The 72,089-nt window shown below is 32.8% G+C and overlaps 4 protein-coding genes across 4 annotated transcripts; 2 read left to right on the top strand and 2 right to left on the bottom strand.

Moving 5' to 3' along the window:
• The first annotated feature begins 9,321 nt into the window (after window positions 1-9,321).
• Window positions 9,322-14,474, top strand: LOC134256082 (G-protein coupled receptor dmsr-1-like). Its single transcript, XM_062738683.1, has 2 exons — window positions 9,322-9,414; window positions 13,368-14,474. The coding sequence occupies exon 2, from the start codon at window positions 13,369-13,371 to the stop codon at window positions 14,323-14,325; it is 957 nt and encodes a 318-aa protein (XP_062594667.1). The 5' UTR covers window positions 9,322-9,414; window position 13,368; the 3' UTR covers window positions 14,326-14,474.
• Window positions 14,475-22,694: 8,220 nt separating this feature from the next.
• LOC134256105 (exocyst complex component 1-like) lies at window positions 22,695-40,578 on the bottom strand. The gene is made up of 23 exons (XM_062738708.1): window positions 40,488-40,578; window positions 39,092-39,296; window positions 38,789-38,919; window positions 38,223-38,318; window positions 38,001-38,064; window positions 37,607-37,803; window positions 36,989-37,114; window positions 36,561-36,659; window positions 35,917-36,049; window positions 35,709-35,818; window positions 35,329-35,478; window positions 35,023-35,125; window positions 31,858-32,009; window positions 31,612-31,725; window positions 31,184-31,239; window positions 30,893-30,958; window positions 28,593-28,697; window positions 27,630-27,756; window positions 26,668-26,752; window positions 26,348-26,483; window positions 24,586-24,736; window positions 24,307-24,429; window positions 22,695-24,024 (listed from the first exon to the last, which is right to left on the bottom strand). The coding sequence occupies exons 2-23, from the start codon at window positions 39,213-39,215 to the stop codon at window positions 23,800-23,802; spliced, it is 2,673 nt and encodes an 890-aa protein (XP_062594692.1). The 5' UTR covers window positions 39,216-39,296; window positions 40,488-40,578; the 3' UTR covers window positions 22,695-23,799.
• A 4-nt stretch (window positions 40,579-40,582) lies between these two features.
• On the top strand, window positions 40,583-46,305 carry LOC134256104 (uncharacterized). Its single transcript, XM_062738707.1, has 7 exons — window positions 40,583-41,015; window positions 41,468-41,547; window positions 41,856-41,962; window positions 42,239-42,311; window positions 42,412-42,479; window positions 44,870-44,954; window positions 45,242-46,305. Exons 1-7 carry the CDS (start codon window positions 40,723-40,725, stop codon window positions 45,460-45,462), a joined length of 927 nt encoding a protein of 308 aa, XP_062594691.1. The 5' UTR covers window positions 40,583-40,722; the 3' UTR covers window positions 45,463-46,305.
• A 9,994-nt stretch (window positions 46,306-56,299) lies between these two features.
• On the bottom strand, window positions 56,300-63,922 carry LOC134256120 (LON peptidase N-terminal domain and RING finger protein 1-like). The gene is made up of 11 exons (XM_062738728.1): window positions 63,238-63,922; window positions 60,952-61,070; window positions 60,676-60,798; window positions 60,237-60,476; window positions 59,807-59,879; window positions 59,524-59,697; window positions 59,107-59,300; window positions 58,896-59,017; window positions 58,533-58,703; window positions 58,229-58,419; window positions 56,300-58,052 (listed from the first exon to the last, which is right to left on the bottom strand). The coding sequence occupies exons 1-11, from the start codon at window positions 63,821-63,823 to the stop codon at window positions 57,766-57,768; spliced, it is 2,280 nt and encodes a 759-aa protein (XP_062594712.1). The 5' UTR covers window positions 63,824-63,922; the 3' UTR covers window positions 56,300-57,765.
• Between the last annotated feature and the right edge of the window lie 8,167 nt (window positions 63,923-72,089).

The following is a 72,089-nucleotide window of genomic DNA, read 5'->3' as shown; positions in this document are numbered from 1 at the left end:
TCTCCATCACACAATCTTAATTTGCATAAATGTCTAAGCTATTTGATGAAATGTATAGAAACTATTAAAAGCAAATAAGGTTTTCATTCTTATAAAATTGTTATAAAAAAGAACAAACAGAAGTACGAAAACCGGATAGGCTCATTTTTGCCCAGATAAATTCTTTTATAACTCGTTTTTGACTTGATAATTAATCTTTAAACATATAAAGGTCAAAATATACGTTAACAATCATTAACATTCTTGGAAACGCACGTATACAGGTGGAATAATGTATCAAATCAAAATTCGTTTTATGTTGCATTTTTCTTAGAACTAAGGATGATCAAGATGGGGGGGGGGGTATCTCTTTGAATTTTGGGTGTAATAATCTATTTAAAAGTGTGAATATATATTTTTCCAATTATTTCATAAACGGGCAGCACCTGATTACCAAATTCACATGTACAGTTTTCTTACGAGAAATTTAAGTTGAAACTTCTATATCTAAGACCATGATGTATAATAATAATTTAATTGTGTTTACTTACATGTTATCAAACACCTCTGTATATCCAGAAATTATCTGAATGTCTTCTATATCAGATCATTAAGTTGTAATAGAAATAAAGATAGTCTTGCATCATCCAAATACACATTCAACTTTGAAGCATTTTGTAATTGAAACCTTTGATTATCTGAAAATTTTCAGAAATATGCATGCTCAGTGTTTGTCCCAGTGTTTATAACAGAGTTATTAAAAATTGTGAAGAATACATTGCAATTATCATCAATGAAAAGATGCTTTGTAAGATAAACCCTTATCGTGACATTAAATCTCATTCGTCTGTCCGTATGTCTGTCCGTCCGTCACAAAAACTTTAACCTGGCCCATAACTTTTGATATACTAGTAGTGGAGCTATGACTTTCAACACTGTACAAAGACCTTTTATTGGATACCAACAACTTTGACCTTATGACATTGATCTTGGAGATTTCCGTACTTATGAAAAAAAAACTTTAACCTCGACCATTACTTTTAAAGGGGGCATCAGTGTTTCACAAACACATCTTGTTCCTTATAACTTTTGATTGAGAAGAGCTAGAGTTTAGAGCCACAGTCCTTTAAATTTTGCTTGTTTCTTCACTTTTTGCAATGAATATGCGTGTTAACGTTGTAAAAATATACTTCGATTTGTTTCACACATCCAAACATAAGTCATAAGCCATGATATTATTAGACAACACATATGATATAGGAAAGGAGGGCTAAGTTTAACCTATGTATTCAGATATATATTACATATATATCAGTCTTAACGATGCGATGTCGTAATGAAGGCCATCATTACATCATAATTTATTATAATTAGTGTCATCGTTACATCATACCTGTTGATACAACCAAATGACGCCAAACATAAATAATAGCTAGCAATAATTAACACATTATTACCCTGAATAAATTTGTTTTAGAAGTGTTGATTAGACAAATTATACGCAGATAATGAGGAAATCCTTATATAATGAGGAAGTAACAGCAAACTACAGTACACCACGCTTATAGCGAATATTCTTAAAATGAATCGACGCTCACAGCGAAGTGATTTATTTTCCCTGTGAGTTCAAAATATGTTGTAAACTTAACGGATATAATGAATTACGCTTACGATAAAGCGGTGTCGTCGTACCTGGCGCTTCGTTATGAGTGTGTGTTCTTGTACATGTATTACTATGCCAAAGTGGCATCATGTAAAATTTTACAGAAAGAAATAGCAGCGTACAAAGACAACGGATTAAGTGATACATGGGTATCAACATGTAATGGCAAAGTTTCACCACACAACGAAGAATCAGCGTATCAGCATATAATGAAATATCAACTTACAATAAAGTGTAATATCATTAATGTTATCCACATAAGGCAGATAGAGCGAAAGAACTGTTCTTCTAAAATTTTATCTGTACTGTTTACCACATTCATTTTATGTGCTTTAACATCATGGTAAAATCTCTAGAAAACTGAATTATCCCTCGTTATCATCTTCGCCAGACAAGGGTTTTTGATACGCTATTCTTCTCATAAACCCTTGGCATACGGTGTTTAAAAAAGTTGAGATTTTTTTTCTCAAGTTGTGATTGGAGTTGGAGTGAATCGACATCGATCGATCAATCAATCAGCCATTGTTTTTTTTATTTTTTGTAAGTGACGATATCTGCGTTCGAAACATATGTTGAGTTTTTTACTCTCGGGAATAAAAAACGCAAGTAAAGAACAATCACATGGTATTCTATGAGGAGATATAGTGTCGACTTATGCAATATATTAAGATATGTGCAAAATATAATTAAGAACCTACATTGAAGATGTAGATTTGCAATTTAAATAACAAATGAAAAAGCAATACCTTCTCTTTAATCATTCTTTAAAAAGTTTTATGATTTAAATACGTTTTTTATTTCAGTTGATGACACAATATGTGCGTACCTGTTTAAGTTCAAGATCACATGACGAAAACAATCTCTTCTTTTCACAGCACTGTATGACAAGGGTTTCTGAGGAGAGTCGCGTATCAGAAAACCTTGGCTAGCGAAGATGCACGTTATTAAAAACTTACGTATTTCTTTATTCATATAAAGCAGAACTTCTACATGAAAAGCAAATGCATCTTGCTTTGGCATTCAATTCGACGTCTTATCTATAACAATATTCATTCAATCCTATGTTGATTCGATATCTCTCTGAACTCGAGATAAAAGATATCACATAGTCTGACACTTCTTTTTCATATGTTAAAAACCTATTCATCGCCATCTTTCCTCATTTATGTAGCAATATACCATTATCACCTGCATATGTAGTTTATTTCTACCACTGTATTCGGTAGGCAAGAACAAGCTCTACATTCTAACAACGTTTTAATCGAAACAAGTTACTAACAACAACGTTGATGACACAAGAATCTCATTTTAAGACAACAGTTCGCAAATTTTATTGTCGATATAATGGGTTTTTAAACAAATACAATCTATCATTTAGTCAAATATTGCCTGACGTTTAACATAGAAATTGTTAAGTCATTATTTCCACACTGAATATACGGATTTTTCACGTTTATCCAATCATAACAAAGGGCAAGTAGGCACTGGTCGACAGGGGATGCTTACTCCTCTATGGCACCAGATCCCACATACTATATTTTAGAGGTTCAGTGTATGCTCTACTCCTGAGTTGTATTGTTTCGACAGGCTTACATTTCGTGATCTTCATATTTTAATTCTATATAATCTTATTGATATTATCCTATAAACAAGCGCCCCGCAAAGCAAGCATGTCGATCGCAGCTGTTGCAGAAAAAATACATAACCCGCGGGTTATGTAATTTTTTTCTGCGATAGCTGCGACGTTAATTTCCGTACTAACAACCAAAGAAAGACATTTCATTGTTTATATTTACATCTGTTTAAAAAAAAAATCAAAGTTAAATTAGATTTTGTTAAATATTGTAATATTGATTAAAATGTAATTGCAAGCTTAACTGATGGAACAGCCATTATTCAAGAAATCTAAGCAAGTGGCTTGCTTATTGTCGTTTATGCACTGATTAATGGCAATGGTCTTCATAAGAAATAAAGGAAAAATATTCAGTTAATATAAATATATCGAAATCAATGTAAATGATTACTTCCTTTACTCAGGAATTCGTTCACCAACACACTCACAAGCGTTTTATTATCTCCTCTCCAATTTCGTTCTGTGGGTATAACAAATATGATAAAGTAAGATATTCTGAGGACAAAAAAATATTGAGAATGGATTTTTTAGTCATCTCAATGAAAACATATATTGACACTGAGTATATATGTGTCCTTAGTAAGATACATGGAGATAACAAACAGTATTCAAGATCAAAAATCCATAAAACAATAAAAAAAATATGAGCAGAGCAAACACGGACCTCCAAAACATCAGAGGTCGGATCAGGTGCCACGGAGGCCATAAAACTTTGATGAGCTCACTTTTTATCTGAGTCTCATTTTCCCACTATATTTTCCTTTGGTAAAAGTGAGATCAAAAGTGAGCTCGTCTAAGTTTTATGGCCCCCAGGCCAGGTGCAATCTTCATCATATGAAGACTTCATATCATCCCCCTGTTTTTTAATCTAAGTCTAGTATCTATTTTTAGTTGGAATAATTATTATCTAGATAAGTAGTGAAAAAAATTCTAAAAAGTAAAATAATAAAAATTCCCAAAGCTTAAAAGATGAATCAATTTGATTTTTCAAGAGAAATCTGTTCGGCTTCTATTCTTGCACTCATTCATAATAACGATTCTGTTATGCAAGAATCTCAGTATAGTAAATATCACCTTAATTGTTTTACTAATTTTTTGAAAGGTAAGATGATCACAAATTTACAACACTAGATATAAGCACCTCATATTTACGTAAAGTATTATACAAACTATTGATTTATTTTCGCAAAAAAGAAAAATGAAGCTTTTGCTATAAAGCATAGTGCTGTACCCATTTTTACTTAATACTTACTTAGTGGCTTAGCAGGAAGTCAGATGTGAAGAAATTCCGTGGCTATCTGCGTCAGACAATGTAAGTTCCTTATATTATTAAAACTATAATATCTTATTGTAAAAAAAATCTTATCAGTTTATATTGGTTCCGGAAGGGAGTAAGAATCATTGAATTTATTTAAAAAGAAATTAGATACTAAGTACCTACGCTGAATGCATTATTATGAACTTAAATGAAAGTAGTTTCTATTGGATCCTGAAATTATAGTATAAAGCTTAAGGTAGGATCCTCCTCTGGTTTCTGACTAGATGGAATATTCAAAATACATTTGTTGATATGTCTTATATATTTAGATGTAAGAGATTTAAAAAACCATATTTTTCTTTCCTCGTCACAATTATACAACTTTAAATAGAAATGGTAAACTGCGTTTGAAAACTAGCAGGGACTATATTTTTGGCGGAATGGTGGCGTATGAAAATATCTTCTTTTCTGCCTCTCAAAATTATTACAGAACATTGAATTTAGTTATAAGTTCTACGCAATCAAAGACTAGACGAAATTTTCAAATGTAAGTTAAATTAATAATAAGGGACTAAAGTTTCAAATTATATCATATAAATAAGATTTTTCACACATACTAGAACTATTTTGGTTTTTAAATGCTTTAAATCTGAGTACAGTTTGAGCCAAAAATCCATAAAAAGTATTATTCCTCTCTTAGTAAACGATCAAAACTTTTAGTTTTTGTATCATTTTGTACCTTTATGTAACAACTTTACTGTATGCGAAAATTGGAAAAAGTTATATATAGGAAACATATAAAGATAACTAATAAATCCTTAAAAATTAAGAAAAGTAGAGGAAATTCGGATTAGCACATATCCATTTTATTTAGATTTTCTATGTCAATTTGGCAATATCATCTTATAGGCCTTATATGGTAGTATCTTTTATGCAAAAAGAAAAACATTCAATCTTTTGAATTACAAGTAGGGATCGCATGATTGGAAACATTATTTTTGTATTCTTAATGTCCAGGAAAAAGGTAATGACCTTGACCTGACCTTGTCTCTAATATTAGACGGTCAAATTTAATCTCACTGATATCATCATTTAGTGATATTGTCCTCTTGATTCTGTGAAAATTTCATTAATTTTTAAATACAAGAAATGTGAGAAGAATCCTACCTTAAAGTAAAGTTTACTTAGAATTGTAACTCTACATTTAATCTTATTCCATTCAGAACAATAAAAGACGACCTTTTATATATATATCCTTATTAATTGTTAAGTTTTTTAAGAGAGAAGAAAGAGTACTATTTTTTCGATAATTAGCTGTCCACAAATTTTTAAAAGGTTTCTACAAAAAAAATTGTTCAATGTAAAGACTGGATACTGTTGCCATGGAACTTAAAAGCTGGAATTTTATTTAAAGTGGATTTTTCTGCAATTTGTATATCTAATTACGAATACATGATATTGATGTGTAAATTTCCAAGTTTCTGGGTTTAAATATCCAAGATAGTTGATACTTCCATGTAACTAAAAATAGGCCAAATTCTAGAAATTCGAAAACGAAAATTTCAGAGAGTATAAATTTGCTTTCTGCTTTCAATTTTTAAAGCAATATATGAGCTGCAAATTTGACATGGAAAAATTTTGTTGCAAATTTGTAGTCAACTATTTCAATGACAGAAAAATAGTACATTTAAACTTCTGTTGTTCATATTTGCGAAAGAAGAACTTTGTATAAGCATTAATAGAAGCAAAATTACATTACTGTCGTCCTGCACGATATTGATTTCTTATATAATGATATATATTCGATTGTACGGAAATATTTCTCCTGAAACAATGAAAAATTTCATTTTGGTTTTATTAATCATAAAGGGTTTTAATAAAATACAAATTAATTATAATAACACATTTTAACAGCAAAATTAATTTTTCAAACATGCAGCTTATATTGCTTTAAAACAAATGTGACGTCGCTGGTGTCAAGGAGACAAACCAATGCTTCGGTTTCCATGAGTAATGTTCCTTCGTGTTTTTTTTCTTCTTCCCATTTGAAGAAATACTTGATTCAATTACACGAAAAATGGTCTCTAGATGCTATCAATTATAAATTTGACATTTTCTTGAAATTTTTTGTAATAAGCAAAAAACTAAAGATCAAATCTGGATGGAGGGCAAACAAAGTATTGAATCTTTAAAGGTGTTTTGTTGAACGCTTTTTTAAAAAATCTTTACTACAAGGTACCGCAAGAATAAAAGAGGTTTTGAGAAGTCAAATCATGTTTCTGTACAAATTTTACCATTTCTTTAATGTTCAACATTGACTGACAAACAATATATGGAGATAGTGAAAAGTATTCAAGTTCAAAGGTCTCGTCCAACTAAACAATTCAGGAGCAGGGCAAACTGTCTCTCTAAAACCTAAAACATCAAAGTTGGGATCAGGTGTTATGGAGGAGTGAACGCCTTCTAAACGATCAAACCGACGCATGCTCCTTGTCGTACCGGTAATTGGGAATAGCGAGAAAATCCGTCGACAATTCAGTGTGTAAATTTTGGCCTAACAATACTTGTAAAACTTGACATAATCATTTTTGGGGTTTTGAACAATTCTTTCAAAATATTTTAAATATGACTTTAGCATTAATAGAGAAGGAGAAAAGGGGGGAGATATTTGAATATATTGTGAGAATTTCCGGGGGGATTTATATTGGAGTATCGATTTGGGGACGACAACTGGTATTGAGGAAAACCCTACCCTTTAAGATCGATCTTGTTATTTGCAGGAGCATATACATATACATACAGACCCTGTATAAAACTTATTGGCTTATTAAAAAATTGGCCTACTCGCTAAAAAGCGTGTAAATCTAACGAAATCATGATATCTGGCAAAAAGGAATGGTTATGATGAAAGTCCCGTTGATCTAACCAATATACATACAGCTCATGGCGGGTGTGACCAAACAACAGGGGATGCTTACTCCTCCTAGGCACCTAAGAACCAATTCCTTGATATGATTTGCACACTGTTTTTGCCAGAAACAGAAAAAGTTTCTCGGTTAAAAATCAAATGAAATACAAATATTTTACAATTGCTTAGCAGACACTCAATGCGTCTGTGTCCTTGCCCAGTTCACGAGGCAAGTTATTGACAATCAAGTTGATGAAACAAAAGAATCAAGAGAGCCCCTTTAAAATCTTCTCTTCGCAAGTTCTAAGGTCGATACAATGACCTTGACAACAAATTTAATCTAGCATTAAGTCAAATAGCCGACATTTTCATACTTATTATTAAGCCATTACTCCAGTATTTACACAGTCTACGGATTTTTTTTTATGTCAATAAGTAATTTTGTACATTTTACTTTTACTTTGATGTTTCAGCATCTGTATTGTATTTAACAATTTTGACATCTCTCCCCCTGCCGCCCCACAGTATCAGTGACAGTATTTTGAGTTTCATTTTTAGTGTATAAAAGCCTGAGCATTTCCTCTACCGAGAATTCTGTTGAAATTCATGTTTTATATTTTGATGTTGCATTTGAGTTCTGTATTAAGTCTTTCATCGGCTATCTTTATAATTGTGAGAGGAGTTTAGGGAAAAGAGATGAGATGTGATGTGTGTTTGAGAATTGAGTCTTGGTTTAAGTATTTTCATGAATAAATATTGAAAAGAAACAGTAGTGACGAGTGCTTTTTTCAAAGTATAATTTACAACGTCACAATTGCTGGAGAATCTTGGTAATAGCAGAATTCATGAAATACGATCGAGAAAATGACTTTTATAAAAAATGTTTGTTGCTAGACAGCAGGCACTAGAATCCGAGCCTGATGAAGAGACAATAGAAAGAGATACCAACAGATACGTACAGAAAGATGATTATTAGATCTGAAATGGCAAGTGAACTGAATGCGACCATACAAGAACACATTACAGTAATCAAGGAAGAATCGAACGGGAAAACAACGACACAAAGAAAAGTAGTGTATTTAAACCCGAGAAATTGTCCGGACAAGAAAATGATATTAACCTTTGGATCTCTCTATTTAAAAGCTGGGCCAAAATTTCCGGAATTCATACAGATGCGGAAGCAATTTTTGATGCACTGAAGTTGTTAGTGCCAGATTCCGATGTCAAATGCCTGGAGAAGAGTTTGCATCTGCAAACGATTTATACGAACAATTAGCATCTAGCACTTTAACAGTAAAACTCCAATATGGCTTCTGGAGCAAGACCATGTCAAAACCATAAACCCTGGAAGACTACATTAAAGACATTGAGAAGGTTTGTACCAGACTTCAAAAGTCAGAAAGGGAGAAAATGACGGTTTTTGTTAGAGGTCTGCCACTAAACTTCAGGATCTATGTTGTGCAGAATAACACAGAGACTTGGGAGGAGACGATGAAGAGAGCCCGTCTGGCGCAAGAAGCAAGCTCCTTGGAAACGGTTAAGCATTCTCCCAAGGATTTTGAATCTATCGTCACTGAACAAACCAAGTACAATTAAGAATTAACCAAGGCTGTGGGTGTGCTTCAGTCCCAGTCCACCGTGTGTCCGATAGGAGAGCCAGCGACAAGAGAGGCACAAGTCCGGTGTCAGTTATGCTTTATGAAGGGCCATTCAGCACGTGAATGCCGCAAAAATAACCGAAAATTCCGTGAGGATACGACCACAGGGGCATCTTATCCACTGTGTTCTCTACTTCACATATAAAAATACACGTGTATTTTTATATGTGAAGTAGAGAACACAGTAGATAAGATGCCCCTGTGATACGACCATAACGAGTGAGACCCAGTAAGACCGGGGAGTTACTGGGTCATGTGAAATTTCCGAATCCCCTATGAAGTCAACAAAATTTGAGGGAACTATTTCTCACACCGGTAAGACACCAGTATCTAAAATTAACAATAGTGTTTTAGTAACACCAGTAGGTCTTTTGAGAAATTTTGTACCTATGCGAATTCAAGAACATCATCTTTTTGCTATGGTTTATACGGTTGCAGACATGTTGTAAATGAAAACATTCTTTGTAAATATGATTTTATCAAAACATTTTGCAATATTACAAAGTGCGAGAAGCAATTTATTGTAACAACAAATAGTGAGAAATTTCTATCGATAAAATGTAATTTGTTGATTTTTAATGACTGATTTAGTTTAGGTTTAAATTTTTTGCATGCAAACAACGTCACCATTCAATTTGGTAGCTGAAGTGAAATGTTTCCACCTAAAGATACATGTACGAGCATTTCCTGTCCTGAGAATTATGTTGAAATTAATGTCAACCATTCTTTTTTTAATGTTACATTTGAGCTCTGTATATTTTCATTGGTTATCTGTATAATTGTGGGAGGGGTTTAGGGGAAAGAGATGAAATATGATGTGTGTTTGAGCATTGACTTTTTGTTTTAGAATGTTAGCTAGTGATTGTAACTTTTTGGATTAGACTGAAACGAAACATGTAGTGCCGAGTGCTATTTTGAAAGTATAATTCACCCCCTCACAATTATGACAAGGGGCACACGACATGTGTAACGTGTAGGTAGGGGATGCACATTCCTTTAGAGCACCTAATATACCCCCTTCTTGGTTTTGGAGGTCTGTGTTCTTGATAAATACACGTTCGATCGTAATATGCACATTGCCATTGCAATCTTCATAACAAAGCTTATCAGCAGCCCATAGAGACAAAAAATGAAAATCATTTTTTGCTACCATTTATTCTAATTGCATACATGCATTGATTTTACCTACAATACTCTAAATCAAAGGACTGCAGATGCTTCAAGAATATCATATAATTAGATATTCTATATCTTTAATATATTGCAAAGATTAAAAAATGTAATGCCTAATTATTTAGTGGATAACAAAACTCTCATTACTGTATTCATTGGAAATATGCATGGATATTGACATCGTTCACCTTGAGGATTCGAAAGTTCCACGTGAGCGTTAAAGACTCCACAGACACACTGCCACATCTGTTTTATAATTAATGAAAAGGATAAACAAAACGATCAGTAATGGATCTCAAAAAGTCTTAAAACAATACAAGTATGTGAAGACGGAATAAAACACGGACCTTGGAAATTCCAGAGGCGGGTCTTGTTGATTAATCACACCTAATGATAGGTTATATTTTGGGGAAAAAAGTCATATAACAACCATATTTATTAAATGCTGACTATAAACGAACCTGTTAAAATCCCTGTAACATCAACTTTTCAGTGAGTAGCCTACCTGTCTCGCTTTAAACATTGATGAGACTATTATAAGAGGAAATTCCTAGTAGTGAATAAGTTGGGAGACATAAAAAAAAAGTTAAGCAGGTGAATATGATTGGAATATTACTAAATAAATAAGACAAATTACAAAAAGCAGCGACTTTACAGTTGACTGTTTACTTTGACATCATTCAGCAAACCTAGTCTGATCCATTCGCCTTCGAGGTAATTAATAGTTAATTAATTAACATTAATAGTTATGGTATTTTGGACACTATATATAACATTATATTTCATCGCAAGCGATGACTGGAGGTAGAATAAAATTACTTAAAATACCTTATTCATGATATATTGATTGAATGTATGTTTTTTACGTCCCATTCGAGAATTATACACTCATGAATTTGTTAGCATTTGTACGCTGATTTTACATGTACAATGTACACATTCTAGCTTTTCTATATGTGAATTGAAGAGATGTTTTATCCTACTCCGACTAAAAGAGTTATTTTCTAACCATTTCAAATATTCATGCTATATGCTAACTTATTCATTCGATGAAGACTATAATCTTGTAACTCTAATCAGAAAATGTCTTCATAGTTTCTGCTTAGTAGTACTCTCGATACCAATCTTGCAGAGGTTAAAAAAAATCAAAGTTCACCTGAGGTTTTAGTCTGAGGTAAAGTTCTTTCTTCAGCTACCTGAAATAAATCACGCATTAATTTGGATATATCAACTCATCCCTAGAGTTTTTTAAGGTGACAAATTAAACTAAGTAAACGAGCGAAATAAACACGTTGTTCAGATATTAACGAATCTGAATAATCTTTTTTGTTTGTAATAAGAGTAGTAAGTTATGCCTACTTACCTAACATCCTACATTGACACGCAGTATACATGTAAATAGTTATAAAATGACTACAATCGATCAGCTAATTCTGATATTAGCAATAAAGAGACCTTAACGAAGCACCATCTTCTATGAAATCATATCACACTATCTTCTTCCTCGGTCTCCTCTTACATTTTGAGAAGTAGCAAATTCATATTTTGGCATATGATATTATCACTGGGCAATAAGATTTTCAAAATCATTTTTAGCCGGGCTTATTGCTCAAAGAGCAATTGCCGGCACCGACACCGGCTTATGTGATCCTGTTCAAGGCAGGATGTTGACCCCATAGTCGCCATTTTAAAGTTACGTACAAAAATATAGTTCTTACTCTCAACCGCTTTTGAGATAATACAAACGCTAAATAAAGCAATACAAAAATAAAACGAAGTTTTATCTATATAAAATAAACATTAGTAGTAATGACTTTGAAAACTTCATAAGTCAAAGAACATAGTTGATTAGCGTAAGGATTTTTGATAATCAGTGTTACCGTAGTTCTCTACACATACGAGGTAAAGCAGGAGAGGGAACCAGACTGGCCTGTTTGTTTACATTCAGCTGCGGTACCAGATTAATTCTGATTCTGACAAAATCGGACCGTGGTATTTGGATTGAAAAACTCACTGTCAGTGTCTTATCATTTATATTGATAGTTTTAAAATAATTTTTTCATCAGAATATAAACGTGATTCATGTAAGAAATCCATTCTACTCTGGAAATGAGCCCGGCTCTTTGTACTTCTGAGTACTTTGATTCATACTATGCAGGTGTCAATGGGGGGTCGATCTAGATAACGTCCTTCTACACTTACTTTTCCTCGGAATTCAGCGACATTTTTACCAATAGTCAGTTTAACTTTTGGAATATGATAGGTGTTGTTCTGATGATATGCAATAAGGTTTGAAAATAATTTTTCTTCCTTATTTTTTTAAATAACTGTTAAGGACAACGTAGTTTGAACTTTTCCCATGGAGTTGAAGAGTTCCAATTTTTGAAAGAACTGTGTTCTATTTTAATGTCAAAGTCTATATATGGTGTTGTACACTCCTTCAAAACAATTTTAAATAAAAGAAACATCTAGAATATAAGTTTAGTATTTTTTATATATTTTTCTTTGAATCATCCAAGAATTTTCATCAACTGATATCTTTCAAAGAACCCTGGTAATACATGCTGATTTTTTGTCTGTGAATATCTAATGACACTATAATCTTAATTTAGAAATATTTTGAAAATCTATTAGTAGGTAAGGTATATTGCGTATGTTCTTAAGCAGTTGCCAACTCATTTTAAGAAAACATGATCGGTACACTAGTACTCTTTTCGTTTTCGATGTGCAATAAGGTTTGAAAATATTCATGTTCTCTCTGGCGACGAATTTGTGGTCGAAAAGTTAAGTTTTACGATGAGAACTTGATTCCCAGAATCCCTCTTTTTATTTATATGCAGTAGCAAATCCATAATTTGGATTTGCTGTAAATCTTTCTTTTTTTTTTTTTTTTTTGGTTTTTAATCAGGGCATATGTTTAGGAGATTTGGTTTGTTTACCTAATGTTGCATACTTTTGAACTTACACCTTATAGATTAAAAAGTTTTTTCTGTTGTGCAAATATAGTGCGTGTTGGATAAGCAACGTAATTTAATGCAATATTTTAGGCGATTTTCTCTTTGTTGTTAACCATTTATTTCAATTTAATTTTCTAGAATGGTAGATCCAACACTTGTGTACAGACGTTACCATGGGTACGTCAGCAGTCTGATTTGCTTGACAGGTATTGTAGGAAACATTGTAAGCTGCATTGTATGGAATCGAAAAAAGTCCCAAAAGCCTACCTTCTTCATATTATCCTTTTTAGCTGTTGCAGACACACTTTGTCTCCTGATGTTTCAAATTTATGTCGTCTGCTTCTTCATGATGATGTCGCCTAATGACGAAGAAACCTATACCGAGGCGGGAATGTATATTGTGATGATAAGTTTCCATTTGTTCATTGCTTTTCATATGCTCTCCACTTGGTTCACGATTACGATGATGATTTTCCGGTACATCAAAATTGTGAAACCTACACTAGCGTCGAAAGTCTGCACCATCAAACGCGCGAAAATCTCCATCGCAGTCGTAACTGTCACGGTCCTTCTGGCCTCAGCAGCAAACTATCCTTTCTACGGAGTTCAAAAAATCAATCAAGGAAACTCAACAAATGCTACCATTTATTTTCTTATGCCAACGGCATTCACAAAATCCCATCCCGAATATCCCACTCTTTTGCTGTGGATTTATGGAGTGGTGGTAAAAATAATCCCCATCATGACCATCGTGATTCTGTGTAGCTTAATCATTTGTCATGTTCAAAACGCCAAGAGACGGGTCCAAGACATCACTCAGAATCTCTCGTCGGCCGAAGCCTACAATCAAACAAGCCTAATGTTGACCGTCATTGCATTCATTTATGTCCTTACTGAACTTCCGATTGGTATCATGTCGTTTATTTCTGGTTTCCATGGAGACGACGGGCATCTATTTTACTTTTTGCTATTTTCGGGAGTTGGAGACTTGCTTGATTTATGTACCTTGGTCAACAGTACCGTAAACTTCTTTGTATATATCTCTATGAGTGGTGAATTCAGAAGAATTTTTTGTAAGATGATAAAATGTAGCTAAATCAACAAGTAAATATAGTATCAAGAAAAAAAAAAAGAGACATGCCTTGGAATAGTTACGGTTTCTTTTTCTTTTAGGTTTTTGCACATGTATTGCAAAAATGAAAGATTAGTTTGTTTTGCGGACAATTTTGATCTTTTTTGAGGAAGTTTCCAATATTTGTTTTATGAGTCACACCAAATTCTCCAAAAAAAGTTTTGCAAAAATGATATGGTGACCAAAAAGAAAAAAATTTGTGACGATTCAAACTATTTTTTGATTATGGGTCACCCAAATCAAAAATACATTTTTACTCTGGGAATATAATTTACTTCCAAATTGTACATTTGGAGTTTGAAGTGTAATTTAATTTAAAGCAATATTAGCTGGAACTTTGATGTAGGATTTTTTGTTAAAAATTGTAAATAACTGTTTCAATGATAGAAAAAATAACGTTAATAAACTTCTGTTGTTCATATTTGCGATAGAAGAACTATTTATAAGCTTCGATCGAATCAAAATTACATTACTGTCGTCCTGTACAATAATGATTTCATATATAAAACTGTATATTGGATTGTGCATAGAAGTCTTTCTTCGCAAAATAAAATTTTCAAGAATGCAGCTCATATTACTTTCATCATACTTTCTTGTATACCGAGAAAGAAAAGACTCATTTAACAAGAATAACTGAGTACATTGAAGAATTTTCACACGGAACCTATCGGGAATTCTCACCTGAAACATAGTCTTCTTATTAAGGGTTTTCTTGGATTACACGAATTGGAAACACACCCGTCAGATCAATTTTTTAAGATACGCGAAAGCATATTACTTTTGCTGCACACCCATGTGATTATAAGTATCATGAAAAAGCCAGACGCAATATGACCAAAGGCTTATAAAGTCTGTGTTGTTTTTGTATTGTAATTTATAAGTGATGTTTTTATTCATAGTACACATGTACTAAGTCTTGATTCCACATAAGGATAGAAAACAGGGGTTGTTTTTGATTTTTTACAGATATACAGCGATCTGTTAAATGTTTCTTACAGCACAATGATCTATGGAATAATACAAGGTAACTGCTTTGATATCCTAATTTTGAGATAACTTTGTAATTTAAATCAATTTTTTTAATATCTAATGTACGTTTTCTATGGGTGCTCATATGGTATAGATTGTTGTTTGTTTTTTTTTCAGATTTCTGTATATGTTTATAAAATATGCTTTATTTTCCAATAAAAGCTATCAAATTCAACATGGTGTTTGATGTATGGGTGAAAGTAGCAGATTTTTCTTTTTATTCATGGTCAAAAGCATTAACATACCCAGTATAATTCTTGTTATAACTTTTCCAATGACTACTCATTCAACGACGCACAACATCACAACATATACACTGTTATAAACTGGGTTTATTATAAAGATTAAAAATTAAATCTAGTAATCCCATCAAAACATAACATTTAAAAAAAACATCTTCCACACAATTTGACCAGATTTTGGAAAAAGGTGTTAACGGCAATCTTAACAACCAAGCTTTATGATAAACATGATGACTTAAACTTTCCAATCAAGAATTTCAGCAGTCTCGTTTAAAGTCATCATTTCTTACGTTCTATGGTCGAAACAATGACCTTGTCAGCAAATACTATACAATTATGGACTCTTTTGGTGTTGAATATGATTTGTTATTCACCAGAAAAATATTAATATTGACCGAGGCGCGCCCTGTCCCTCTGATGAATACTGCCTCAAATCCGGTGAATATGTCTTGTTATGAACTGTTTGCACTGGCATAGATTATATAGGGACTATAAATAGACTATATAATAAAATTTATTATTATGTCAAATGCTGACTGGCGTTTTTTCATACTTATTGTTAATCCATTATTTACACACTGAAAACTTGACAACGTATTTTTCTATTATTTCCCGATCATAACAATGAGCACACGGCGAGTTTGACCGGTCGACAGGGGATGCTCACTCCTCCATGGCACCTGGCCTGGGGGGCCATAAAACTTAGACAAGCTCACTTTTGATCTCAGTCTCATTTTTCCACTATATATTCCTTTGGAAAAAGAGAGACTGAGATCAAAAGTGAGCTCATCTAAGTTTTATGGCCCCCAGGCCTGATCCCACCTCCGATGTTTTAAAGGTCCGTGTTTGCTCTGCTCCTATTTTGCATTGTTTTATGGACTTTTGAATATTGTTCTGCTCGTTCTCTCCACATGTTTTATTTCCCTTACTTATGCTGCAATATACCCTTTCCATCTGCATATGGGGTTTATATATCTCGATTTATTCAATGCACAAAAGCATGCCCTTCGTATGAACAATTTCTAAAACGAGTTAAGTTATTGACAAACAAGTTTGATTGATTGTAGGCTGTTTACGTCCCATTCGAGGATATTTCACTCGTATAGAGACGTCAAAGAAGTTTGATGAAACAGGAATATCAACGGTATGATTGGTAGGTCTTTACAGATTGCATTATCGACGAATTTTTCCATGTGCAATCAGCACACGGCAGTATTAGGCAGGGGGTCTTCACTCAACTAAGGGACCTGATCCCACCTCTGATGTTTTCGAGTTCCGCGTTTGCTCTGCTCCTGATTTCTATGTTTAAATGAATTTTTGAGCTTAAATTTTTTTCGTTTACCGTTTACTCCATGTATTTCATTCCAAAACTCTCCTGTCGATTAAATTGACTTAAAAACAATGAAGGTGATCATAAAAGGCCGTGTATGCTTTCTTATAAATACTTGACTGTGCATCTGACAACTGTGATTTCAATAACAGTAATTTTTGTAAGTGAGTGCTATTATGGCTTATATATAATTACCCCTCCCTTTGAAAACTACATGATTTTGTATAAGAAACACAATTAAAGGCTTTTCCACCTGTAAGTGGTAGTTATATTACGACAATATCCTCTAGAGAAAATATACCAATTAAATGCAAATTAAATACAACAAAATATACCTTACAGTTAAGTACAAAAACCAGTGTTAATTCTTTATATATTAGGTTTACATCGAGGTCATCTAAATGTTCATCTCCAGAGCATGATTTGACAAAATGAAAAAAAAGCTGACAAACTATCTTAAATACTTTACTCTTACTTTTAAATGCACAATGTGAAATATAAAAATCATACACTGAGTATAATAGCTCTGCTGCATGTATATTAAATAGCAGTGCTAGTCGTGAGAGGATCTAAATATTTGATTTTTATAAAATTGATTTTTTTTTTCTCATGGAGGATAACTTCAGTGTATATTATGAAACGTTTACGTTGATATTTGAATACATATGACTTTCTCCTAACATTTATATTGTCGAAGGAACCATGCATTAAACTGGCTGAAATTAAGTGAGCTATTGTAGCGGACAGTATATAAGGAACTTATACTGCCTCGCTCGTGAGCTGCTTTTCTAGTGATGCGGTAGAGTCTCCCTTTATTTCAGACAAGTTAAGCAACGGCGAGCCTGTTTGACCCTTGAATGGGTGACCGCTTCACGTTACACTATTTCAGTCGTGTGATATTGTACCCGTCAACCCGGCACTATAAATAAATAAAGCATTAAAATTTTGTTATACTTTAAAATTGTTTTCTTAAATTCATGGCGCAGTGGTTAGAGCGTCTGCTCTTGAGTTGCGAAGTAATTAGGAGTCAAGCATTACGTCGCAGGTTCGAATCCCACTGTGGGACGTGGAGACCGGTCCATCGGATGAGATCGTTTAATCAGAGGCCCCGTGTCGCAGAAGGTGCTGGCAAGAAAAAGACCCATCACAGCTCAATGGTTCCGAGTGCCGAGTATTGGAAAAATTTGTAGAGTCCACCGGCGAGTGGTGGCGTCTCCATAATATGATTGAAAAATCCTAGAGAGGGACGTAAAACGACAATCAACCAATCATGAATTCATTTGATACCGGTAATACTATATTTGATCTCTATTTAATTGTCTGATGTGCCATATTGAATTGAATTGATCTCTATTTAATGTCTTGAACTGGTTTATGTAGAAAAAAAATAGATTGGTGGGGTTCCTATATTAATCATTATCATACGATATGTCTTTTAGAGGTAAAGGATCACGACCGACTTAGTCCTTACCCTCGGTGCTTTGTTCCTTGTTCAAAGGGGCGTCAACTTTATTTTGTAATTGGCCAAGTTTTCCTTTGACAACAAGATGTGTTAGCACTCCGCGATGGTAACACAGTTCTGGTTTTTGACACCCCATATAAGAAAAAAACACACAACATCAGGAGTCCTGAAATTGATTAATTAAGTCGAAAATTTTGAATTTTGTAAATTTCTCCAAATAATTCTGTACAGTAAGTTATAATATATTGGGTGTATTTTAAGCATTTAATCCCTTGTTTTTGCTTAAGAATAGATATTTCTTCTATTTAAGCAGTTAAGTTAGATCAAATCATTTGAAGGGCGTCATTTTTATGACTTTTAAGCCTGTGTTTTATGTTTTGGCTTGTGTGTTTTTCGTATAGGTAGGTAGGTTTTTGAAAGATGGGTGGACGCTAAACAGACAAAAAACTTGGAATGGCCTTATTTTGTAGAGGGTAGCTGGCACTAGCCCCTCAATTTCCTTTGACAACAAGATGTGTTTTTGAAACACTATGCCCCCGATGATAACACAGTTCTGGAGTGGGATGAAGACTGAAGTGGTACACGCTTACCCTTGACAGAGCAATAGTTATGTGCCAGGGTAATTAAAGTTGACAACAGAGAGACAGACAAACAGACAGACCGTCAAAAACAATACACCTCCGTTTTTTTAATTTTCCAGGGGCAAAAACTGTAGCAAATCATGTGTTAACAAGAGGCCCACAACAAAATATTCGCTCATAATGAGTTACTTTGGACCTGCTATTCTTCACCACAATCCTCCTCTCTTGTAAATAGTAGACACCTATTTACTGGCTATGAGGACAATAGCAAGTTTATCGTCCCCCCAAGACAGCAACTATTTCCCGAGGCGCAACAGCAGAAATAATTGCTGTTGATTCATATTATTTATTGGGCTTACACTTTAACGAAACTTCATATTTGTAAAATTTGAAATTCTGGGATTTTTTTTTTGCTGATGGAAAAGCCCGAGAATAGTCATTGTTCTAAATACAGGGTTTTTTTTACATTATTACAACCAAAGCGACTTTTCTTGTGTAACGTCACAATCTGGTTAAAACCAGAAGAGTTTACAATAAATACAACGAATAAATCCACTATTTGTGTTAAAAAAAAATTCTGATGTGTATGGCTTTTACCTAACACATTTCTTGACAAAGATGATCCACATAAATATTTCACATGCGTTGGGTTTTACAAAAAATTTTGAGCAGGTTATATTCCTCAACTATTTTAGCTAAATTGAAAAATTTTCTTCTTTAGATCAGTATAATAATTATGTTTATGCTTTTGACATGTTAGTTTAACACACCCCTTCCAGTAAAGGTCATATATGTTTGATTTAGCATACCCAATAGGTCACACCCCATTGTTCCTTTACATATGTTTAAAAATATATACGCTTTATAAAACAATCAATAACTGTATCAGTACATCCATGCCTCGACAAATCAAAGAATTTTTCAAAATAAAACACTTGATCACGGTTATATTGCAAAACAAAAAATAACTTTTACAGAAAAACAGAAATGTTTAAATTTTCTTGTCAGTGCAAATGTCAGTGATTGCAATTAGTGCTTGTATACTCGAACACGGCTGGGATGTACGGAGATCGTTAAGAGCATGGTTTGACAAATCCTAGAAAGCAGTTCACAATGAGGGTTTTAATTTTAAATTTAAAAAAAAAAATCACTGTTATTGTGCATGCTATATATGAAATATAGTATTGTTTTCTGTGAAGTTATCTACGTAAGTGAATCAAATTAATTTATTTTAATAATAAATATACTTTTCTAATTACTATAATCTTTGAAAATTCTTGCAAAAAAAAAATAGCACAGAAGCAAGAAAAAGGGATATGGAGATACCGAACAGTATTCAATATCAAAGTCCATAAAACAATACAAAATAGGAGCTGAGCAAACACGGACCTCCGAACATCGATAGCAACATTGTTTAACTATATAAATTCAATTCCATTGGCTCTTACCTTTAAACTTACATATACATCTGTATGCATTTATTCTGCTTTAAAATACATACTTTTAGACTACCTTATATATTACTATACTTTTTACTTTATATACAGGAAATGCAATACACATCAAGAAGTTCTTATGATGATATTACAAATTTCTCCAAAACTGTGTTAACACCTGAGTGAAAAATAGTTCAACTTTCAGAGATATTTATAAATTAAAATAATAACTTAAAAATCTCTTTCAACACTTCTAGCCCACAGATACGTGACCAATGGTTGCTGTTACATCCACTTTCTTCTGGGATTTTAAGCATGGTAACCTTTGCAAATAAATGAACTCTTAGTTGTCATGCCTTTATATCATAATAAATTTCTAGCACATACCGTAAAAGTTAATGTTAAAGTAAAAGTGTGGAATTGTTGATTTTTTCCACAATGGATTAAATGTATCAGATCCATGTTAACGCCGCGTATTCAAAGATTGAGGGGCAAAATGAAAACCATCTTCTAAAATGAATTGTTTTGGCATGAAAAATGACAGCGGGTCATTATTTACGGGTCAATTTTCTACAATGCACACGAAAAATATGACCCCAAGGCCATGATTTCTAATAAAAAGGGGTCATTTTTCTACGGTTAATCAAATTTCTACCAAAGTACGGCAGTATTAATATTAGGGGGTCACTTTTCGTCGTTACACCGGCGAATTGTTTGATGATTATTTCACCATGGGCAGATAGCACAAAAATATCCCATTGTTGCGGACTGTTTAGAAAAAACAGAAGGTTAATTCGTCATATTTTAGATAGAAAAAAATTCACAGAGGTATAATAATACCTATTGTGGCCCCACTCTACACCCGGGCGGACGGACGAGGAAAAACTGGTGATCAAAAATGCTCCCTTGAATGCGTCAGAAATTTCTTCTGAGTTCTTGGATTTACTTTATTAAAAAAAAACTAGTATAGCAAACTATAATTATATCAAAAACAATGAACTATTATGATCAAGAAGTGATTTTTTTAATGATTATGAAGCTATCCTTCTTCATTATAGAATATTTAAATCTTAGGTTCGACCTCCATTGTATTTTGGCGATTAAACGGAGGAGTATTTTACGTCATCAGATCTGAAATACGGCTAGGCGTGTTAAACTGAGATGTGATGCAATCTGAACGCGCAAATGTGACTCTCTTCTCACATTTAGGCTGTCAAAGAGGGAATTCAAAGCATGCGCAACAAACGGGCAATACTAGTAGTCAGTATATCCTTCAACCAGGACACTAATGAGTAAAGTGTAATTACTTTGTAAAGATTCCATATACGCAATTGTTTTTATAATACCAACTATTACAATTTTAAATGCGTATTAGGGAACTATAGGGGTACACCTGGGGCTAAGATTTCATTTGGTAGAGGTTGCTATGCTCTACATAAACATGGCAGCTTGATTTTTATCAAAATTGGTAATTATTGGTTTAGTAGTTTATGAGAAGAAGCTGAATTTTTATGCCCCCAGATCAAAAGATCCCCGGGTATATTGTTTTTGTCCTGTCTGTCTGTTTGTTTCTCTGTCTGTTGTGAACTTTGACCTAGTCCATAACTTTTGAGTGGGTGGGGCTATAGCTTTCATATTTCACAGATGTATTACTTGTGTCAAGATTGTGCCATGGGTACCACCAAATTTGACCTTTTGACCTTGGAGTTTGACCTACTTACTTTAACCTTGACCATAACTTTTGAAAAGTTAGAGCTAGGGCTTTCATCCTTTTCATGTGCATTCGTTGTGATAAGACCTTTCAGTATATATATTTTTGATCTTGACTTACAAGAGCTTGACCAACTTTTCAAAAACTTGAACCTTGGTCATAACTTTTGAGTGGTTAGAAATAGGGCTTTCATATTTCACAGGTGTATTTCTTGTCACAAGAACTTCCATTGGGTACCAATACTTTTGACCTTTGGAGTTTGACATGCATTTGAGAGAATTCAACCCTTGCTATAAGCTGCCATACAGAGGCATCAGTGTTTCACAAATGCATCTTGTTTGAAATGTTATCTATGGGTGAACATTTCTGTTACCTTATTCAAAGGTGAAATATGAAAGTCCTGGCTAGCACAATGGCCATGGATGATGCTTTTGTGGACAAACTTTCAGACAGACCAAAAACTTCCTGAATCTCTGCTTACAAGGGCATTAGCACAAGTGAAAACAACGAGTGATTAACATTTAATCAATCAAGCATATCATTTACCAATAAACTTCAGTATAAACTAAATATTGCACTTACAAGAGTAAATGTACATGCACAAGTTTACATAATAAAATGTAAAATGCTTATTATATTAACTTTAGCATGATTAAATCAAGGCTTTATTAACTTTAAAAAACTAGAACTGTTCATGAAACAGACTTAAGGGGTAACTAAAGAAAGAGTATATACTTTAAAATAACTTAAAATAGAACATTTCTGAGGCCTTCAAAATTTGACTTTTTTGAATCCTCTGACCTTAACCTTGTGTTTTTAAAAACCTTGTTTGGGGTCATGATTTATTCTATTAGCTTAATCACCCCTCAAACATTTTTGATCTTATGTTACTCCATTGAATAATCATGACATTTGCACTTCAAATCCTGAGACCTTTTGATCTTATGACCATAAAACTGGGTTCCTGGCCATGAACTTTTGACCTCAAAATTAATAGATGTAACCTTTGATCAAATACAAACTCTGTGCCCAGTTCAACACAATAATATTAAAATACCAGGTGCATGTGTCAAATGGCATGTTCTATTTTTACAAAGTCTGGAAAAACATCATAACTTCAAACATATCCAGAAAAAAAATTATGTCCACTCACAGACAGAATCACCCCCCCCTCTCTTTCAAACTCCATTCATAAAGGGAATGAAATTCTTTCTGACAGAGTTTCAAGGGTTTTACCCAAGCTAAGGCAACAAACTCAAAAGTCAACTATGAAATATTTTATAACATTACTCTGTAAGGAGATTATCAGTACATGTATATCCCAATATCTAGAGCTGATTTGTGAGGTAACATGACTGCACAGTTACGTGTATTCACAAAGGTAGCATTTCACAGATGACTAAGCAAGTTTAACATTTAAAATATTTTCAGAAAGAAATTCAACACTTTTACATTTTAAAAAACTTCAAACATGAATACAGTCAAGGAAATTATTTTTAGAACATCTTGAATTTTGGAGAATAAAAATTGCACAATTAAATTTTAATAAGCATTTCTTACTCATAAAACACATACAAACAGAGCACTTTTTATAATGACTATGCGGTCACATTTGTTGATCATGCTTGAGAATCCACTACTAACCAATCAACGACTCTGGGCAATCTCTGAGAAGAAAGACAGCACGTCATCCACCTTGAATTCCAGAGTGATTCCAGAGTCTGGGTAACACTGATTAATCAGATCTTCATAATGTTTGATTTGTTTGATGAATTCATCTTGCATGGAGAACCACACCACCTGTAGCAAGTTTTCTTCTTCACACAGGTCCTTGTGCGTTTTCTTATAGATTCCATCCAAACCTTTCTTCACCTGAAGAAAAATTTCAACAGTAAGGTTTCCATATATTTCAGCCATCAAACTGTTGTTCTCTTTAGTAAAAGGTGTTTAACATTCATTATCCCCCTGCTCACAAATATGAAATTTTGCCTTGGTGATAATATTTTTAATAGGAATAGATATGAATCCAAATCAGAGTTATCTCTCTTATCACAATGTTTGCTCAAGGAGCTATGACGAGTCAAATGAGAAACTTGCATTAATTTTTGTCACATAAGTTAGCCCCTATATTGTCAATACAGGGCGTTCACTGACCTCTTTGACTGGGTACTCCTTGATCACCTTTCTGAGTTCCTGTTTACTGAAGGCCAACTGAAATCCCACCTCCTCAGGCTTTACACCTGTAGCCACTCGGTTCTGTACGCCCTCAAAAAACACCTGTAAACAGGTACACGCAGGTATTTCTCAATTTAATCACAGACCAAACAAATACCGTTACATGTACATGCCATAAATAAAACATGCTGCATGATGCATGATTAAGAAATCATCATGTGTTTGAAAGAAGAATTCTGTTTGTGGATTATAGCTTACATGTAGTTTTTCTAGAGGTCTACCCAGCAGATTTAAGGTGTAACTGTTTAGGTTGTCTTGATAGATCTGTTTAGCTTCTTTTCTATCCGACTCCAGGCAAGGGATTTTAAGACTGGACAGAGTAGCTACAAATAAGTAAGGAAGTAAATGACTACATGTACCATAGTCTATATATTTATTAACTGAGTTTGAGGATATAACCAGAAGTCTCTGTTGAGACTGAAGCTCTACTGGTTTGAACTTATAGCAAAGGAAAAGAAAAGTACTTAAGCAACTGGGATTTGAAATTTTACAACAGCAATAAATAGAATAATGATCGTTGATATAGTCTCTTTATGTATTTAAAAATAATTCTTCTTGTGTGCCAAGTTATATTGAAATCAGACCAAAACTGTAGGAGGAGTAGCATTTTGAAACAATTTTACAGTCATTTCTATTTTTAGTAACCATAGCAACACCGTTCATCAAAATTAAAATTAAAATTCGATACATAGAATTATGTATCTTAGTGTATTCTACTTGTGTGCCAAGTTATACTGAAATCAGACCAAAACTGTAGGAGGAGTAGCATTTTGAAACAATTTTACAGACACAATATTTCTATTTTTAGTAACCACGGCAACACCTTTCATCGAAATCAAAAACCAATACACAGAATTATGTATCTTATATATAAGCGTATTTTACTTGTGTGCCAAGTTATACTGAAATCAGACCAAAACTGTAGGAGGAGTAGCATTTTGAAAGAATTTCACAGAAATTTCTATTTTTAGTAACCATGGCAACACCGTTCATCGAAATCAAAAACCGATACACAGATTTATGTATCTTAGTGTTTTCTACTTGTGTGCCAAGTTATACTGAAATCAGACCAAAACTGTAGGAGAAGTAGCATTTTGAAAGAATTTCACAGAAATTTCTATTTTTAGTAACCACGGCAACAACGTTCATCAAAATCAAAAACCAATACACAGAATTATGTATCTTAGTGTAGTCTACTTGTGTGCCAAGTTATACTGAAATTAGACCAAAACTGTAGGAGGAGTAGCATTTTGAAAAATTGTTTACAGATCATCCATGTAAGTTTGGTTAACATAGGGCTTATAGTTCCTTGGAAATGACAGCAACACCAAAAACTGCACCAAAAATGTTAACCTGCTCGCATAAGCTCCTTTGCTGGTCTCTGACCAATGAAACACACTAGAAGCATATTCCATGCATGTCTAATCAATTGGACACAGAGACTTTACATTATTTAACTGGAGCCATTACAATGAAGGCAACACATTAAGTTGAGGTGAGTTCACATTAGAAATGCTTATTTTCTTTGTTTATTTATTGAATATATTTTGGATAAGTATTATAGGTGACCAGCCCAAAGTACAGTCATATTTTACAACATTAAATTTACAACAATTTGCTACAATTTTAATTGTTTATATTAATCACATACATTTAAAAATAATTCTTCTCTGAATTTAACTGTTTAAAATAATTATCATTGAACAAAAAGAAATAAATATTGTTACCTTTTTGCACAATACATATGATGGCAAATTCTTCTTATATCAAAACTTAAAGAGAAAATGAACAAAAAGAAGTAAAAGTTTACACTATGTTACAATAATATTTCAACATATATTTTCACAAAAAATGGTGTAAATTTTGCTTCAAATATATCATGATTTTTTGGCAAAATTTTATAAGAAAAACTTCCTTCCTAAAAATATAAATGACCATATTAAACTTCCAATATTATTACGGAGTTTTCTGGCTCTCATTGGCCACTCTGGCTATTTGTTCATAGATGACAGCTAATTCTAATGTTTTATAAGACTTAAATATTGCTTCTAGATTTTGGGTATTTCTGAATGTTAAAACATTTACATTTTTGAAATATTTTATTAAAATTGATTTTAAAATTTTTGTCAACAGAAAAAAAATTATAGCAGACATAACTTAAGTGAAATGAATTTTTGACACAATTTTTTTCCTTATCATTACTTTTCATTTTAATATGCCCTCTGCCATTCAAAAGAAGCAAAACAACATAAGAATTTAATTTCTAAAGCACTGACTCTACCTCAAAGTTATGGACAAATGCAATAATTCCACACCGGCTCTTTTTGGAAACTTTAAAGTCTTGGATAGTCTTTATCTGGTTTGACTGAAATTACAATTTAACTGCATTAATTCTCAACAACACCCCATCACCATCATCGTCTCAAGCCACGGTCCGGAGTCCGCATATATAGCTCTCTCCTACCCGTGGCTGCTTGATCACAAAAAGTGTCGTAATCTTGAATATTTACGCCTCTCTATTGTGACGTCACATTCAGTCAGTGGCAAGTTTTGTTTCCATCGCAATCGAAATCAACAACTGACGTCAACAGTATACAAGAAATATTTCCTATACTGCGATTGCATATTGAAAGGTCGCGATAAAGTTCATCATCCGACTATGCTTTACTCGCATTGGTCAATATTTTAAAAGCTACGAAGAATTCTCTTCTCGTTCAACCACGGCCAGATGGGAGAGGAGCGTACATTTTGGCCATGGTTTGCAACGATGCATCACCATAGAAATTTTTTTTTTAAAAATGTGCATTTGAAAGTTCGTTCACTTATCATTATAAAGTTTTTAACTCATTATCTAGGTTATCTAAATTTAATTCACTGGTTCTCAGGCCAATTTTTATTTTTCATTTTATTGGCAATAAAGTAGATGAGGGAGGTATTTTTTTTAATTTTAAATTCCGAATTTTCTTTAACATAAAGATAATTTTTTTAATCACCGATATACTTTCCATTTCTGGTCAAAATTTCTGCTTTATCCATTGCTTAACAGCGTGTAAACATCGTAGGTAATGTCCTCGAATGTATTTTCAAACGAAGTAGCCAAAATCTCTGAATACTAAACTACGAAACAAATGAGGTCGAAATTTTTTTTCCCAGATTGGTCTCCGCAATACCACTTTTTATCAAAAATTAAAATAAAGTTTTTAACTCATTATCTAGGTATATTTTATTTATTGGGTACTTACAATGAACTTGTCAAAGTTCCTTTTGATCTTGACAAGGCAGCTGGCGTACATTACACTGAGGAAGGAGCCAGCATCCTGGGCATTATTGACGTGTTGACTCATCCTCACCAACATATACATAGAGTTACTGGATTTAGAAATAAAATAAGTGACTTTACAGTACTGTAATACATGCAATTATTGCTGTGTTTTGAGGTCAATACAATTAGCCATCTAATACAAATTCACCGAGCCCGGAGGGCGAGGTAATATTTACTTCGAAGATGGCTAAATCATTGTATTGACCGAAAAAACAGCAATAATTGTTTTACTCCAAATACAATTAAGAGAGAAGCAGAATTAAAATGTTTATAAATCTACAGGTCGTATTTAATTAAAAAAAATTATCAATTTTTATCAAAAAAATTATGTCAGTCTTTTTTCTATAGATTTTTAAAGGAAGGAGCATCATCATGACTGCCATAAAGTAAAAATTGTTGTTCAGTGAAAGTAGGAGTGTCCCTGTATCCCCTCTTACCACCCTCCTCCGAAAATATACCGGTATATTCGCTTATGTTTTCATCAAATGAAAAAAAAAAATTATACTTGTTTAAATGGCTTTCCAAATCAATTTTTATCAATTTGGAATATCTCGATCTATTTTTAGATCAACGTAAAGGAAATAAATCCTTGTATTGCCTGGAACGTCACGTGCAGGTCAATACAACGTAGTATTTTTCTAACATAGTTGTGCCAATCAGAGAGATGGAAATTATTCAATATATAATACATGTATATACATCCCTTAAAAAATGTGATAATATTTAAGGGGCCTGGTTAACATTGTGACAAAATGTCATATATTGTGGCTTTAAATGCATTGAAGTAATCAGGCACATGCTCACATTGCACATCATATTATATGTGAAAATATTCACATTTAGCATTTTCTCCCCAAAAATATTATAGATTTTCTGTACTTACAACCCATCCAATCTATCAGCATAAGATACAAATGCTTCTAGCTCTGACTCCAGATTTGGAAACAATTCTCCCATCATCCTCCTGACTTCCTCATTCATGTGTCTCCTGTCAATCAGGTACATATTACAAACAATTAGTTCCATAAGTATTATTTATATACATACGCCATCTAGAATTCTGATTTTACACACTTAAATATATTTGCATTTTTAAGGTTTTTATGCTTAAAACTAATTTTAATCACAAAGAAAGCAAATAATTAATTGTGTTGTCTTAGTGCAATCGGCTTTCATGCAATGTTCACAAACAATATCACATGCTATTACATTTGTATTTTTTTCTGTACGGTAGTAATACATGTATTTGAATGACCCAAATGCATTTGTTTCTGCATTCATTTCTTGTTTTAATACCAATAATCTATTAATGATTTATTGTTGACAATCACTCCATTCAAGGTCATATCCAATAAGGAATTGTTTCTGTATTTTCCTACATTATTTTTTTACTGTGTAATTCAATAAAACTGATTTGTTGTACTATAAACAATTGTTAATGTATTATCTTACAATTACAAGTAGTGTAATTTTTTAGATAAAGAAGAATTTTTCATACTTATGTGCAAAATTCTACCTGATTCTGAAAGTTAGACAGTATGATCATGGTAATTTCAAACAGAATGAACATTTAACTATATAAAAAAATCTTTGTTTTTAGGTGTGGGGAAAATTCATGGCAGGTTTATAGATTTTATTAAGTGTAAAATCTTTGGTGTACAACATGCAATCCTGTTTGTTTTGTACCTAGCTAGCACTACTTTTGCCTGATTTAGGGTTGGGGGGATATTTTGGATGCCCGAGAGTGACTTAACTGTGGGAAAGTGGAGGGGGAGGATTGTGGATCTATAAATAGAAATGTGTCCATATATATCTTTAAAAAGAGAGTGTGAACAATGATGCCTTCATATGGCAGATTCTGACCAGGGTGAAAGATTTTAAAAAGTAGTTCAAACTATAAGATTAAGTTCAAAAGGTCAAAGGAATCTAAAGAACAATCTTGTTATATAGAATAAACTACTGAAATATGAGAGTTCTAGCATCAACTGTTTAAAAATGATGGCCAAGATAATTTTTTTTCCAAAGAAAGTCAATGGTCTTATTACAAGGAATACAGATGTGAAATGTGAGTATTAATTTAGAAATTATAGTCAAAGGTCAATGTAGTTTTTTAAAATGATGTTAAACTCAAAGGGTTAATGTCATAATGTCAATAAGAAAAGGTTTAGTCTCAAAAAATACACTTGTTAAAAAGTAGTTTAACAAGAATCATTTAGAATTTATGGCCGAGATAAAGTTTTGGTCATTTTTTTTAAGAATGTAAAAGTTTAAGGTCATCAAGGTCATGAGGTATATATATTGACAATCAAAGACAGGTCTTGCCACAAGAAAAACACTTTTAAAAAGAAAGCCAATGTTTTCTTATTTTCAGCTATTCCAATGTTACATGTATGGGCAAGATTAAAGTTGGTTTAAGTTTTTTTCTTAGTTTTTCCCTATCATCTTAATAAAGAGGTAAATTTTAAAAATAGTTAGTTGCATGAGCAGTAACAAGAGCAAAATATTTAGTCTATAACATCAGAGTTAATGAAACTTGCCATATCTCCATACTTAACAATTACACTCTACCTCTTACAAGACAAAAGAGGTGCAACTTGGCAACAAAAAAAGCTACATGTACCAGTACTAAAATATTATACAAAATTAAGAACAGATTATCTACCACTGAGCATTCATATAACATGAAAATAACCAAAATCATATTTATATATGTACATGTTCATGAAAGTCATACTTTTATAAAGTTTTGCAATCAGATTGTACTTGGCATAAATCTTAAACTTATTATAAACAGAACTTCAAACCCTGTCAGTTCCTCAGACTAGGATATAAAAACATAACAAGTCTGCATCCAATCAACAACAGTTACCGTAAATCTCCATGGCAACAACATATATATGTAGATATGATCACATGACCTTGTCTCAACATTGATTCACTCTAATGTATTTGATCTTTCAACCTGATGAATGCTTTTCTTTCCAGCTTTATAAGTATTCTTTAACTACAAGTTGTTGAGACAAATCTTTTCTGCAAATCCAAGTCCATTGCAACATCAAAAAATCAAATATCATTAACATCAAATAACTCAATATAAGGCAAGGCAAAAATAAATACATGTGTGGCATGTGGTGGGTATCAAGCATAAAGGCAGGCAGGGTAGGGGGGACTGACCCCACTTACAGCTTGGATTTGGTGCGGCGCCTCTGTATCTTAAGGCCACCACCTAAATTTTCCTCATAGAACTCCCTAAAATAGTCATGTGCTGTAGAAACTTGTCAGAAACAGAATGCTGTTTAATGTTATCAACCTTATATCAGTATATAATTGATATACGGTACACATAGTAACACACAGTAACTCTGTTTTAATAGCATGGAGTAGAAATTACTTTGTGAAATAGATAAAAAATTCAATATTATTATATAATTTTTTGTTTCCTTGCTTTGGTTGGTTACTTTATGATTAACTTACTCCACTGGTGCTGCTGCGGGCTGAATGGGTTTCCAAATATCCTCTGATTCTTCTTCCTGAAAAAAAAGAACAAAGTTTTATTTCTTTTACAATGACTAATTTAATTACATTGATTTAAAATAACCCAATAATTTATTTTATTATAATTGTAGACTTCATTGATTCGATTTACATTTTCTTTATAACAAGAAATCTAAAAAATAGTAACCCACTACAGCATCATGCCACTGAATTTAGAATGAGAGACAAATTAAACATGTTCAGCCTCTGAAGGGACAACAAATCTTTTTTTAAAAATCATTAGATATCCTTGATACTAATTCTAAAGAGATTAATAAGCTCTCACAAGTGTTTAAATTTGGCAGTCATAAATTTTATTTATGTACATTTGTTAAATCATGCTTAACAAGGTTTTCATTTTTAAATACCTGTTTGGGTTCTTTGACGGTAGGTGTGTCCCCGGCAAGATGGAAGAATCTGACACAAAAATCCTGCTCAGACAGACAAACTGGCTCCAGTTCACTGAGAATTTTATCAATGACCTAGACAATTAAACATTTAGAATACATATAATTATTTGTGAGGACAAGTAAAAAAAAAGATAATTGATCAAGTAAATAAAGTGCACAAAAAACAGCATTTCATGAAGGAGCTTATTAATATAATGCCTTTACCTGGTCAAATAGATGTCTCATTGCTAAGTCGTGACTAGACCCATGGAATGAAGTATTGTCTGAGTTGAGACTTTGTACTGAACCAGACATTTTCCGGTTAAGACTGGAGGAGGAACCAGAGAGAGCTCTAGCTTGGCTGGTCAGACCAACACCTGCAAAAATTATTTATGTAGACACTACATGTATTTTACACTCAACTGCTTTTTTCACAGGTTTATATCTTTAAGAGGCAGTCCGCCGAAAAACCAGGCAGGATTGTATTAATAGGCGGCACATCGAATGTGACGAATATTTGATATTTTATTGAAAACAATATCAATGTAGTCCAAATGGAATAATGTAATCGAAGATTTGTTTGAAAATTGCTTATTTAGTAAAATATCCGTTTGTTTCGTGTTCTTGAATTCCCCTATATAAACCACTGAATTTAGGTCAGAAACAAAGAACTGTAATTTCCAATACAATTTTAAAAGGACTATAATTCATGCTGAACTAAATCTAGAAATATTTCGTCTTTCAGTTTCAAAAATAAAATCGGTGGGCAAAACACTTTTGATAGTAGTTTTCTGGCAAAATATATAGACGTTTTAATGAAATTTTGCGATGTAAGAGTTTTCTCCCGTGGCATCGGTAAATCTGCTAAACACCTTACTATCGGAATCCTAGTGAAATATTTAGAATATATACACACAAAAAAAATTATTAAACCAAAAATTACTACTTTATTTTCAAAATAGAATTCATTTTCACCTCCAAACATAATATTTAGATTAAAATTGGCAGTATTATTCAGGTTGAAACCACGTTTCCATTTATGTATCAGTGACGTCATATACCTGACTAATATTTCGTCACAATTAAATAGTTACAAGTTTTCCACAGAAGTTTGTAAATTCTTTGCATAAAAGCGCAAAGAAAAAGATTAAAATAAATAATTTCTCTTTTTCTGTTCAATTACTCTTCAGAGTGCATTATCCTAAATGTCTGCCTAAATGTTAAATAATCATATATTTTTATATAAAATGTATTTTATTCACGGGCGGCGTCTCAGCTAGAAGTCCGTTTTGATACATGTAAGTAATTTTATTCATGTCCGAGAACTAATTTTTTAACTGATTTACTAGGTCATGCGTAAAAATAATTAATTGTTTGTATTGAACATTTAATTCTTATAAACTTGGGATGTGAAGAGATTTTATTTTCTTCTGATTATCAAGGAAAGATGAAATTCAACGGAGTTGAGATGTTTATTTCATGATATTTGTAAAAAAAAAAAAAAATAAAAAAAAAAAATTCGAATTGAACTGCGACATTAAAAACGACCTTGATCATATTTATCTATGCAGTCAAACCAAAATAAACGATCCGCGGAACAAATAAAGATATTTAAAATAACATTTAAAAATATTTATTGAGGAAAATTACTGTTGAACTCCCAAGTTCAATTTGGCACTAAAACGGAAGACTTCGTTGGGGTATTTTTTGTTTTGAATTGTTGTTGTTTTTTTTTTTTTATTAAATTTGGTGATTGAAACAATCACATACTCACATTCAATAAGGAGTTAAAATAAGTGACCATGTTGGCCAATTCTTAAATGTTTCCACATTAATGAAACCATTTAAAAAAAGGAAAAAGATGCCGCCTTGCCCCCCCCCCCCCCCCCCCCCCGGCTTTTTGCCTTGCGATTTATGGGCTCTTAAATAATGTTACTATATGAAACAACTTATTTTCTTATTTATATAAAATTAAATTTTATAGAAGATGAAAATATAGGGAAAAAGGCTTTTATAAATGACAGGTTTAAAAAACATGGATAAAGTCGAGACTGTGCACATAAAAATATTTTCTGCATTTAGGTACGTGCAAGAATAATTTCGCCACTGATAGAATTTAACTCTTTAATAAAAAAAAACTACTTGGAAATAAGATATTTAATAAAGATAAGCTGTATGCTCTCAGTTGTTGTATAATGCATGTACAAATACTTGTTTTTTTTAATACCAAGTATCAAGAAATCAAACAGATGTTATACATGATTGTAATCGTCATGTACGTAAAAGACATTATTATTTTAAATACATTGTATATACATTTGAATCTATGGATAAAATAATTTTAAAACAGTTGACTGACTGAACAGAAATAAAAGACAAGCATATTTTTCGGATAAATTAAATGATGAACCAAATTTAGGAATATTTCTAGTTTTACGGTAAAAACCGATCCCGATTGAAATAAAACCGATCCCGATTGAAAATAATGCAGAATGTGTAAAGTTATAAAACTAAAGACAACTGCCCACCTATAAAACATGTAAAAAAAATAAATCAAGTAATTTTTTAACTATATTACAACAAAAGAGCCAAATTTAACATTACAATTATAGAATTTCCTTCTTTATATAATTCCGGTCGGGATCGGTTTCATTGGGAAAAATTGTAAAACATAGGTAAATTTGACTCCTTTTATTTCTCTCAATATACCAGTGCCCACTGATTTTATTGAGTGACTCAAAAGTTTGTACTTTGTATTCATAATAACATGAGAAAAAAAATCTGTCATCGTAATGTATTGGGTTTTATAACGTAATGAAAATTGGATAAAGAATTCAAAAAGTTACTTGGTAAACTCAATTTTGGACCACATAATTTTTTCTAAAGAAATATAGATTGGAGTCTTATTCATTTATAAAATTAAAGATAAGAGTCTATGGTATAAATGATATTGATAGACACATCCAGGTTTTGCGTATCTGGTACATATAAAACAAAATAAAAAAGTAGTAATTTTTTTTACTCCCCTGTTGACCTTTTTGCACTTAAAATTGAGCACTTACCAAAAATAGGACTAGTGGAGCACTAAAAATTTTTTTGCTGTTGTCATGTGTAAACACTTGCTTTAATAAGTCTACATGCAAAAAATAATAAAAATCCATGACATGCGATGTGCCACCCATTGCCTGATTTTCAGTGGACTGCCTCTTAAGTTTTTGTAGGGATCACTGTATTAATATGAACAAACTTATTCTATTATAAATTTAAACTTAGTTAACTCTTTACCAAATCAAATATCAGCAGATTATGTATTTGATAAGATAGGAAAAACATGAACTTATGTTTATCTAATATTAAATGTGTTGATCGAGTCAGTCAGTTGTATTATACCTAATCTGTTTTTATCTGGTTTGCTTCCTAATTTCTGCTTGGCCATTTCCAGAAAGTCTTGAATCTCTTTATTATACAGCTTACTTAGACTCTGAGTGTAAACCTGTCATAACATTTAAACACAGAATTTTAATGGACAAGTTCATTAATGATATGTGCTGAAAAGATTCAAAGTTCAGAGTACATTAGTATCATCTGTACGTTAAATAGTATTAGAAACTGATGCTGTTTCTTAGAGCAAGGTACTGTTAAGATATAATATAATGAACACACAGCTTTTGAATCTACCATAGACAGTATGTATACCTTGGAGAGCTGGGTAAAGCTGTCAAAATCGGAGTTTTTTAGCCACATCATGAGGTCAGCGTAGGGCGTGAGGTCCCGGTGGGCCGAGTTATGCTGAGGAAGCTTAAAGTCCGGGGCCTGGCGACTCAGAGTCTCTCCGTGTTCATTCCCCTAGGAAATTTTTTTTTTTTTTGGTAATGTAAAATTGTATGATCTGTAGCGTATAGAACAACAGTATCTCATTTCCTTGCAATTAATTTTTTTTAATCATGTTATGAATTGAATTATCTCATGCATTATCTTTACAAATATTTTACCTCCATGATAAAAATATTTTACATTCAATATCAACTAATAAATTCTCCTATTTGGTTTTTAAATTGATTGTTGGACAAAAATACCTGATGAATGAACAAATTGTTGAGATGATGAGCTAATCTCTTGCCAAATTTATCAGAAAATCTTGAAAATTTTCTTTGCTGTTCTTCAAGTGCAGACATTTGATTCAATGCTAAAAAAAACAACAATATAAATAAATCTGTAAGTAAATAAACAAAGTTGATTTACACTAAAATTTCAGTCAACTAGAAATAGACAGAAGGTAGAGACCTGGATGGATGTCGACATTGAGACATTTCTGTAAGGCGTGAGCGGCCGTCGTACACTCGTAAATACCGCCAGGTGTATTCAGGTCCCCATCCTGAAGAGCTTTTAAGTACTTTGTGTCTAAATCCAGCTGTTTCTGTCAACAAAGATATAAATTTATATAATTTTAGTTAAAACAACTTCTGATGGGTCTTAACTCTTGTATTATGCTTTGAACTTTTGTTTTACCCACTACCACACTGACGATATACAATTCTTGCACTATTTCTATCATTAATTCAACTGTTCAGATCTTGCTTTACCCAAAGCTAACTGTCAAATTCTTACCTTATCTCTGACAAGTGTCTAATTCAAGCTTTATTAACTGCCTAATTAAACTAAACTGTCTAATTCTTCATTTACTCACCACTAAGCTGTCTAATTCTTCATTTATTCACCACTAAACTGTCTAATTCTTCATTTATTCACCACTATACTGTCTAATTCTTCATTTACTCACCACTAAACTGTCTAATTCTTCATTTACTCACCACTAAACTGTCTAATTCTTCATTTACTCACCACTAAACTGTCTAATTCTTCATTTACTCACCACTAAACTGTCTAATTCTTAATTAACTCACCACTAAACTGTCTAATTCCTCCACCACTAAACTGTCTAATTCCTCCAGCTGCTGGTGGTTTTTGTTTCTGGTTCTAATCAGAGCATCCTTCTCTTTCATCACTTCCATCTGATCTTTCACATTCTATAAATAGTAATGGTTTACTAATAAAAATTTCATGGAAATCATGTGAAAAAAGTGGTTGTTTTATAGATTCTTGTATACTTTTTTCATGGTGAATACAAGATATAATAATTTTCCATAATATTTTACCTTTTTAAAAGTAATAAAATACAATATTTAAAACCATACCAGTATATCATGTCTTATGAATTCTTCCTCATTTCTATAAGCATGAAACATGTAACTGGGAACAGTAACTACTTCTTACGTATCTACTTAAAAATACCTATATAGAGAACTTCACTTTTATACAGAAAATAATATAATCTAGGGATATTTGTTCCACCTACCTGTAAAATACTGTCATAGAATTCCAGTTTGTCTTCAATCTTTTCTGCAGAAGTGATGCCATCATCTAAAAGTCTCATTAGGTTTAGTACTTGGTCTTCAGATCCCATTATAGAGTGAATGTTGGCCTAAAATGTATAAAATACACTGTTTGTACACTATACTCCATATTCCTTTTTAAAATATCATATTAAATGTATAACCTGCATGCAAAGAAAAATGACAATTTGGTTTGGTGCAAATTCCATTGAGGGGAAGATCATATTGATGTCTGATAGTTAAGTAGAGCCTTGAATATATCCTGCTCAAACTAATGGAGCACGCCAGTTTCATATCAAGCAATCATCAAGTTAAAAACTTGAGATAAAGTTTTTTGGAATCATATTCCATAGATGTAGATAGATTTATTAACTATGATTTGATTACTGTGATTACAAAAATGATCCCCAATGTAACAACAGATCTTACTAATTTGTTATTCAATTTACATCTCCAAATTTTGTACACTGCATGTACTGGCAAAGTATTATGTTGTGATGATAGGGTTGAGTATATATAAATTTTGTGGACGGGGTTATTTCATGTGCAAGTAATTAGGAAATTAACAAACACAAACACACCCCATCCAGAACTGATAGCTGCTTGGAGAGCTGTTCTGCGAAGAGTTCGGCATTGCTGATGGCGATCTTACACTCTGACATCAGCTGATCAAGGTCAGACTCCTCTTTAGGGGTCAAGGCCTGGTAATCGTCCTCCATGGTAACAATGTCATCTTCCTGTTGTGTGGTCTGTACAGACCCTGTGGGCCTGCTCACCTCTACAGAGTGGGAGGGGAGTTTAGAATACAAACACATGACTGTTTAACAAGGATTTGATGAGGAAACATTTTCAGTTCTTGTCAAAAAAACAGCAGTTTTGAGATTTGTAATTAAAAATACTTTTTCACAAGTCCTGAAATTGCTGGGGTTTTTTCGTGAATTGTGAATACATGTATAACTTATCATAATAACTCACCTTCCAGTAAATGTCGCGGTACATTTAGGAAATCAGGCTTCTGAATCAGGTACCTCTGACTTAGCTGAAAAAAATTCATGAAAAGCTTCGTGACATTTCATGTGAATGTATTTTAGCAAATAATAGATAATACAGATAATCTTCTATTTCTATTTTTCAACTTTATACCCTGCTTTTTCACAAGTAAGTGTGATGCTTCTTATATAATATAAAGGTAAATACCTTCCAGAGACAAGCTATAAACGTCTCTTTATCATTGACACTGCTTGCAACCCACTTGTATACTTTCTCAAAATGAAGGTCAAATTCTGCTGTTTCCTGAAATCAGAAAAAAAATAAATAAAAACATTTTTAAAACTTTTTTCAGGAAGTTTAAATACCAAGTTTAAGAGAAAACTGACACAGCACAAAATATTTCTTTTAATTTCTGTTTTAAAGTATGTACATTCTGAGATACTTTTGCAGAGTGAAATTTCCGATATCTTAATCCCATATTAATTAAGATAGTATGTTTATGTTAATTTAGTTGCCATTTAACATTAAAAATCTTGATAACAGTTAATTCTTTATTTTAACTGATAAAAACATCAATTCTTTTACACTTGAGAAATACAAAAGTTTGCAAAAACCATCATAATCATCATCAACATTTATATCTACTTAAGACTTATATGCACTGACAGTGTGCTTTAATTAGGACAGTAGGAGGAAAATTTTTAAGAGTACATGAATGTACATTACATTCTATCAAAAAAAAACAATTGGCCATAAGCATAACATATATTTACTTTGCTGGAGCTCTTCCCATCTACCACCTTCAGTTCTCGGAGCAGCCATGTGACTTTCTTTTTGTAAGCCTCGGTTTTGTCAGCCTTTTTCACCTGGTATACTCGGGCCTGCACTGGAGTCTCTGTGCTCACTAAAATCGGAATTTTATTAACTTTTATCATCTTAAGGGTACTTTAAAACCAATGTTTAGTTTAATGCATATTCTAGCATTAACATCATGTAAACAAAGATGTTTTAAAAATTATTCAAGTGAATACTTTTAAATACAACATAATTGCAAATCTGTGTCATTCTAAACTTACATGCAGCACATAGAAAACTTGTTTTCTTCTTCCGTCCAACTTTAGTAACATGCACAAACCCAATGAGGCGCTCATCATTTGGCAGAAATACATCCCTGTTTAGAGTGTGTTTAATGGCAGTCATTATGCAAACATACCACCATGTTACCTGGGATAAGATTTAGTAGTTTCTCATGACTTAGCTGGTGCCTTTTTCATGATGAATCTACAAATGTACAAAATACAGAGGTAAGTGGTTTATCATCAAAAACGCTGATTTTCTTAATTAGGTATATTTTTATAAAGGATTTTTTAATGTATAACATTACATGGTGGTTAGAAATAAAATAGTAGATTGTTTCATTGAATTAATATGATTTGTAAAACATTTTGGTTTCAATTGTTCAGTAATGGGAACAGAAGGCTATCAACAGGTCCAGTCCAAAGACTATTTCTACCTACGTAGCTATTAATGGCTACCTAGGTATTTAAAGCTACCCAAAGTAGCTATTTTTACCTACTTTGTATAATTTCTGCATTTTGCGACCAAAAGACCAAACGGTGCAACATGGTGAATACCATATTTTTTTGATACGGTCACACTAATGATAAATACGACAAAATTTTGGCCAAAAAATGATTACTTCCTGAATCGGCAATTTTACATTAGTTTCTATGCAAAATTGATAATATACGAAGTTTTCATGTTTTGGCCTAATTTTTGTCATATTCATCATCAGTGTGACCATGGTGACTGTATCAAGAAATCTTGTGCTCACCTTGTTGCGCCGTTCCTGCATTTGGCCACAAAATGCAAGTAAAGCAGAAAGTAGGTAAAAATAGCTACTTTGGGTAGCTTTAAATACCTAGGTAGCTATTAATACCTACGTAGGTAGAAATAGTCTTTGGACTGGACCTGATCAAGATACAAAGATTGAGACAGGAAATGAGTCTCAAAAAGTACAGGATTTTAAAAATTAACATTTTCTAGCTACTCAAAATGTTTTACGAAATGGAAATGCAGAGAGTGATATGATTCAATTATGTTCGATTTGGTAGTGAAATTTTCTGTATTTCTCAGAGTTAAAAAAAAAAAAAAACAATGCTGAAACACAAATTGATTCAATTGTTGTACTTTACATTTTTGTATATCATACGAAAATTTTCTCACGTCAAAACTACTAAAAGTTTAAAACACAATATCGTAATTAATCAAAAAGCATGTTTTCATACACAATCAAGAAACAAAACGGGTGGTGTTACTAGTAGTTCGAATTTTCTCTGAATTCAAAAATAAACTATGTCAATGAAAGTTTAAATATTGTTTAATGTGTTAAATTGATAACTCTGTTGATCAAAATGTGTGAAACTTTATCAAAATTACTATTATATATAAACGGCTTATCTAAAAACATACGTTTTAAAGAAATTGTCATCTGGAGGAGGGGTAGAGTGACAACCGGAAATGTTTATGCCTCGTTTTAAAATTTGTTTACTCTTGCAAGTTCCTCACTTCCGGTCGGTGCCTGTTGCTTAGTGCACATAAACAAAAAAGAGTACATGTACAAGATCAGACGATATCATCTTTGTTTATACAACCCTTGTCGCTGAAGTAGATGGAATGGCAAGAATATAGACAGAACTCTTAGATTATGCCAACGGGCCATGTTCTGCCCGGATATGGGCAACCCGTAACTTACCTTAGAAGGGCCAAATCGGCATATCCTTTGGACAAGACTAAAATAAAGGAATACGCAGCCCTAAATGTTCCGGCACCAGATAGAAATGAACTTCTTCGCATTAAAAACCAAGCAAAGAATCAATGGATGGGTTTAGACAGATCAGCAACAACCTACGACTTTCAATTCAAGTACAAGTATCTCGATCAACCTACCCAGTCAAGACCAACTTCGCCGACGAGGAAAAATAAACCACATCCACCTCTGTAAGTCAAATCTAAATCATATACAACTGAGTATTTCTTAGCTAATATCATTTGAATATCTGATTCATTAAACCACGAAGAAATGAAGACAACAACATTTAAACAATATAATTATATTCCCGCGAGCATGTTTACAAACATCTGTTTAATACTCAGAAGTAGGGAGGTTCAAATCCTGTTCTGTATCATTTATCTGTGTACTTTGGATCACAAATATATCCATCCTCAAGCTACTATCATTACATTATAACTGAAGTTCATATGGACCCCCCCCCCCAAAAAAAAAAAAAAAAAAGAAAAGAAAAAAAAGAAAGAAAGAAACATACTCCTCTTACCTGAAATTTTGGCTGGTAAAAAATATTTTATTTTATTTATTCTGTAAAACCACAGAAAAAGGGATTAACAGATTGGATTATCCACTTTTTAAATAAGCGGGTTGTTTATTTTCACAGAGTCTTCCTTACAAATCGTCTTCATTACGTACCTGGGTACCACAATGCTGATACAACTATAAACAGACCTGTGTATCAAGGTATAGAAAAAACTATGGGAGCTACTTTATTATTATTATTTTTTTTAAATACAGTTTCCTGCATTTTTCTTTTCTTCTGATAAAATAAACATCAAAGAAGCAAACTGTACTTGAAGATATAGAGAAAAAAATTACAATGACTTTAAAAACAATTCTTTAGTTGTAAGAAACCCTCATACCTCACCTCAGCCCTGTGTAAAATGCAAATTTCTTTACTTGATTGAAATCTAGAGAACTTGAAGTAGCACACAAACTGATATTGTGATTAATATATTCATTATATCAACATCATTTTGGAACTTTTAAAGTTGATGCTAGTGTACCCTACGAGGAACAAGCACAACGGTGGGCCATCCGAGACAAATATATCGGCAAACCTAGCGCCAAGGCCATCAACCAATACACGGATAAATATGTAAGTAGGGAATGTCAAACTATTCTTTGCAAATATTAATTTATCTGACAAAATCATCTTCTATGATATTAACATTAATCAAACTGGCCTTCAAGTAATGACTTCGGCTTCAGTTTCTCTTCCCAAATGAAATTGGCATCATGTTCCTCCTAATATTTGTTTTACTAGTGATATTTCACAGTGACATTGTTAGAAATTTAAGTACAAAATCACAAGTGCTTTCTGTGTTTTTCAAAACTTGAATTATTGATGACGCGTTTAATGACTTTCTTACAGGGATACCGGGAATATTTCGACCCAGTAGAAGCGCAGGCTGCAGAGGCATGGACCAAAATAGCAGACGATAAAGGTTCGACATTCATCAAGATTTAGTACTCTTACACTTCTATCTTATGACTATTAAGCTTAATGTTTCAATAGTTTCACACTTTTTATATGACATCTGACAGATTTGTACCAGTTGCCGAACGTTTTGGAGGAACAGAAAGGCAAACACATCACAGAGCCAAACGTCGAGGTAACTTGTTATTATGTACAATGATCAAAGCAAATAGGTTTTTTTTGTGAATGGAGAGAACTTTTTCTCATTTTTTTCTAAAATTCATTAACAGATTCACTCTTAAAAAAGTTTTACTTAGTAGTCATTTTTTACTTGAAATAACAAAGATAAGTAATAGATAATTACTAAGCATTTACTTAAAATTTTAAATCAATTACTGAAATATATGTCAATTACTAAATTCAAATGTTTTACTTGATTTTTGTATTTTAAAGAATTGTTTTACTTACACACTAAAAAATTTTACTTAGTAATTTATATTTACTTAAATTTGTGTATATAAGTAAGAGTATTACTTGGTCTTTACTCACATTTTACCACTATTTACTATATAACTAATATTTATATGCCCCCGTCAACGAAGTTTCGGGGGGTATATAGTTTTTGTCGTGTCCGTCTTTCTGTCTCTCTGTCTGTCTCTCTGTTTGTCTGTTTGTCCGCAAAAACTTTAACCTTGCCCATAACCTTTGATTTAGCGGAGCTATGACTTTCGTATTTCACATGTGTATTCTTTGTGATAAGACCTTTCTTTGAATAACAAATTTGACCTTTTGACCTTGACCTTAGAGTTTGACCCACTCTTACACAAAAATTCCAAACTTTTTCTTTAGCCATTTGAACAGTAAATACCAGGACATTTATACTTCACTGTATATATTGTTTGTTGAAAGACCTTTCATTGGATACCAACAACCAAAACCTTTTGACCTTGACCCTGGAGATTTCCATTCTTGTGAAAAAACTTTAACCTTGGCCATAACTTTTGAACGGTAAGGGATAGGGCTTTCATACTTACATATATGTAATTCTTGTGAAAAGACCATTCATTGGATACTAAGAACTTTGACCCTTTGACCTTGGAGTTTGACCCACTTTCAAAGAGCAAACCTTGACTATAACTTTAAAAGGGTTAGGGTTAGTGCATTCATACTTTACATATTTCATTCTTGTGACAAGACCTTTCCTTGGGTACCACCAAATCTGACCCTTTGTCCTTGACCTTGGAGTTTGACCTACATTTCAAAATTGGTAACCTTAACCATAACTTCTGAAGGGTTGGAGCTAGTGCTTCCATATTTCACATCTGTATTTTTGTTGCAGGACCTTTCATTAGATACCAATAACCTTGACCTTGGAGATATCAAGAAATACCAATGTATTAAATTTGCATATAAGAAAAGTTTAACCTTTGCTATGTTGCCATACGGGAGCATCAGTGTTTCACAAATACTTGTATTTAATTGATTTACTTAAAACAATAATTTCTTTACTGAATCAAGGAGAATTCAGAGCAGGTGCAGTACAAATAATTACTTAAATATGGTAGTCTTATCGCTACCGGGATTCAATTATTGAAATGTAATATATAATTTTGGCTTCCATATTAATTGTCTGTGAGGAGGAGTTATCTTTCCTCCAAATGTTCGTTCATGTGAAAAAAAAATCATACTAATAAAAATGCTGTAGTATAGTGCTTGAAACATTAAACCATTTTTAAAATGATCCTTAAAAAGATACAACTTATTCAATTTATAAGGCTTTTGATGTTGGAATTAAATGTTTTATTGTTAAATATAATAAAACAATTACAAAGAAATTGGCAAAAGAAATAGAAAGTATTTTTTCCTTCATATGTAGATTTCATCTTATTGACTACTAAGAGGGTTCAATGAGGAAACTCTCATCAAGAAAACTGTGAATAGTACTCACATTTTGTACTTACAAAGTTACCTCTCTTATCAGTGTTTCTAGTACATAATGTCGAATTTCGTAAATATGATTTAAGTATTTCATTTACTTAGTATTCTGTTAAGTAATAATATTCTAGATTTTAATTAATTTCAGAATTACATTTACTTAAATTTAGTGAACAGAAAGCTTATTATCTCTAAATTAAGTAATGATAATTTACCATAAATGAGTAGTTCATTTACTAAGTAATATAATTCCTAGAGTTCTATTGATACTTAGTAAATCATTTTATAAGTAAATGAATTCATCCTTATTACTAATTATGTTTACAATTACTAACCATGATAGTCATTTACTTGCTATTCTGACTAAATGGATTACTAATAATTACTAGTTTTTCTTAACCTAATATCTTATTTTAAAAACAATAAGTAAAACTTTTTTTAGAGTGTTGGTAAAACTTTCAAGAAAGAAATTCATTCTTTCTAAAAAAAAAAAGTGTGACCGCATGAAAACATGAAGTCACATTTTGGAATAACTTCTTTCACTGCCTTCAAATCTTTGTTGATTGCGGATTCAGGATTGTGCCCCCTCCCCGAGTAGTAGTATATATTAGTAAATATTCTTGAAATTGTCTTCTAATTTTCTATTTTCAGCATGGAATACCCTTAGAAGAACCACAGAGGCCCAAAACCGCACTGGCTTCCACGTATCGGTGGATGAAATACGCAGGTGCTGCAGGTGAGTCTATATAAACTAGCTAATTAATGCATGTACCAATGAGGAGTTACGAAGCTATTTCGTATCTGTTTTAAAGGGGGGGGCTAGCTTTATTTGGGAAGGAACACATGTAAATGTAAATGGGATGTAAAGCTTTGTTTTACATTGTTTCTTCAGTCTACCAGTGATATAGTTATTATCAAAAGTATTCCGTGAATTTTCAATATACAAGTCCTGTGAATCGACGAGGCATAATTTATTTGTATGTATATTCACTACATTGTTATACAGATACTTTTTGTATTTAGAAAATTTGGAATTACATCGAGCACTGGAAGCCATACGAAATAGGGAACAACTGCCAAATATGATGCGTTATTCCAGAAGTGGAATAGGATCAACGGAAATGAGGCGGCGGGAGGACATTGAGGCTATACAGAGGACTCGCTATATCAGCAAACCGTCACGTGGTGACTTCCTCATGCATCCTGATTGGCCGCCTAGTATACCTCATCACCGCGTGGACTAGTTCGCGTTTTAAAGACAATGCTAGCAGCGCTAAAACGCTGAAAAGCAAGAATTTAAAACAATATCTGCTTTTGCCACCTACTGACTTTTATATTTAGGAAGGTACATGAAGCTGAGTGAATTAATACCACTTTGAAAATGTGATGAAACCTACGATTGAATTCTCTCCAAACCCAAAAATACTGAATTCTGCTGAATTTTTTATTTCGTGTCAGAATTTAAATTAATGTATTGGTAATGATCACATCTGCAGGCTTGACTTCATTAATTTGCAAAAGTTTGCGTATTTTATTAGATTAATTCTCCCTTTTTAAAAATACATATACGTAATCCTTTATCTCTGGGCATATATGCTTTTCGTTTTAATTGATGATAATGCAACTGAGGAAAATAACATAAAATTTGGAATTTGTATTGCTTGTTAGTGGTTGATTTTGGTTGCCTTTTTACATAGAAAATTAGTCAGTTTGTGAAATTTTAAAACTAGATAGTACCGTTTGTTGTTGCTAGCTGTTGTGAATTTGATACCTGGATTTTTGTTACTACATGTATTAACTTTATTGACAAAGGTGCCTTACATGGCGAAATAATGCTATATAGAAAACATTTGCCAAAATATTGGACCATTTTTATTTTATTTTTTATAGACCCTCTGAGACAGTTTTTGAGTGGGATTTTTTTTAGATCTCGGTCTTAAAATGTCAAGACTTGTTTTGTTATAGTATTAACGATTTCATGTATAAGAGAATGTTCTCAATATATTAAGCAGTATTCCTGTTTTGATTACATGTTTTTATGTGAATGAAAACAAATTGATTCAATAAATTTACTGATGAACTTTAAATTTCTATTGAGTCTGTTTTTTTCAAATAATGATTTATTTCGTTTTGTATTATAATCTTTCTTTGCCTCCGCCATAAAATGGTTTGGAAGATCTATGGTTTGTCATTTCCGTTTTCCATCCTTCTTTCTTTTATTCTCTCTGACAGTCACACTTTGAGTTTAATTAGTATTTTAAACAATAAGAATATTTTTACAAATTGCATATTCTATGGAATTGCACAATCTATCCTTTAACGCGCTCACATAATAACCAGTTTGATGGGTTCCGTTTCGATCAAACTTGAATCTCACTGGGTCATTTAAACAATAAAATGCTTTCTTTGTTTGTTGTTACTGGAATGAACGGAAGCAGCTGTTGCAGAAAAAATACATAACCCGCGTGAGCGGGTTATGTAAATTTTTTCTGCAATAGCTGCGACCGTTCATTCCAGTAATAACAAACAAAGAAAGACATTTTATTGTTTATATTTATATCTGTTTAAATAATCATTTAAAGTAGGATTAAAAATATTAATTATTGTGTTAATGATGCGAACGTCTTTGTACGTTTCATTGATGGAACGGCCACTGATCAAGAAATCTGTACAGATGATGTCTAATGTAGTTTATGCAGTGATGAACGCAATGGGTTTTCTCAAGAAATAAAGAAGAAAATATTCAGTGGATGTAAATATAATTTGATAAAACACAAATCTACATGTACAAAAAAAAACTTTGAATCGTCTTTTCTGGTTCAATTAAATAGTAGTAAAGAGGACGTTTTTTATAATCCGATCGCATCTTTACTATTCAAGTATGAAAGACCTAAACCCCTCCTCCCAATTAAAGAGCCGAGTTCACGCAGTTTGTGTAGTGTTTAGAGATGCTTGTACAAAACTCAAACATGTAGCACTTTTTGTTGCTGTATAGTCAAATTAAGGCAATGCTGTTTTGAGTAAAACAATTTGGTAGTGGAAGTTGGAACCCGTATTTTTGGCAATCTTTTTAAAAGACGTTCATGCATCAAACACATCATTTATTTATTGATTGATATTGCTAAATCATATGTTATGAGAAAAAAAATCTTGAACTATTTGATAGTATCACAATACTTTTCAGGTTGAAAAATTTGTAATTTTACGGAAGCGTATTAGTGCCACGCAATATATTTTTTTAAAGTTGGTAATTCCAACTTTATTCTTGGCTTTTCCAACTTTAAAGTTGGAAATTCCAACCTTAATCTTGGCTTTTCCAACTTTAAAGTTGGTAATTCCAACTTTAAAGTTGGTAATTCCGACTTTAATCTTGGCTTTTCCAACTTTAAAGTTGGAATTACCAACTTTAAAGTTGGTAATTCCAACTTTAATCTTGGCTTTTCCAACTTTAATTTGAGATCTAGCTCCCCCCTTTTTTTCAGTTTACCCTTTTGTTTTAAACCATTACCAACTTTATTAATGTAATTTGAATATGGAATAGACTGGTTATAAGTAAATTTTCGCAACTTAGATGAGGAGGGGGGGGGGGGGGTTGCAGAAGAGAGGCTCTTTAAGAAGAGCGGACGGGCCCATAGGGAGTTATGGTATAAAACTTGAATTATGCTAAATAAAGTAAAATAATAAGATAAATAAAATAAATAATATATACAAGTATATTGAAATAAATTGGTGAGCACTTTTTATCTGTGTCAGTTTATTTTTACCCTGACCTGCCATGACCTTACAAATAACTTCCAACTTTTAATTAGAATTCGGTATATTTCTTTTGGTCCTCTAATATAATTACGAGTTCAGTGTCAAATTTTTGTTAATTAAAAATAAATGTAGCATCCTATTCTATGTTAATATCAATTTCTCAAGTTATATTAAATAATAAAATGCTTTCTTTTGTTGATAGTACGGGAATTAATGTCGCAGCTGTTGCAAGTAAAAAACACATAATCCTCGTATAAAGAGACTTTCAGTCAATTCCGTACATGACAGGATTTCAACATAAGATATTTAAGAGATCTGACATCTATGAAGCTTTAAAAAAAGAGACCATATCAATTCTGTATATGGAACATAATATTTTCAGTTTGGGGCACTATCAACAACGAACTACCAATATTATATGTCTGCAACTTAATTATTATTGGTGTGTGTATGTGTGTGTGTGTGGGGGGGGGGGGTCAGCACGCCCCATGTACCCCCTCCGGCTCCTACGGCCATGCACAATAAAATGATTTCTTCTAAAATTGTATCTTTCCATTTAAATTACATGTATAAAACGTAAAACGATTTAAGCTACAAAGTATCTCAGCAATATAATACATCAAGCCAAAAAAATTTGGAAAAGCCAACTTTAAAGTTGGAATTACCAACTTTAAAGTTGGATATTCCAACTTTAAAGTTGGAAAAGCCAAGATTAAAGTTGGAATTTTCAACTTTAAAGTTGGAAAAGCCAAGATTAAAGTTGGAATTTCCAACTTTAAAGTTGGAAAAGCCAAGATTAAAGTTGGAATTTCCAATTTTAAAGTTGGAAAAGCCAAGATTAAAGTTGGAATTTCCAACTTAAAAGTTGGAATAACCAACTTTAAAGTTGGAAAAGCCAAGATTAAAGTTGGTATTACCAACTTTAAAGTTGGAATTTCCAACTTAAAAAAAATATTCTGTGGCACTAATACGCTTCCGTATAATTTAACACCCCTTGCCTTCATAGCGACAAAAAGTAATAATATTTAATTTAAGTGCAGAATAGCATTATGATTTAATTTCTACATGTAGTGATTTTGGGTGAATTACAAAAAGATTAATTTGGAAAACCCCTTTAAGCAAAATGCCAATATTTCGAAGCTTTCATATATGGCTTAGCCTAAGACTAAGATTTTTCATCATTAATTGTCTGAATATTTCGACCTCGTGAGGCGACATGCGAGATTTACCACCACTAGCGGGGAGCTTGCATAAGTCGCCTTAAATTGAACCTGTTGCTAGAAATGAACAATTTAAAATGTTCTTCTGATCAAAAATAAGTCTCTCTGAAAGTGTAATAACTTATATTGAAATCTGATTGATAAATTATAGAACATGACACTTACCCCGGTAAGCATCAAGCAAAGCAATCACACGGTATCAATTTACCTAAGAAAACAAACGATTTTTAAAACAGTACGACTATGAAATATGGAAGATTACGAAGTGTAGTCCATTGAAACAATAAAAATCAGGAGTAGAAGCGAACAGGTACCTCTAAAACATCAAAGGCACGAGCAGGTGCCATAGAGAAGTAAGCATCTAGTGTCGACCTGTCGTGCGCTCTTTGTCATGATCGCTTTAACGCAAAATACGTAGACCATTCAGTGTGAAAATAATGGCCTAATACCACCGGGTAAGTTTGAAAATCTCATTCAGCATGCATCTAACTTCATGATTGATTATACCTGGTGACAAGGTCATTGCATCGACAATAAAACTTAAGAAATAATGACTTTAAACAACATTTGAAATCTCTAATTCAACAACTACGTAGAACATGCTCTTGCTTATCAACTCATTTGGCAGACATAAACCCAATAGGCAGATGAAATAGTATATGGTATATTGCCTACATAAGTAAGGGAAGTTGGCAATAGAAAAAATCAGATAAGTTATGTTTAATTAACTCTGAAGATACTAAATCATCCAAATATGAAATATATGTTACAGATCCTGCTGTTTCTTTTATTTCAAGTTAACTTGGAAATATCGATTCAACATATGAATTTAAGTAATTCTAGTATTGTTAATTGATTAATAATGTGTCGTCGATCGATATATCTAAATGTTGAGTTGAAGACTGCAGCGTTTTCTTCTTCTAATGTAAATTATTTTTTTGAAATACACTCTGCTTTTTATGAAATACAAAATAGGTCTCCTAATATTAACGGAGCGCAATAGGTACTTATGAAATTCTGACAGATTGTTGGAACACCTTGTCTCCAAAAACTACATACAAGTAGATATCTTTCAATCGTCTTTTTAATTTCAACATCGGAGTAATTGAGTATACAACCAGAAGTTTGTAAATGACCAATGCCAAGAAACGCATTTATAAAGCTCCATTTTTTGTAGTTTATCCTTAAAAAGTCCTAAGTTTTGATGTTATTGATTTTGGTAAATTTTTTTGATTTCTCTCAATTTTAGTATCCATATATCTGAATATATTAAACTTCTCGAATTCATTTATGTAAATGACGATATACTGACACTACTTCTGAAGTTTCTACTTTTTGCTGTGAATATTTTAGTGAGGAGTCACGAGGGAGGCTTAGTAGAACACTTACTGGAATCCACTATGTATATATATCTTTGTAAGAATTTTTACGAAATTTAGAAATCTGGTGTAGGTATCATCTACGAGCGTACAATGGTAATTCTTTCTAATTAGTTTTAGGGCTAGCTAGGGCAACGGAACCTTTGCAAAGTGACATACATAATTACATTGTGTATGATCTAAAATATGTTCTTATCTGTCGTAGATTTAGGGGGTATTTTCACAGTATAGATCGGTAAAAATCCAAAGAGCAGTCCGATTTATTTTTGTTTTCGAGAAATTAATGCAATATCCAACTATACTTACGTTTTAAATAATTTATGTTCATCATTTCGTATTAGAATTAGTACTAACAGAGAATTACGCACTTTTTATGCTTTTATAACGTTAATTGCGTCTTTTACAGATTTTCCCGAAAAACAACAACAAACATTTATATACGTGTGTTAGAACATGTGATATATATATAATTACTGAGTATGGACTTCCTCCAGTAGTATATATATTAACACCAGTACATTTTGCTTTAGATAGTCGTTTGTTTTACGTAACATACATATCGCGGGTGCGGATGCTAATATTATCAGTTTTTTGTGCATAATAAGCAGTTATTTTATAAAAGTATTATAAAATCAGACAATTTTATATACTAGTATATTACCGGTACTTCACCCTTTTTTAAAATCACATTCTATAAATATGAGTTGTCTACTGCAAAAATGAGGAGTCCGGGGATCCAAATTTTAGTAGAAAAACACTTTTATGCCCCCCTTTCACCCCTAGGGTTAAAATGAAAGTTTCAAAGTCTATATGCAGGTGTTCAAGGAACCAATCATATTTTTAAAAAGAGAAAAGGAAATGACAACTGTTTAAAATATAAGAGTATTTCGAGGAAAAAGAAAGTGTGACGGACTGACGAATAACAATATACCCTAACTTTCTTAAACGAGAAGTTTCTGTCGAGAATGTAGCTCTACTGGTTTGGACTGATGACAAAGGACGCGAAACGTAGCAGTTGGGCTTGAAACTTTGCAACAGCAATAAATAGAATCATCATGATTCTTTTTTTTTTGTGGCAAGATCTAAAACTGAAGGAGGAGAGGTAGCCTTTTAAAAGAATTATACATAAGTTTCTATTTTTAGAAAACATTTTAAAACCAATTTCTGACCAAATTTGATCCATGCACGTAAGTAATGCCAAGAGAAAGATTAGACCAAAGTCAGGAAATACAAGATGAACTATATATATACATGTATGAATCAATTCAATGGAAAGTAAATTAGAGCGGGGAATGGATAGAGAACAATAAAAACAAAACATGTTAAACACTGATACCCCCTTATGACAGCCTATAGCAAAGGTTGAAGTTTCTCAGAAAGTCAAACTCAAAGGTCGGTCAAATTTTTGAAAAACTTAATGTGACCAGTGCTTCTATTTTTTACTTAATTTTGAAACATTTGAAAATCTTTTTAACCTTGCGCTTCTGATTTCTTACATTGTTTTCTTTGGCTTTACACTGACTTTCTTTACTTAATTCGGCGCTTCTTTCTTTTCTAAACACCAATGTTTCTTGTTGTTTTTATTTCAACATAGGTATTTCTTAAAATCAATGTTTCTTTGCATCGATGTTTTCTCTACATTAGCATTTCTTGTCTCTTTACATCAGAGTTTCTTTTTTTTCACTTCAGAATTTTCAAATAAATGTTTCTTTACATCGATATTTCTTTACATGAGCATTTCTTGTTTTTTACATCAGTGTTTCTTGTTATTTTACATCAGCGTTTCTTGTTTCTTTACATCAGCATTTCTTGTTTCTTTACATTAGTGTTTCTTTACATCAGTGTTACTTGTTTCTTTACATCAGCGTTTTTTGTTTCTTAACACCAGTGTTTCTTGTTTCTTTACTTCAGCATTTCTTGTTTCTTTACATCAGCATTTCTTCTTACTTTACATCAGTGTTTCTTTACATCAGTGTTTCTTGTTTCTTTACATCAGCATTTCTTCTTACTTTACATCAGTGTTTCTTTACATCAGTGTTTCTTGTTTCTTTACATTAGTATTTCTTGTTCCTTTACATCAGTGTTTCTTGTTTCTTTACATCAGTCTTTCTTGTTTCTTTACATCAGTGTTTCTTGTTTCTTTACATTAGTGTTTCTTGTTTCTTTACATTAGTGTTTCTTGTTTCTTTACATTAGTGTTTCTTGTTTCTTTACATCAGTGTTCCTTGCTTCTTTACATCAGTGATTCTTGTTTCTTTACATCAGTGTTTCTTGCTTCTTTACATCAGTGATTCTCATGTCTTGACATCAGTGTTTCTTGTTTCTTTACATCAGAGTTTCTTGTTCCTTTACATCAGTGTTTCTTTACATCAGAGTTTCTTACTTCTTTACATTAGTGTTTCTTGTTTCTTTACATCAGTGCTTCTTTTTTCTTTACATTAGTGTTTCTTGTTCCTTTACATCAGTGTTTCTTGTTCCTTTACATCAGTGTTTCTTGTTTCTTTACATCAGTGTTTCTTTACATTAGTGTTTCTTGTTTCTTTACATCAGTGTTTCTTTATATCGTTGTTTCTTTACATTAGTGTTTCTTGTTTCTTAACACCAGTGTTTCTTGTTTCTTTACATCAGCGTTTCTTGTTTCTTTACATTAGTGTTACTTGTTTCTTTACAACAGCGTTTCTTGTTTCTTTACATTAGTGTTTCTTGTTTCTTTACATCAGCGTTTTTTGTTTCTTGTTTCTTTACATCAGCATTTCTTGATTCTTTACATCAGCGTTTCTTGTCTCTTTACATCAGCGTTTCTTGTTTCTTTACTTCAGCATTTCTTGTTTCTTTACATCAGTGTTACTTGTTTTTTACATTAGTGTTCCTTTACATCAGAGTTTCTTGTTTCTTTACATTAGTGTTTCTTGTTTCTTTACATCAGTGTTTCTTTACGTCGATGTTTTTTTACATCAGTGTTTCTGGGTTTTTTTTTTATATCAATTTATCTTTAGTGTTTTTCCTTGTTTCTTTATTACATGTTTTTTCAGATCGTGTTTCTTGTTTCTTTTATTTCTAGTTTCTGTGTTTTGACTTTGATTGACTTTCTTTTTTTGTGCATTTAAAAATCTTCAAAATGTGTTGTCACTTTACATCAATGTTTTGGAGGTCTTCTTGTTTCTTTATTGTTTAATGGACTTTTCAGCATGACTTTTCGTTATCTCTGTATATACAGTATTTCCTCAACATAACCTGGCACACAAGAAGATTATACTCAGATACCTTATTCTGTTTATTGGTTTTTGATGTTAATAAATGGTATTGCTAAGATTACCAAAATATTAAATTCTGAATATTGGTCGTGATTTCGATCGAAGGTATGATCACGGTTTCCAAAAAATATAAATTTCTGTAAAATACTTTTGAGTCTAATTTGAGAAGCTTCAGCTCCTACATTTTCGGTCTCATTTTTATATAACCCAAGGCACTCAAGACTACACAAAGATACATTATTCTGAATGCTATAGTTTTTTTTCTTTATTGAACGGTGTTGCTGTGGCTACTAAAAATATTTTTCTGTAAAATATTTTTAAAACACTTATTTTCCTACAGTTTGATGTAGCTGATTTTATTATTACTTGTAATGCAAGTAGAAACACTGGTGCACATTTTTGTCTCGTTTTTATGGGTATATAGTTTTTGCCCTGTTCGTCCGCTTGTCTGTTTGTCCGCAAAAAAGACGACGGATTTTACATTATTTCCCGATCATGACAAGGAGCACACGCGGGTGTAACTTGGTCGGCAGGAGATGTTCACTCCTCCATGGCACCTGATCCAACCTCTGATGTGTTTGCTCTACTCCTATTTTGTATTGTTTCATGGAATTTTGAGCTTGCAATTGAATAATGCTCGTTATCTCCATAAACGTGTACTAGTATTCCATCAATAGAAATCAAGACAATCAGTTACCCTCTTTAAGAATTAAATATTCCTCAATCTACCTCATCAGAAACGGGTCGATACATTGAATGAGAAGGGGGTTCCTCTTTTTAAATTCTTTCAACCGTAAATTACCAAGCGAACTGGTCTGTCGATTACAGAACCAACATATATTGTCCTGTACCCTTCTCCGATTGATATCGTCGTCGATAGGAGAAGGGATGGTGCTGGTTTTAATCAGACTGTAACATTGTAAACTTTCCCATGTATATTATAATATTAAAATGTCCTTGGCGTATGTCTGGCCTAGTGGTCAAAATAATTACACATGTAGGTTCAGGAAAAGACGTCTCATATCACGCACGATAGAAAGGCATTTTATTTCATATGCTGGGGAATAGAGTTGTCTGCATTACAACCACAGAATTTATTGATGCATGCAGACACACTCACAAAAAATCCTTACATAATCATGTTAATTATTACGAAACCCCAACACGTGTTTGTCCAAGGTTCATTTTGATCGACTGTTGTAATTTTAGACCCGGTAGCTTCAGATAATGAGCGCGGTTATTATGGGGTACTATTATTTCCAGGGCTCTGAAAAGGCTTATTCAAGAAGAGTCTGAGAGGCGCACTCTCCTTAAAGAATTTTTTATAACCAAAAATATTTATAAATACCCATTGAAAGGTCTTGTCACAATAAATATACAACAATGCCCAAGGCCTTCTGGATTTTTTTAATTATTAGAATATCGTAACATGTTCAATCTGTGTATATTTTTGCTACGATAAAATTATCATCGCATCGATTAAATCTTTTTAAGACCCCTCGAGTTCCTCTACATAATTATAATTTTTGTTACGAAACCCCAGGTGCAATGGGTACACACTTATTCACAGTCACTGCTTTTTATCAAATCTATGATGAGTAACTTTCCTTAATATTCTTTTATAAAATGATGAACACTCCTTCATTATATGTATGTCAATAAGAAAAAATTGTGTGGCGTGATGGGGACCATTTGATTTTTTTAAAATATAATAAATTGACGAATAGCAGCTGCACACAAATTAAATACAAGGTCAAATGGAAATTCCTGTGAAATCATTCTTTCAATGTCATATCTCACTACACTTAGTGACAAACAAACCCATGTGAATTGTCTTCATAACTGAAGTTAAAGGGTATGTTTAATCCCTAGAAGTCACACAAAAAAGTTGTTATATACTCCTCCACTTCGTCCGTCCGAATATAAATCAATGAAGTGCTAAATGAATAAATCACAACACATGTCAAATTGGGACGCTGCTTGCTAGTGCTTTTAACCAATTGTAGACCGGTAACACATAACCATTCATAACGAATTCAGCTGTATAGCCCAAAATTCATTACACTACATTGCATCACCATCAGTCAGACTAATCTCTAAATCCTTGCGAGCGCCGTGCTCCCACATTGCATTCTATTTATACCCAATAAAACCACGTGACTTTCAAAGAAACTTTTCGAACAGCTACATACTACCATGCAGCACATAATTAACTTTCTTGTGTCAGATTTCTCTGGTTTTGGTTTGCGATGAAGATCCTTATAAAAACATGCCCTTCTTGAAAGGATAATTAAATGAAGCTAGCATCTAAATGGATATCTGCTGCACACACATGTAGAGATAGTTTTCTTTTTTTGCGCATGATATCAACTCACCCCCTCTGAATCAGGAAAGACAACTACATCACGCAGTCGTGATGTCTGTGTCTAAATAACATAAATAACATAGTACATCTCAATTAAGTTATTTTTTATTTTATTAAATTGATGTGAAATAAATATATCATTATTGGAAAATGTTTTAACAACAAAATGATTCTCTCCAAATGTTTCTGGATCTGCCCTTCATGAAAATGAAAACATTTTACCAAATATTCACTCATAAAAAAAATGAAAGTGTTATGGAAAAAGAAAAATATTTTAACTTGCTTTACATGTTACAATGAACAGATTGTCATATCTTACACTACTACATATTCATTTGTAAGTTTTCACTTACAAAATAAAATCCCTGAAGTACCTTATAAATGGAATTTTTAGTGAGATATAAAATTACCAATTTGTCCTTTAAATCCGCATTTTATTTTGAAATAAAATGAAATATTTTTTGCAATTTTATGGTGCAAAGAAAGAAAATGGAACCTCTAATGCTGAAACAAATTGTTAACAACATTTAATTTTGGCAAACAAAACACCCTTGCTAAAATACCCCAGAATTGAATTCTCACTAAAATTTCTGCTTATACGGTAGTAAGAATAAATTTAATCACTTATCTTTTTTATTATAAAATTTTAAACAATAAAAAAAATATGAATAAATCTTTAAAAAAAATCAACACTGACGTCTTTGTTAGTTTCATCTGAAAATTCAATTTGGCTTTTAGATAAAAGTAAACAGAATAAATTAACATTTACATAAATAATAACTGGTGTATGAAATGAAATACTGAAGTTTAATTTAAGCTTAAAAGCAATGTACAGCGTAGAGATGACCTACCAGATAAAACAACCATTTCAAGAATGTGAACGAGTTATAAAAAATAAGTATAAATAACCTGACTACTGATAGTATATTATCACAGATTAGGGTACTCATTGCAGATTGCTTATATCTTGCAAGTAAAATAAACTAAAACAAAATAGTTCATGCAATCAGTCAAAATTAAATCAAGTTTTATCAACAATATACAGTAGTCACAAAGGGGGGTTTCAACATTCACTTTCCATCCTACATATATGTACATTTAATTAAAAATGTTAAGATAAATGTAAATACACATGTACTAGTATGCAAAAAAATGAAACTTGCATAACTTTACAATTTATTTAACTGAATGAAAACAATAGTTTCTGGTGTATTTGAAATAAAAATGTACTAGTACATTATATTACCACTAAAAAAATCATTTTCGAATAGTATATGAAAATAATATCCTTAAATTGTGAGAACTTTCTTCCATATGTAACACTCTTCCTCATTTCATACAAAAGATCATACAATATATCCACACTATTTACATGGAACAAAAACAACAGAAAAAATATACAGATTCTGGATAAAACATTCAAGAAATGGATAGTCTTGACAATATATGTAACTGAGGAGAAAATTGTTCAGATTGCCAGCTGAATTAATAAAGCCAGTATTAAAATAAGCCCTATGGTAAACCTGTAGCTGTGAAGTAGGTTCGTAATCGTATGAGGTATTTGGTCTATTAGTCAGAAGCTACGTCTCCTTTTGATGTACTCTAACACCCTCAGGATTCCCTCCAGCCTCTCTTTGTAGGATGTCATCGCTAACATCGTCAGCTGTATACGTGGATCTAGGGGTAGTATGGGTAGAACCTTCCACAGCCACGCCGTGCTATTGGGGTTACCCTGGTAGTCACTGTCACAGGCTGGAAATCCCCCAAAATGTCGAGATATCTGATTTCTCTGCATACCTGGCAGATGGTCAAACCAGGATTTGACTTCCCTGTATGTTTTTTCTTGTAGTTTGTTAACGGCTGTAAAAAAAAAATTACTTGTTAATTTTATACTGAAGTTTTCAGAAGTGAAGATGCCAAGCAAATAAAGTGGTAGAAAACAAATTTATAATGTAAATCTTGTTAGTGTTTTAAGTGACTTTGATGAATATGAAAAATAAAAGACTTGAAAATTTAATTCAAAATCTTGCTCATACCTTGCACATCATTTTCAGATACGTTAACGTCTCTCAGAAATTCTACATTGGCGGTGTTGTACCCATCTCTGTGTCCTCTGGATAAGACTTTAAATCTTCGCCCTCCTATACAATCCACCAGGGACCTTCCATCGGGGAAGAACTGAACATCTCGAATTTCCAACATACAGCCGTACTCTGAGAAATCATCTCTGTAAAGGACAAAAATTGTTAGATGAGTACTGTGTTTATACTGTCATATAAATTTTCACGATTTTTTAATCAAATTTTAAAGATGGAGAAATTCTGATCAAGGACAACTTACTGGTCGTCTCCCATAGAGATGCACATGCCAAACTGTCGAGTACCAGCCTCCATACATTGTCTGACCATCAGACGATACCGCGGCTCAAAGATGTGGAGGGGACAGGTTACGCCAGGAAAGGCTAGCGTGCAGACAAATATGGGTATATGGTGTTTCTCATCTTCTCCCATTCTGAAATAATAACAAAATATTATTTATTTGCAACTTCCAAGAATTCTGATCAAATGTGTTAATATTACACTTCTATAGCTCTCAATCGCTATTAAAATAGCATTTCATTTCAAAAACATAGTGACAGGTCTCCTTTAAAGCTTGGATAAAAATTTCATCAATACTCAAACTCTGGCACATGTGCTGACTTACTTTGCAAGTTCAACCAATTCATCCTCATGAATCTTTTTTCTTGCTTCATGTTCTTGAGGGAAATAGGTTTTAAGAATATTTTCTAATGATTCATCTCTGGTTTGGCGTCTCTCGGCTAAATACTACAAATCAAAACAAAAATTTTATTATTCCAATTCAACTGTACGTCATCTTTCATAAGAAAAGAGAAAATACAGAAACACATTCATACCTCAACTAATGAGCCTTTACAAAGAGGACAGTTGCTTTGGTGATCTAGACATCTGTCAAGACATTGTCGACAGAAGGAATGACCACATGGGGTGGTGACCGGTTCGTGCATCAGACGATAGCAAAGGCTGCACTCAAAGTCATCAACATTTACCAAGGCCTTGCTCACATCCATTGGTACAAGTTCTTGAGCCTCTGAAAAGAAAACATCTACATTTTAAATTTTTATTCTCCCTGTAATTAATAAATAAATATAATCTTAAAAATCATGTCTTTTTAATATGATTCAAGGAATATGTATAGTTTCCTTTAATAGATTTTTTTGAGATATGTATTACTTAAAAATTTATTTATTTAATTTATTTACTGTGGATAGAGTTATTGTTTTTATTATCTTTGGTTGAATTTCTATACATACTCTGCTGCTTCTGTGGTGTCTCCTGAGGGGATAATGGCGGTTGAGTGGTGCTTGGTTCTCGTGTACGCTTCCTGCTGCCGTCAGTGTTTCTGCTGTAGGGGGATTGGGATCTTGATCGGGCTCCTCTTAGGAAACTTACCGGGGATTCTCTTCTGCTGCTTGGTTCAGAAGCACCTGAAAATTTCCAAAACGACTTCCTTGATGCCATTTGAAATCTACTTGAATTCTTCTTGAAATTTGAATTTTTTTTTAAAGTATAAAAGATCCTTAAACTATTACATACATTTCTGTGCAGGTGTTGTCTCTGCATTTCCATCTCTTCCTCTGGGCACCTGCTCCAAGGAACTCGGCTCATCCTATCAAAATATAAGAAAGATAAATGTTTTATCTTTCTTTCATGCATTGAAAAACATTTTTGAAAGAAAATAAAAATATCTATAAAATATCCTTATCTATCAACTCTTTTTCTGAACCTGCCAAAGACAAGAAGCACTTTTTTTAGCTGGTTAGTTGTCTCTCCTTTACTTTACTGTTGCAGTGTCCAGCTTTCAGCTTTGAATTACTTTTCTAAATTTAGTACTGATGCTTGGAACCACCACAGAACAAAAATTGAAAAAAGTTATTAAGCAAAAGATCTATAAGGTATCCTTCTTTACTTAAGTAAATCAACATTTTAAGAATATTTCGAAAATCCAAATATGTTCAAAGGTTACCTTATCAAAGCTTGGTTTCACTTCTGTTTGCCCCAGTACAAAGTTTGTTGCACTGAATAGGGTTTCATCAATGATGCCTTTGAGTTGATCTAGCTTGTCCATGGTGATATGAGGTAGGAGGAGAGCAGAGCTGAAGTTGGCACGGATCAACTGGGTCAGCAGTGAAGGGTTGAACTGATTCTTCAAGGCTAAAGCTTTCACATCCTCATTCGGAAAAGGTGACAAAATCTTGTGCAGAGACTATAATAATAATGTATATTAATATCATTAAAAATAATATTAAAATGTATTTGTTTGTTTATTTATATGTTACAGGTCCTTTTTTAATATGTTTTATACATACACAGAACAAAGTATTCATTAATAATAATTACATTATATCATCCTTTACCAAAATTAAAAAACTATGCAAGCTTTATTGTTGTTTTCTCTGTCTTACCTTGGAGAGGTAGTCTTTTGCTGATTGGACTTCTGAATCCAGGGCCAGACACTGAAGCAATGATACAACAGCATCCTCAAACAGGTTCATGCCAAACTGAGCACACCCTTTGCGGAAGTACCCCTGCAAAAAGTAGGTTTAATTTTTAATAAAAATTGCAAACTGAAAAATTTAACTTTATATAGTTTTTTAATTTTCATAACACTAATCTACATTTTTCTTCACCATGTTCTGTTTCACTGTAAAATTTACACACATTGTTCTATTGATACATACTTTTGGCCAGTCGGGACGGAGTTCAACAACTTTCTCTGCATCCTTCATAGCCTCGCTGAATCGATCAAGTGAGACATAGGCGTGGGAACGATTGCTGAGTAACAAATGATCATGTGGCGCTAAAAAACAATAAAAAATACAGGTACATTATTCTGTGTAAAATGTATAGTAAGCTACCTTCAACAAATTAAAAATCAACAGGTAACACAAAAGATTCTGTATACTGATTTTTCTGATGAATAAAAAACAGTTGCACTTTAATTACTATCTTGATAGCAGTGTTGTATATCTTTGATATTGGAATTTTCAATAATATGAAAAATTCAACTTTGAGTCAATTTGTTATAAAAGTCATCTGTACTCGTAATTGTGTATGGGTTCATGAATAAGACTGTCTCACATAGATTTAACATTATTTCTGGACAGCATTTTACAATAATGATCATACTGGATTTATTTTCCTTTAAATGCTCATTTTATTTCTGTGTTTATTTCTACAGAATGACTTGTCACATTGTTTTTCTTTCAATGACAATATAATTATCACGATTAACACCAAAAGGTGAATAATTAGCCAAATAAAGTAACTTCATGATGAAAATAAATGCTTAGTAGATTTCTTCTTTTTCCCTAGTTTCAGTCTTGAAAAAGCATGCAGTCATGCTTGTCATCATATACACAACGTACAGGGAAAAAAATTCTCACAAAATGTGCATAGTTAATATTGTGATAAATTTAATGACAATTAAATGAAAAAAAAATCAAAAATGTTGAACTTTTAATAAGAATAATATCAATATAAGATAAAATTTTCTAACAGTTACATTTAAATACAGTAGTCCAAATTTAGTTCTTGGCGCGCAGCACTGTACATTATCATTATTTAACTTTATGAAAATATATTTCATTGTTTATAACTTATTAATAAATACATTTCAATAATTTTTCTATAACTAACTTATTATTGGACTGTTGAAAATATCTCAATTTATTGACATACCCACATGGCATATTGCTTCAAAAATTTTGCCATAATGAATAGAATATTAAATCATCTTCATATGTTTATTTTCTATATGGATAAAAGGCATATATTTTTTAATTTGGTAATTTATTTTCAATGTCACTCCTTTTGTTATTTTCATAGTCATTTCTTAGCATTCTTGCTTTCTAAAAAAGTTTTTATGCACTGCTATATGCCGATGGAACATATGTGTTTATTAAGGTGTAATTTCTTCCAATAACACTAATAAACATTATAACTATAAAAATATGAAGAGAACTTACACAGCATGAATAAATTATTTGACTATAAATAGATTTAAAATCATCTCCATTATCTTTATGACATCGATAGCTGTCCAGCTGTTTTGCTCTTGTTGTGTATAACTTGTAACAATGGATCTTTTACTATGAAAAAGCATAAAATCTAGAGGGTGTGCAGACAATATCATTTTGATGCAGTGATCATTTTCAACTTTGCTGTTTCATTTCTGAAAACAACTCAGATGTATAAAATCCCTCTTGAAAAAATATTTTTTATGGTTCTCAATTGCAATTGCAAATGTTCTGAAAGTTTTGGGGCTATGTATAAAGTTAGAACAGTTACTCCTTGAATGAAATGACAAAGAAGTCCAGTTCCGGTTAACACGTTGGTCCTTGGTATATAAGATATTTTCTAGCACAATGTGAAGTAATCATACTCCAATTGCCTCACCACACCTCACCGTATGATCAATAACCAAACAATGGAATTATATGTTTTGCTCTGATTTAACAAACAGCATGAATTTATGTATAATAACTTATCTTGCTTTGAATTGTTTTATTGACATACCCACATGGCATATTAAAAATTTTGCCATAATAGTCATTTAATTCATCTTTTATGTTTATTTTCTATATGGAAAAAGAATATATTTTTTAAAACTTACCTTTTGAAATAGCATTTCTTAGCAGTTTGCTTCGAATTGTTTCTTAGCTGCTATATGGAACATATTTTAACCAAGGTGGGGACTTCTTCCAATAACACTAATAAACATTATAACTATAAACATATGAAGAGAACTTACAGTGTAGACGATTATATTACACAGAAAAAATGACGTAAAAACATTTCAGAAGGTGCAGAAACCTGTCTTTTACATAAAAGAGAGCTTACGCAACCAACTAAAATCAAACCGAAAGTAGGCACATGTGTCCTACTTACACCGGAAGTTAACTTATTACAAAACAATCATCTTCCGGTCTCAACAAAATATGTTTCATAACAAATTCAATACTTACACAATTCGATGGCCAAGCTGTATAGTTCTATTGATTTATCAAATTGTCTTCTTTCAAAAAATTTATTTCCTTCTGCTTTTAAGCGGCTAGCCTTGCTTTCATTAGGAAACCAACTTTCTATTAATCTTGAAAGAAGCACATTAGACTGAAAACTTGAAGTTCTCACAAAATGATGACTTGTACCACATGTTCTACATGTTTTTGATTGATCTCTTTCGAAACATTTCCTACAATAAGTATGACCACAAGGTATTGTCACTGGTTCATTAAATAATCCTCTGCATATAGTGCATGTAAACATGCAACTTTTGCTCATGTTAGCACTGGTTGCAATATTGTCCTTTTTCACAGTGTTGACTAAAGCTGACACTAGACGGTTTAAAGATGATGGTGAAAGATTTCCAAGTCTGAATGCACTGGCATAAGCATCAAAGGCCTTCTCAAAATGACCACAACATGCAAAACTATCAGCTAGTCCCATGCACAAATCCAGAGAAGGTCCGTTTTCTTTAATTGTTCGTTCATAAATTTCCGCAGCCAGTTGAAAATTTTGAGTATTAAATGCTTCTTTCGCCAAGTCAACCATCTTCACATTGATACTGGTTACTGCGTTACATACTCAACGAAACCATCGATGTACTACCAATAATACAGTCCCAACTTATGTAACATCACGTGTTACCGTGCTGCTCTCTGATTGGTCAAAAGTAAAAATTGTAAGGTCGCAGCCAGGTTTGTTATGAAAGCATTTATTAAAACTTATTTGAAATATTACTTTACACAAAAGTGCATTAAGTTAAATCAGCATTTTTACTGTAAGAAAAAAAAAGGTTTTATTAACAATTATAAAAAAAAAAACTACTCATCGACCCAATTTATATTTTGGAAATCAATCTGTTAATTTTAATGATTAATGAATTTTATTTTATCTATTTATTTTGATGAGGATAAGTTATGAAATCAAATAAGCATTTGTCTGCCAGGGTACAATGTTATATATATGCTTAGAATATTTAAAGCTTTAATGTGTGGAATTTATTTACTGCCATTATGTAAAAAGGATCGAGTCATCACGTTCGTCACAGACTAGAATATTTATAATCAATATATACTATAGCTGTGTACTCCTCTTAGATGAAAGTTACTGGGTGTTTAAAAGACCTTAAATTGAACATGAAGTTGATGAAGATATTCTGGCCTGCAAACCCGAAGTGTACACAAAAACTGTTTATGAAAGATGTATATAATTTACACGGACCTCCAAACGTCAGAGGTGGGATCAGGTGCCATGGAGGAGTGAGCACGTATTGTCGACCGGTCACACCCTTCGTGTGCTCCTTGTCATATGGGAAAAATATTGGGAAATAATGGGGGAAAATCCGTCCACAATTCAATATGTAGGCCTATATAATGGTCTAAAAATTAGTATGAAATACGCCAGTCAACATTTGACAAATTGATTTGCCGACAAGGTCATTTATGAGGCGCCGTTTTGGTATTTACTGGCAAAAAGTGATATCACCTATTCGAATAAATGATATCACTTTTTTGGCAGTAAATACCAAAACGGCGCCTCATAGTCTTTGACTCCTGATGACTTTAAACGAGACTGCTGATATTCTTGTTTCATCAATTTCTCAATAATTTACCCCCCCCCCCCTTTTTTTTAAAAGAAATTACATGTAATTGTTCATACGTAGACCCGTATCGAATTAATTGACTGAGAGACACAGACCCCATTCGCGAATTGCTGCATAAATAAAGGAAATTGACGATTTATAAGCTAAAGTCATCACGTTTATCAAAAAGATTGGTTATTACATGTAGATTACCATTAACGATTTTTTTCAAGTAAAATATCTATATATGAAAGAATTGTCGGACTCTTTGGTATCTTTTTTTTTAAGCTCACCGGGATATATCGTATCAACATAAGAAAGGAAATAACTACTGTTTATTGACAATACGTGAATAAATTCTGCTTCATATGAATACAAAAACAGGTTCGTACCCATAGGTATTAAAAAACCACATAGATATTGGCAATCAAAAACTCAAGCATCTTAAATTTTTAATATCAACTTCAGAGTACTTAAATTGTGTTCACCAATCAGAATATGTTTTTTAACAAAATAATTTTGCAAATGACCAATGACAAGGTAAGTGAATTTAAAAGTTCCATATTTGATAAAAAGAAAAAAAAAACCCAACATTAATGATATCAAAAAGCCTGAAAAAAAAATAGCCAAAGATAGAGAAACTTTGAAGTCCCTAGTCATTGCCCTTTTTCCGCCTGGTGCAACACTCGTTGAATTATAAAGCCTAGGTAGGTATAGATACAATGTATAAAAGTGTAAGTGGATAGGTAGGTAGTTATTTACGTAGGTATATTAGTACATATTTCACATGTAAACTGCACATATCTACTTTTTATATGTGAAAACAATCGATTTTTGTCAGAGTTTTTTAATTAACAAGATTTTCACAGACACCGATGCCCTATGCATATATGACGGCTTTTCAAACTCGAGTAATGGTCTCTTATGGCCAAGGTTAATATTTTTCAAAAGTAGGCAAATGATGTTCGTACTTAAAGAAAGTCTTGTCAGGAAGAGAGGCGCAAAACCCCATGCATTTATTGCTCAGGAATTGTAAATTTCTTATTAATTTTTTACGGTCAGACCAAACCTATTCGATTACGGGGATACAAAACATCAAGGCAACACAGCTGAAGCCTTACCAGTAGGGCAAAAAGTAAAACGGCGGATGTGTCTGATTGAGATGGGATTTTTACTCCTCCAAGACACCTTATCCTACCTTTGATGTTTCCAGGGACCCGTGTTTTTTTTTACCTAAAGTGTAACCTTTGTCTGAATTTATGAGATTGATCACAATTTGTATAACCTTCACCTTCTTGTAACACCCAGTAATGTACGCCACATTTCTTAAACTCTAAATTCTTTCACTCCCTCCTCCCCTCTCTCTCTCTCTCTGTGTATTTGCATGTATTACTTAACTGCCCCAAAATCATATTTGTAATAATAAGAACATTGACGTTCTTTTTACACTACAAAGCAAAGGTCTTTGACCAGATCCTGATGGGACCGAAAACATTACGCATGTCTTTCCCCCACGTGTCACTTATTTTACGTCTCTTGTACAGCACCAACACATTCCCATAAACATATCCATGTATATGTCTACCTTTAATATTAATACGACTTTAGAAACACACAATGAGATAGATAACAGTGAAAGTTTAAACAAGTGTATTCTACTGTATAAATATCCAGTGTTTACTTGCGAAATAGTGACGCATCCAGGGTTTATTTTATTGAAAATGAGGAAGATGGTGGTTTAGGAATGGAAGGTGAAGGAAAAAATGCAATGGGAAGAAGGAAGGAATGGGAGGAGGGAGCAGCAAGAAAGAATAATATGCTCATATACCACAATGCTCGCCTACGTAACAATTAATTTGTCGAATTTTTAAAAAAATCAGACCATCTTAAATTAAAATCATATATGCTTATACTCACTTCCCCGACTCAGGTTGAAAAATGATAACGATATGTAAATGACCACCAACCCCTACCGTTTGAGTTTTTGAAATTAAGAAATTTGACCAACTATATTAATATTCTAAAACTCAAAATCATTTTAGAAATTTGAATTGTTAAGTGTTACACGGACACGGTCGATGTTCATCTATGTAATCAGGTGTGGATCTAAAAAATCTGTCAAAAAGAAGGAAGGTTGAAGAGGAAATAGAGGTTGTTGCATGTATAACTTACGCTTACTTACCAGAAATTAAATGACAGAATGGCGTGGTATCGTTTTCGAAAGTGGATTATATGAAAAAAACAAGAGGCCCATGGGCCACATCGCTCACCTGAGTAACTTGGGTGATGCAGTTCTTTACCAGATTTCCCCTCTTGCTATACCTATCGTGCCCCTAGCTGCAGATCTGTAGCTCTCCGAAAAAAAATTTATTGATAGACCGGAGAGCTACAGTGCCACCCATTGAAAAAGCTGTATATTTATTGCGCACAAAAAAGTGCTCTCGGTTCTTGATTAATTCTTCAAAATTCTTACCTCAATTGGAGATAAGGAAAGATTTCAAAAAAATGCCTTTATCTTATATCAAGTACTCTCGTAGTTGACATCCGAACGAAGCATATTGGACCGAATTATCTTTGAAACCAAAATGGCAGCATAAATTAGCGAAATGTTCGATGATTACAATATCAGGGCCAGGAGGACTATTAACAACAATTATGAGGAATGTTTGGTTGTGGAAACAGCGAAAGAATATGTTAGGAACACACGGTTAGTAATATTTTGAGATTACAGTTTTAAAAACATGGAGAAATAAATCGAGAACCGAGCGCACTTTTTTGTGCGCAATAAATATACAGTTTTTTCAATGGGTGGCACTGTAGCTTTCCGGTCTATCAATATATTTTTTTTCGGAGAGCTACAGATCTGCAGCTATCGTGCCCCCTACCCCCTTCCCTTTTATGGTTTTAATACTTTAGAATCTACACTATCCCAGGATGCTTCCACCAAATCAACCTTCTTGACCATGACAGAATTCCTATGTTGGCCCAACGTTGGTCCAACGTAAGCAACTTCCATTCACTTTAGTTCCCAAGGAAGGAAGGATCCTGGTGTTGGTCCAACGTTGGACCAATGTTTATAATACACCCTTAAAGAAAAGTGTATTTACAAGTTGGTAGTAGTATGTTGGCCCAACGTTGGCCCGATGTTTGTAATACACCCTTAAAGAATGTGTCTTATCAAGTTGGTAGTAATATGTTGGCCCAACGTTGGCCCATTGTTAGTAATACACCCTTAAAGAAGATGTCTTATCAAGTTGGTAGTATTATGTTGGCCCAACGTTGGCCCATTGTTTGTAATACACCCTTTAAGAAAGTGCCTTATCAAGTTCAAGTAGTATGTTGGCCCAACGTTGGCCCATTGTTAGTAATACACCCTTAAAGAAAATGTCTTATCAAGTTGATAGTATTATGTTGGTCCAACGTTGGCTCATTGTTTCTAATACACCCTTAAAGAACGTGTCCTATCAAGTTGGTAGTAGTATGTTAGCTCAAGATTGGCACAATGTTTGTAATACACACAAGTGTTATTTTGTTTAGGTGTTTAAAAGATGGGATATTTATATAGGGCCAACGTAGGCCCAATTATTATATTGCAATTAATTGATGGTGTCAATTTTATAATAAGCTGCTGAGCTTTACGTTGGGACAACGTTGGCACATTCTGAAATAATTAAGAGGACTTTCTATGTCCATGTTTATCATTGGATGACTGCTCTTGTTTAGATATGATATTTTCAACATTTTAACTTTACACTTAAGTGATCACAGCACCAAAGAGTGTTTTATTCTATTTTTTGAATTGTGTTTAAACTTATATTTTTATTTGTAATAAACCAGATAGCAGAACATCGTTAGCCCAATCTTACATTATGGTTGTATTATCTATGTTGGGTTACCTTTATTGGGCCAACAATGGCCCATCATGGAAGATCGATAGCTGGTTATGTATAATGGTGCGCTAATGTTGGGCTAACTGTTCGCATTATATCATAAAATTATTATCATGAGAGAAAATATTTGTTTGGGGATTGGCATCGGCCCAACTTTGGCCCAATATACCATGAATCTGACTGAGCATCATGGGTAGACAACAACCGGGCTACTTGTAATATCCGCGCCATTTTTAATCTGACACGAGCGAGCGTAATGAGACTGATACCTTGCATATCTGCATCCACTTTGTAAGTATTTATAATATGTTTGCCTCGGCACAGCTGAATTAATGTTTAGTTTTTAAACGATATCATGTACAAATCTGCGCAAAGCAGACACGGGGAAGTGCAGAGGCCAGGTGCTGTTGGGTCAACACTGTACCCCAGATGGCATGCTTACATTGGGCCAACGTTGGGCCAATGTAATCAGTTACATCGGGCCAATGTTGGCAAATGACATTGACCCAATTTAAGTTTGCTCATCGGCCCAATGTTGGCCCGATATGTTGGGCCAACGTTGGCCCAGTGTAGAGTGTTATTTCTACAGATATTGGCCGAACGTTGCGCCAACATTGGCCCAATGAATGCGACATTGTTTGACAAACGTCAATTGGAACATTGGGCCGATGTTGGCAAATGACGTTGGTCCAGTGTCATTTTGCTCCTTGGCCCAATGTTGGCCCGATATTTTGGACCAACATTGGGCCAATGTGTATAAACATTCAATTGTTACAAATCTGTATATTAACAAATCTGATCGTCTCTACAATCAAAAATAAATCTACCACCAATCCTACTTGAAAGTACAAGCTAGATAAAATGAATTTACAAGGCTTGTTAAAATTCTTATAATTTATCAAAACAAAATAAATTATCAGTGATTAAATGTTTTGTTTTTATACAAGAAAAATAAATTAAAGTATAAAATAACAAATGTGTTCTAATACAGTTAAAACAATAAATAATTTGCCCCTTATTTAGATTGAAATGTGTGACTAGTAAAATACATTTCCGAAGTCTATTACTTAATTTACTTATATACACTTAACGTCGAGCACATGATCAAACATTTTGAAAATGTTGAACTTGTTGAATTAAAACTAAATTTATTCAGTACTAAACATAAATTGGGTTCTTTCAATTAAAATTTGTCCAGTGTAACGACTTTTCTATACATGTATTTTATATGGGGCAACATTGAATCAAAATCGTTGTGATGATGATGATGATCAAGCGTAGAAATGTTATGCGTAAATGCCTTCATCATGCAAGCTAATCACTTAATCACACCATAAAACAAAAAAGACGGTTATTCCTTAATTGACACCTTAAACATACAGTGATATACTTGTAAATTTAATCGTATGTTTACTCTTTACTGAGAAAAGTAACAAATGTATTAAGTACCAAATACTACAATTTTAGTGCTACTGGAGATTCTAAAAAGACATTCAGAACACAATCAAAGAATAGCTAAGGTATGCCAAGGACAGGGATGGGGGAGGAAGAAACGGACAGAGAAGAAAAGAAGGGGGAGGAGGAGACTCGGGAGAGAGAAGAGAAGACTTAAGAGAGGGATCAGATGGAAAGTGGCAGTGCCTAGCTTTTTTTCTGTTATATACTGTGACAAACCTGTAGTTCTACCCTTTTCTGTGTCTGTTTGTCGGTTACAAACACGATGCAGATGCCAGAGACATTTTTTTGTGTAAGTAAACAAAATGACAGGATTCATTTTAGTATTATTTGAAGAACAGGGGGGCTTTGTTTATTCGTTGGACCTTCTTATTGATACCTGCAATTTACTGAACTTGTGCGTAAATTTACATCAGAGAGGGAGTATACAGTCATGTAACCCTACATTTACCACTTGAAGTGAGCATCAACTTTTATTTCTTTATTAATGTTTTCTTCATGCACTGAGCAATAAAATACTAGTATGTTATAATTCAATTTTATATTTTGATTTCTTTTTCCTCAGTTTTTTAATCAATGCTATGAGATATATATTGAGAATATGTATTAAACTATTAATCTAGCATATATAGAAAGTATTAAAGGGTTTTTACAATTAAACTGTACTACAAAACTAGTATAACCTTAATATATGTATTTGTTTGTCAATTTTGAGGACAAATGGCCAACCAGTGAAGAGCAAATGATTTGTCATGATGGAGAGCTAATAAGATACAAACCAACGTTGGCCCAAAAATGATGTTTGCCTAATATTGAAAGAATAAGTGGCCCAACAATGGCTCAATAATATTCGTTCGTTGGTCCAGCAGTAAGCCAACAAGTTGGTCTGATTAAGGGCCGATGAGCAAATCACCGTTGGCCCAACATTAATTGCTTACAATGGCCCAAATGTACAAAAATGACGTTTGCCCAACATTGAAAAAATACATTGGCCCGACAGTGGCCCAATATTAACTGTTACATTGGCCCAACAATAAGCCAACAAGTTGGTTTGATTAAGGGCCGATGAGCAAATTACCGTTGGCCCAACATTAACTGATTACAATGGCCCAATTGTACAAAAATGACGTTTGCCCAATATTGAAATAATACATTGGCCCAACAGTGGCCCAATATTAACTGTTACATTGGCCCAACAATAAGCCAACACGTCGGTTTGATTAAGGGCCGATGAGCAAATTACCGATGGCCCAATGTTGAATACAAACGGTGGCCCAACATAAGGAGCATTGTTGGCCCAACAAAGGTCCAATAACAATCTGCTATCTGGGCCAGTGGTTCTTGAGAAGAAGATTTTTAAAGATTATTATTTATTATTATTAAAATTTGTTAAAGCGCTCAATTTTACATATAGTATCCAATTATTGGCGCTATACATACAATACAAATAATAAAAAACAATGCATATGTTAAAATATCAAATAAAGTCTAAATGATCACTGGCTGTTTAAATAAAATATACTAGTGTTCACAATTAAATGTTATTTAAAAGCACATGTGTAGTAGAACGCCTTGAGATGTCGTTTAAAAATACAGAAATCAGTTAACATTCGAACGTTTGTTGGCAATTTGTTGGCAACTCATTCCAAATCGAAGGTCCAGCTACCGCGAAAGACCTAGACGCAAAAGTTTTGCGTCTTACGGACGGGGCGTTCAATGTTTTCGCTGCAGGATTTACGGATCGAATGCCATATGATGATGTTCGTAAACTGAGCATTTCTTTAAGATATTGTGGGCTGTCACTGTCGTTAATGCACTTGAAGACAATGCATGCAAGTTTGAATTTAATGCGGTAGTGTACCGGTAGCCAGTGTAGTCGTTTGAGTGC

The sequence above is a fragment of the Saccostrea cucullata genome, unplaced genomic scaffold, assembly GCF_032062105.1.
Source record: "Saccostrea cucullata isolate Sc308-1 unplaced genomic scaffold, CSIRO_AGI_Scuc_v1 ctg141, whole genome shotgun sequence".
NCBI classification, from domain to species: Eukaryota; Metazoa; Mollusca; class Bivalvia; order Ostreida; family Ostreidae; genus Saccostrea; species Saccostrea cuccullata.
Note: the sequence above shows the minus strand (reverse complement) of the source record. Positions and strands in the feature narration are given on the sequence as shown.

What these genes read in the sequence shown, in the direction of transcription:
- LOC134256082 (XM_062738683.1), top strand. Translation starts at nt 13,369, where the DNA reads ATGGTAGATCCAACACTTGTGTACAGACGTTACCATGGGTACGTCAGC.
- LOC134256105 (XM_062738708.1), bottom strand. Translation starts at nt 39,215, where the DNA reads ATGACTGCCATTAAACACACTCTAAACAGGGATGTATTTCTGCCAAAT. An exon ending in TTATAGCTTGTCTCTGGAAG is followed by an intron (nt 38,065 to 38,222) that starts GTATTTACCTTT and finishes AATTTTTTTCAG; the next exon opens with CTAAGTCAGAGGTACCTGAT. An exon ending in AGCTATCAGTTCTGGATGGG is followed by an intron (nt 37,115 to 37,606) that starts GTGTGTTTGTGT and finishes TATACATTTTAG; the next exon opens with GCCAACATTCACTCTATAAT.
- LOC134256104 (XM_062738707.1), top strand. Translation starts at nt 40,723, where the DNA reads ATGCCAACGGGCCATGTTCTGCCCGGATATGGGCAACCCGTAACTTAC. An exon ending in CAAAATAGCAGACGATAAAG is followed by an intron (nt 42,312 to 42,411) that starts GTTCGACATTCA and finishes GACATCTGACAG; the next exon opens with ATTTGTACCAGTTGCCGAAC. An exon ending in TCACAGAGCCAAACGTCGAG is followed by an intron (nt 42,480 to 44,869) that starts GTAACTTGTTAT and finishes TTCTATTTTCAG; the next exon opens with CATGGAATACCCTTAGAAGA.
- LOC134256120 (XM_062738728.1), bottom strand. Translation starts at nt 63,823, where the DNA reads ATGGTTGACTTGGCGAAAGAAGCATTTAATACTCAAAATTTTCAACTG. An exon ending in CAAAAGACTACCTCTCCAAG is followed by an intron (nt 60,477 to 60,675) that starts GTAAGACAGAGA and finishes TTATTATTATAG; the next exon opens with TCTCTGCACAAGATTTTGTC. An exon ending in GAATTGGTTGAACTTGCAAA is followed by an intron (nt 58,704 to 58,895) that starts GTAAGTCAGCAC and finishes TTATTATTTCAG; the next exon opens with AATGGGAGAAGATGAGAAAC.